At 41.6% G+C, this 72,089-nt stretch overlaps 1 protein-coding gene across 1 annotated transcript; it reads left to right on the plus strand.

Moving 5' to 3' along the window:
* Positions 1 to 14,043: 14,043 nt before the first annotated feature.
* LOC115504149 (acyl-coenzyme A synthetase ACSM1, mitochondrial) lies at positions 14,044 to 54,686 on the plus strand. The gene is made up of 13 exons (XM_032591605.1): positions 14,044 to 14,255; positions 28,995 to 29,205; positions 30,483 to 30,690; positions 32,680 to 32,820; positions 34,843 to 35,002; positions 38,747 to 38,826; positions 41,359 to 41,482; positions 43,700 to 43,780; positions 44,331 to 44,432; positions 50,138 to 50,265; positions 51,791 to 51,890; positions 52,766 to 52,885; positions 54,365 to 54,686. Exons 1-13 carry the CDS (start codon positions 14,064 to 14,066, stop codon positions 54,449 to 54,451), a joined length of 1,734 nt encoding a protein of 577 aa, XP_032447496.1. The 5' UTR covers positions 14,044 to 14,063; the 3' UTR covers positions 54,452 to 54,686.
* The last annotated feature ends 17,403 nt before the right edge of the window (positions 54,687 to 72,089 follow it).

Consider the following 72,089-nt stretch of genomic DNA (forward strand, 5'->3'; position numbering starts at 1 on the left):
CTTGAGGGTTTTTATTAAGAAACGGTGCTGAATTTTGTCAAAAGCCTTTTCTGCATCAATTGGCAGGATCATATGATTCTTATCTTTTCTTTTATTAATGTGATGTATCACGTTGATTGATTTGCGAATGTTGAACCAGCCCTGCATCCCAGGAATGAATCCCATTTGATCGTGGTGAATAATTCTTTTTATATGCTGTTGAATTCGATTTGCTAGTATCTTATTGAGAATTTTTGCATCCATATTCATCAGGGATATTGGCCTGTCCTCTTTTTTTACTGGGTCTCTGTCTGGTTTAGGAATCAAAGTAATACTGGCTTCATAGAATGAGTCTGGAAGTTTTCCTTCCCTTTCTATTTCTTGGAATAGCTTGAGAAGGATAGGTATTATCTCTGCTTTAAATGTCTGGTAGAACTCCCCTGGGAAGCCATCTGGTCCTGGACTCTTATTTGTTGGGAGATTTTTGATAACCGATTCAATTTCTTCGCTGGTTATGGGTCTGTTCAAGCTTTCTATTTCCTCCTGATTGAGTTTTGGAAGAGTGTGGGTGTTTAAGAATTTGTCCATTTCTTCCAGGTTGTCCAATTTGTTGGCATATAATTTTTCCTAGTATTCCCTGATAATTGTTTGTATCTCTGAGGGATTGGTTGTAATAATTCCATTTTCATTCATGATTTTATCTATTTGGGTCATCTCCCTTTTCTTTTTGAGAAGCCTGGCTAGAGGTTTGTCAATTTTGTTAATTTTTTCAAAAAACCAACTCTTGGTTTCGTTGATCTGCTCTACAGTTTTTTTAGATTCTATATTGTTTATTTCTGCTCTGATCTTTATTATTTCTCTTCTTCTGCTGGGTTTAGGCTGCCTTTGCTGTTCTGCTTCTATTTCCTTTAGGTGTGCTGTTAGATTTTGTATTTGGGATTTTTCTTGTTTCTTGAGATAGGTCTGGATTGCAATGTATTTTCCTCTCAGGACTGCCTTCGCTGCATCCCAAAGCATTTGGATTGTTGTATTTTCATTTTCGTTTGTTTCCATATATTTTTTAATGTCTTCTCTAATTGCCTGGTTGACCCACTCATTCTTTAGTAGGGTGTTCTTTAACCTCCATGCTTTTGGAGGTTTTCCAGACTTTTCCTGTGGTTGATTTCAAGCTTCATAGCATTGTGGTCTGAAAGTATGCATGGTATAATTTCAATTCTTGTAAACTTATGAAGGGCTGTTTTGTGACCCAGTATATGATCTATCTTGGAGAATGTTCCATGTGCACTCGAGAAGAAAGTATATTCTATTGCTTTGGGATGCAGAGTTCTAAATATATCTGTCAAGTCCATCTGATCCAATGTCTCATTCAGGGCCCTTGTTTCTTTATTGACCGTGTGCCTAGATGATCTATCCATTTCTGCAAGTGGAGTGTTAAAGTCCCCTGCAATTACCATATTCTTATCAATAAGGTTGCTTCTGTTTATGAGTAATTGTTTTATATATTTGGGGGCTCCCGTATTCGGTGCATAGACATTTATAACTGTTAGCTCTTCCTGATGGATAGACCCTGTAATTATTATATAATGCCCTTCTTCATCTCTTGTTACAGCCTTAAATTAAAGTCTAGTTTGTCTGATATAAGTATGGCTACTCCAGCTTTTTTTTTTTTTTTTTTTTGGCTTCCAGGAACATGATAAATAGTTCTCCATCCCCTCACTCTCAATCTAAAGGTGTCCTCAGGTCTAAAATGAGTCTCTTGTAGACAGCAAATAGATGGGTCTTGCTTTTTTATCCATTCTGATACCCTATGTCTTTTGGTTGGTGCATTTAGTCAATTTACATTCAGTGATATTATAGAAAGATATGGGTTTAGAGTCATTGTGATGTCTGTATGTTTTATGCTTGTAGCGATGTCTCTGGTACTTTGTCTCACAGGATTCCCCTTAGGATCTCTTGTAGGGCTGGTTTAGTGGTGACAAATTCCTTCAGTTTTTGTTTGTTTGGGAAGACCTTTATCTCTCCTTCTATTCTGAATGACAGACTTGCTGGATAAAGGATTCTCAGCTGCATATTTTTTCTGTTCATCACATTGAAGGTCTCCTGCCATTCCTTTCTGGCCTGCCAAGTTTCAGTAGAGAGATCGGTCACGAATCTTATAGGTCTCCCTTTATATGTTAGAGCACATCTGTCTCTAGCTGCTTTCCGAATTTTCTCTTTATCCTTGTATTTTGCCGGTTTCACTATGATATGTCATGCAGAAGATCGATTCAAGTTACGTCTAAAGGGAGTTCTGTGTGCCTCTTGGATTTCAATGCCTTTTTCCTTCCCCAGATCCGGGAAGTTCTCAGCTATGATTTCTTCAAGTACACCTTCAGCACCTTTCCCTCTCTCTTCCTCCTCTGGGATACCAATTATGCATATATTATTTCTTTTTAGTGTATCACTTAGTTCTCTAATTTTCCCCTCATACTCCTGGATTTTTTTATCTTTCTTTTTCTCAGCTTCCTCTTTTTCCATAATTTTATCTTCTAGTTCACCTATTCTCTCCTCTGCCTCTTCAATCTGAGCCATGGACGTTTCCATTTTATTTTGCATCTCGTTTAAAGCGGTTTTCACCTCCTCCTGACTGTTCCTTAGTCCCTTGATCTCTGTAGCAAGAGATTCTCTGCTGTCCTGTATACTGTTTTCCAGCCCAGCGATTAATTTTATGACTATTATTCTAAATTCACTTTCTGTTATATCATTTAAATCCTTTTTGATCAGTTCATTAGCTCTTGTTATTTCCTGGACTTTTTTTGAGGGTATTCTTCCGTTTGGTCATTTTGGATAGTCCCTGGAGTGGTGCGGACTGCAGGGCACTTCCCCTGTGCTGTGGTGTATAACTGGAGTTGGTGGGCGGGGCCGCAGTCAGACCTGATGTCTGCCCCCAGCCCACCGCTGGGGCCACAGTCAGACTGGTGTGTGCCTTCTCTTCCCCTCTCCTAGGGGCGGGATTCACTGTGGGGTGGCGTGGCCCGTCTGGGCTGCTTGCACACTGCCAGGCTTGTGGTGCTGGGGATGTGGCGTATTAGCTGGGGTGGGTAGGCAAGGTGCACGGGGGCAGGAGGGGCAGGCTTAGCTTGCTTCTCCTTAGGTGATCCACTTCAGGAGGGGCCCTGTAGCAGCGGGAGGGAGTCAGACCCGCTGCCAGAGGGGTGGCTCCGCAGAAGCACAGCATTGGGTGTTTGCTTGGAGCGAGCAAGTTCCCTGGCAGGAACTGGTTCCCTTTGGGATTTTGGCTGGGGGATGGGCGAGGGAGATGGCGCTGGCTAGCGCCTTTGTTCCCCGCCAAACTGAGCTCTGTCATCCTGGGGCTCAGCAACTCTCCCTCCCTTTGTCCTCCAGCCTTCCCTCTTTCTTTTTTTTTTTTTTTTTTTTTTAATTTTTTTTTTTCAACGTTTATTTATTTTTGGGACAGAGAGAGACAGAGCATGAACGGGGGAGGGGCAGAGAGAGAGGGAGACACAGAATCGGAAACAGGCTCCAGGCTCTGAGCCATCAGCCCAGAGCCCGACGCGGGGCTCGAACTCACAGACCGCGAGATCGTGACCTGGCTGAAGTCGGACGCTTAACCGACTGCGCCACCCAGGCGCCCCAGCCTTCCCTCTTTCTGAGCAGAGCTGTTAACTTATGACCTCCCAGATGCTAAGTTCAGCTTGCTGTCGGAACACACTCCATCCAGCCCCTCCGCTTTTGCAAGCCAGACTCGGGGCTCTGCTTGGCCGGAGGGCCGCCCCTCCGCCCTGGCTCCCTCCCGCCAGTCCGTGGAGCGCGCACCGCCTCGCCGCCCTTCCTACCCTCTTTCGTGGGCCTCTCGTCTGCGCTTGGCTCTGGAGACTCCGTTCTGCTAATCCTCTGGCAGTTTTCTGGGTTATTTAGGCAGGTGTAGGTGGAATCTGAGTGATCAGCAGGACGTGTGGTGAGCCCAGCGTCCTCCTATGCCGCCATCTTCCTAGTAACCAAAAGGTCATGATTTTAAATGTGGTTTAGGAAATTACCCAGACAGAGGAAGAATGAGATGGAAAGTTCATAGGGAATGAGAGGAGCTATTTGCTGAGGATGGGTCCTTGGAGAACAAGAATATCTAAAGAGAAGAAATAGAAAGGGGGCCCTGTGGACAATATTGACAAAGGAGACTCAGAAAAGACAGGATGTGATAACATAAACAAGAGAGCAATTGAAGAGTTTCTTGACATCACCCAGAATGGCCATGAGTCAGAACTGAAAAGGACCTATTGCATTTGGTAGCAAGCACATTAGAAAACATGTTTCCAGAAAACAAACAATAAACAAACAAAACCCAAACAGTTTTGGTGAATGATTAAGTGAGAAAAAATTAGCTTTGGATTATCAGTGGCAGATAAAAAAGATGGAAACAGCTAATGTAGTCTACTATATCCAATAAACATTAATTGGAAGGGGAAGGAACAGAAGAAAAGATACAGAATCAAAGAAGCAACTTTTGGAGGAGGGAGGGACTTCAACAAGTGTGGCCAACATTGCTTTTCTCCTGCTGTTATGGGCTGAATTGTGTCCCCCAAATTTTGTATGCTGAAGCCCTAGCCCCCATTACCTCAGAAGGTGACTGTATTTGGAGATAAGACATTGAAAGAGGCAGTTAAGGGGTGCTTGGAGTGCTCAGTCAGTTGAGTGTCTGACTCCTGATTTCAGCTCAGGTCACAATTCCAGGGCCTTGTGATTGAGCCCTGCATCAGGCTCTGTGCTGAGCATGGAGCCTGCATAAGATTCTCTCTCTCCATCTGCTTCTCTCCCTGGCTCATGTTCTCTTTCTCTCTCAAATTAAAAAAAAATTAAAGATGCAATTAAGTTAAAAGGAGGGCATTAGAGAGTGCCCTCATGCAACTTGATTGGTGTCTTCAAAAGAAGAGCAGGTTAGGGGACATGGAAAGGTACCAGAAGTGCATGCATAGACAGATGACCATGTGAAGAGGTAGCAAGAGTCTGGCCATCTGCAAGCCAAGAGGAATCCAACCCTGCCAGCACCATGATCTTGGACATCCAGCCTCCAGAATTGTGAGAAAATAAATGTCTGTTGTTTAACCCACCCAGTGTGTAGGGTTTTGTTACAGCAGCCCTAGTATGCTAATCGACCCACTCAGTGGCCTTCCGCACAGTCACCTCTACACCACCTTGTTCCTTGCTAAAGGAACCCTGATTTTGTCCAGAACCAGAGTGAGCTCACCCTGTCCATTTCTTTTCAACTAAGTCAACTAGAAGGTCTCAGTTACATGAAAAGATGTTCAACATTGCTCATCATCAGGAAAATGCAAATCAAAACCACAATGAGATACCAGCTCACACTGGTCAGCATTGCTAAAATTAACAACTCAGGAAACAACAGATGCTGGCGAGGATGCGGAGAAAGAGGATGTCTTTTGCACTGTTGGAGAGAATGCAAACTGGTGCAGCCATTCTGGGAAACTGGAGGTTCCTCAAAAAAAAAAAAAAATAGAACTACCCAAGGACCCAGCAATTCTGCTAACAAGAATTTATCCAAAGGATACAAAAATGCTGTTTCGAAGGGGCACATACACCCCAATGTTTATAGCAGCACTATCAACAATAGCCAAATTATGGAAAGAGCTCAAATTTTCATCAACTGATGAATAGATAAAGAAGCTGTGGTATACATATACAATGGAATACTACTTGGTGGTGAAAAAGAATGAAATCTTGCTATTTGCAATAATGTGGATGGAACTGGAAGGTATTATGCTAAGCAAAACAAGTCAGTCAGAGAAAGACATTATATGACTTCACTCATATGTGTAATTTGAGAAATTTAACAGATGATCATAGGGGAAGGAAAGGAAAAATAAGATAAAAACAGAGAGGGAGGCAAACCACAGAGACTCTTAAATACAGAGAACAAACTGAGGGTTGATGGGGTGGGGGAAATGGGTGATGGGCATTAAGGAGGGAACTTATTGAGATGAGCACTGGGTGTTATATGTAAGTGATGAATCACTGGGTTCTACTCCTAAAGCCAAGAATACACTGTATGTCAACTAAACTGAGAATAAAAAAAATAAATAAATAACAAAAAATAAAAGACATAGAAAGATTTTTAAAATTAATTAATTAATTAAAAAAAAGAGAAAGTCTCAGTTTGCTACTTCTCTGTCCTCTACTCTATGGTGGTAGAATAGATTTATTATTCACCGAATATTCACTCTCTGCTCACTCCCTACTCCCACACAACGTATTCAGGAAGGAATATGGTTCTCTGCTTGATGAGGTTGAGCTTGGTCCTGTGGCTTGCTTTGGTCAATGGAACATTAACAGAAATGACGCAAACAGAAGTTTTAAACGCGCTTACAGGGTTTGCTTGATTTTGGGGTGCTTCTGCTATCCACTATAAAAAGAGCCACTGGTCTGAGACTAGAGAGAAAGCAGTAAATGTGTGTTAAATAAATGTGTGCCACTGTTTATTATGTAATATTATCGTAGCAATAAATAACTGATCAAACCTTAATTTCTCCCTTTTCTAACAAAAGAGAACAAGACTGGTCTCAAATATTTGGCAGGGAACTGTACTGGAATTGGGGCTTAATAACAGCAACAATTTTTGCTTTCATTGTATTCATTTTTAGTTTCCTGCCTGTGACAAGTAAAATAATTGCTTAATTATAGTAGTGGTACAGAGTTTTGTTTGGATTACTCTGGGCTTTTTCTTGTTCACTTAATTTTTAAAGGGAATTGATGTAAAGAAAAATACTGAATAAATAAGAATAGAGGTAATAGTGCATGGTTGTAGTAAACAAGAAGGAAGGAAGAAAGGAGGGAAGGAAGGAAAGAAACAAAGAAGTAAAGAAAGAGAGAAGAAAGGAAGGCAAGGTATGGCTAAGTCTGAGATACAGTAAGAATGGGGCAGGATTGCAGAGAAGAAGAAAAGGACGAGACCAAAACGAAAACCTGAGAGAAAAGGCAAGTAGTGTCACCTACCTACAAGGAAGTAGCTAGCCAAGGATTGGTGGGGAAAAGAGCCAAGTTTTCTTTTTTTTTTTCTATTTAAAGAATATATATTTTTAAGTTTTTAAAATTTAAATTCCAGTTACTTAACATACATTGTAATATTAGTTGCAGGTGTACAATTTAGCGATTCATTATTTAAATATAACATCAGGTTCTCCTCACGAGGGCCCTCCTTAATCCCCATTTATCTATTTCACCCTTCACCCCCTCTCACCAAGAAATGGACTTAACTATAGAGAACTAACTGATGGTTACCAGAAAGGAGCCAACCTTTAGAGTTGAAGGCACCACGAGTACAATAGAGATCCGCGGAGATGAGGCCTGTGGAGGCACCTGGTGGGGTTCAGGCAAACCACTAGGAGAGGTGCAGTGTGAGGGGCAGAGTGGGTGCCAAGAGAATAAATGCTGTCTTAGCAATCAGAGGCGCAGTCAGTCTGGGCATGGCAAACCGGCTCCGAGAGTTCGGATCAGAAGTAACCTCTTACTTAATTTTAGTTACCTTCAATTAAACCTGCAGGTGGCCAACAGAGCCAGTCAGCCACAGGAGGGATAGAGGAGAAGGACTGAGCCTGAGCAGGAAGGGGGTGTTTGCTTAGAAAAGCAGGGGTTTAATTTACAGAAACTAAGATCCAGCTTTTTGATGCCCTCATGATTTTTGTTTTTTCTTTTTCAGTCGTTCTTCTCTACACACGTGTGGGTAACATTCCATCTCTCGCATGCCTCCAGGGTCTGGTTACTCTGAAAAGAAGAGGATCCTGGGGTAAGAGATACAGAGACCCCTGGGGGTGTGAGCTGGATGCGGAGCCTATCTCACAATTGGTTTGGGAGGTCCAGAAATCCCAGCAAACTGTACAGAGAGGTAAGAGAATGTGGTATCTAAAAGCTGTAATGCAGAATGGGCCCGACAGAGAATGAGGCTGATAGTGTCTCTTGACATATTTTGATGTTATTATCTCTACACGGGGTTTCCGGGACTACTGAGTCAGGGGAAGAGAATATAGAGAACTTCCTAGACCAGACGTGACTAGTGTCTGCCTAGTGTTCATTGTCCAAGACCTGAAATTCAATGGCCTTATTCTGACTGTGAGAGAGGCTTCAAAATGAAAAGAGAAGTGTGCATGGAATCTTTAGAGAATTCCCCTATCTGTACCATCGACCCGTTGTTGCAGATTTGCAAACTAAGGCACATGGGGATAGGAAAGCTGGTTAGTGTCACAGAACTGGTAACTGGTAAAGCAGTACCAAAACCCAGGCTGCCGGGCTCCAGAGTTGGTCTTCTTGACCACAACACCAGTGTTACATTTCCATACAGGAGATCCACTGAGATCCAGAGTGTGTATTGTGGACTTTTCCTCCTGTCCCCACCATCTTCCCAAAAGTGACTGCATCTTCTGCTTGAATATCAAGGTCTTTTATGCTCTGATACTTTGGCTGTTTAATTTTTAATCTATGCCCAGTCAACTATCACTGCCTTCTCATCCACTCTTCTCTGTAGAAAAGCCTATCTTGAGCTGAGAATTCATCATGAGTGAATCAGCCAGGAGGAGGACAACTCACCTTTTAGAAACCAGGCTTGCCTGTCAGCCCTGGCAGGGATATTCTGTGTGTCTCCAGCAATCTTTGTTGTGACTTCAAGCAGAGGTATTTTTGTCCTTGGTTCATTGGAGGGTGGGAGGGTAAAAAAGGGTCTGGGAAATTTGGGTCAAGGTTCTGGAGATCCCCATCCCCCCACAACACCCCAAAAATGTCTCTAGTAGAAAACTAATAGTGCAAGCCACTTCATGCAGCAATTTGGGCTTATTCAATGCAGCATCAATATCAATCCAGCATCTACATGCCTCAGCCAAGTGCTGTACAAACTTTACCAGGTGCAGTCCTTTCAAAGATCTCAAGGGACAAATCTGATTAGCAACCCACTCCTCTGTTTTTCAGATGAGAACGTCAAGGGTTAGAAGAAGCAAATGACTTGTCCATCAGCCATTTTGTAAGAGGTTGATCCAGAATTTCAGCTCAGGCCTTGGGATTCCAAAGACCCTGCATTTTGCTAGTACACCAAAGTATTTCTCTCCAAATCCCAAGTTAATAAAAACAGCCACCATTGATTATGCCAAGCACTGTGCTACATGCTCATCATAAATTATTCTCTAATCCTAACAAAGGCAACAAAGACAAGACGACCCTAAGAGACAGGTATCCTTATTATCATTCCCATTTTGTACATAAGGAAACAAGGGTAGATAAAGGAGGTCAGTGAAAGTCAAAGAGATGGTAGGTGGCAGACTGGAGACTTAAACTCAGACCTTTCTGCTTCTAGAGCACAGGCTTTGTGCCACTTGGCTGTCACTTAAATGTGAGCATTGGAGGTACAGGGTTGGGACAGAGAGCAGGTTAGCCACAGAGAGCTAGTGAGAGTTCTCCATTTGACTTTATTTATTTATTCACACCGCAGGTCATCATCCCATAAGAACTGGGATGACTTCAAATACTTTCTTTACCCAACTGATTATCTCCCATGGAGGACTGTGATTGTTTTCTGCCCTTTTCTATCTGAGCATCTCCTCCTATTTCTAAATCATCCAATTCTTGCCAAGTTCTCCGCCCCAGAGGTGGAAAGTTCTTTTGTGTGTACAGTGTTGGGGACTTTTCTGATCAGAGAGAACTGAATATGCCAAGTTCCCATTTCTACACTAGTCCAGGACCAAGCCCACCTCTTGCCTAGAGAGTACCAGGTAAGACAGGTGAACGATAGCATCTTTGTGAGGGGTGTGTGTGTGTGTGTGTGTGTGTGTGTGTGTGTCTATGTACGTAGGACAGGAAAGTATTTGCATAGTTTAAAATATGAAGACCAAATTTCAAGTTCTGACTGTGTCATTTATAGGTTGGCTGACTTTGGGCAAGGCTCTTAACTCTTTTCACATTTAATTTCCTTAATTGCAAAAAGAGAATGGGGGTATCGTGAGAAGGATAAAGGAGATTATACATGTGATAGGCCAAGTGCAGTGGCTGGCATAGAGTGTGATCTGTTTCATGTTAGGCAGATCTGAATGCGATGGGCTGTGAAGGAGGGTACATAGAGAAGTAAGAATGACCCAGAAAGTGAACAAGTGAAAGAAAATTCCACTATGCAGAAGTTAGTTCATATTATATAAAGTGAATGTCTTTCATTTAAAAAATATTTTTAATATCTAATGGGGAGTTGGCTTCAGAATTTGCTGGGAATTAGCACTTCAATATTTATTTAGCCCTTATTGTATATTAGGCACAATGCTGTATATTGTATATGTATACATATTATATCACTAATCCTTGTAATAGGTAGCCCCAAGGTAGATATTACTAGTGTGCCCTTAATTCCAGAGACATAAAAACAGTGGCCAAGTTTACTGAGCTGGTAGCCAGTGGAACTAAACTTGGCTCTGTAACTCCAGGATTTCCTTTGCCATGCTAAGTGTGTTGCCTCATAAAATAAATAGCTTTTTCAGTCCAAAATCTTGTGAAATCAAAGCTCAGTTCCAGGAACTCTTCAAGCACTGTGTACCTAGGCAAATAATGGTGGGCTTAGCCACCTTTCAAAACCACAATTCCATAGTGACTTCAAAATATACTTTAAAGCACTGCTTTTTTTTATGGATAGATTTGACCTTTATTCAATTTTTATTTTTTTTAATATGAAATTTATTGTCAAATTGGTTTCCATACAACATCCAGTGCTCATCCTAACAGGTGCCCTCCTCCATGCCCATCACCAACCCTCCTCCCCCTCCCACCCCCCATCAACCCTCAGTTTGTTCTCAGTTTTTAAGAGTCTCTTATGGTTTGGCTCCCTCCCTCTCTAACTTTTTTTTCCTTCCCCTCCCCCATGGTCTTTTGTTAAGTTTCTCAGGATCCACATAAGAGTGAAAACATATGGTATCTGTCTTTCTCTATATGACTTATTCCACTTAGCATAACACTCTCCAGTTCCATCCACGTTGCTACAAAAGGCCATATTTCATTCTGTATCATTGCCACGTAGTATTCCATTGTGTATATAAACCACAATTTCTTTATCCATTCATCAGTTGATGGACATTTAGGCTCTTTCCATAATTTGGCTATTGTTGAGAGTGCTGCTATAAACATTGGGGTACAAGTGCCCCTATGTGTCAGCACTCCTGTATCCCTTGGGTAAATTCCTAGCAGTGCTATTGCTGGGTCATAGGGTAGATCTATTTTAATTTTTTGAGGAACCTCCACACTGTTTTCCAGAGTGGCTGCACCAGTTTGCATTCCCACCAACAGTGCAAGAGGGTTCCCGTTTCTCCACATCCTCTCCAGCATCTATAGTCTCCTGATTTGTTCATTTACTTTAAAGCACTTCAAAAGATTGTTCATTAATTTATTCCTGTTCCTTCTCTTTAGACTCTAATTCCAAAGATTAAGCACGTGAGAGTTTCCCCAGAGAGAGTGACAACTAATAATAGCTCCTGATTCCGGAGCACTCATCTGCACTGAGTCCATGCCTAAATGCTTTAGGTGGGATGTCAGCCATTCACCACCACAAGTGTAGGAAACAGGTGCTGCCAGTATTTCCATATTTTAGACAGAGGTTAAGAAAATTGCCCATTTACCTAGGTGGTGAGTGAAGTGGCTGGAATTTGAAGCTATGATGTTTGACTCCTAAGGGCACACTCTTGGCTACCACAGTCCTCACTGGGCACTGTGTTTGGTCTTCTCGTGGAGATTAAATTAGAGTTGCAAACACATTTATAAGATGATGCCAACGTAATTTCTTTTTATTTGATTAAGAGAGGTGTGTTCATTTGCTGGGACTGCCATAACAAAGTACCATAGACTGTGGGGGCTCCAGACACAAATGTCTTTTCTCGTAGTTCTGGAGGTGAGAAGCCTGAGATCAAGCTGTCTGAGGGTTGGTTTTTCTGAGGCCTCACTCCTTGGGTTTTGGATACCTATTTTCATGTTTGCATGTCATTTTCCTTGCTGTGTGTGTCTGTGTCCTAATCTCCTCTTCTTTTAATGCCACCAGTCATACTGGATTTGAGTCCATCTACTGGCCTCATTTTAGCTTAATCAGCTCTGAAAAGATTCTGTCTCCAAATACAGTCACATTCTGAGGTACTGGGAGCTCAGGACTTCAACATATGAATTTTAAGGAGATGCAACTTAACCCCTAATAAAGGATGAATTAATTTCCTCCTTATTTCTCTTGCTTTTGTTGTTGTCTTTAGCCACTAACTCAGGGGTCATTTGCACTGACCCTGAGCATTTTAAGGAAGATTCCTGAGGCCATTTATATAACCATGCATAAAAATCGCAGATGAGTCTTGTATTCCTGCTCTGAATCAGTTCACATTTGTGGAGGCAGGTATGTGTTGGACAAAAGAACATGAAAGGCATGTTTCTAGAACCAGCTCTGCTACCGCACTTGCCTTGCAACCTTGGGGAAATCCCTGTCCCTTTGGAGATGTTGGCCCAAATGAATGATTTTAAGCTCAAATATGCACAGAGGCTTGACAGGTACAGTAAGTGGAGAAGCGAGCTGGTGTGGGAAAAAAAAGTCATGGTGAAAACCATGTCAAATTGGAGAACATTCCATGTAAATTAAGCATACAATTCTCAGCTTCAGTCAGTTAGTGCCAGTTTGAAATAAAGGCCCAGTATGGCCAGACCTCCTACATTTTCAAGAGAAACCTTCTGGGCTTTTAAATGAAACCTCCCAAGGTTTAAATGTTGACCATTTAAAATTTCCCTCCAGGGATGCTTAGTCAGTTAAGCATCTAGATCTTGGTTTCAGCTCAGGTCATGCTCTCACAGCTCATGAGTCCAAGCCCCATGTTGGATTCTGTGCTGGCAGTGTAGAGCCTGCTTGGAATTCTCTCTCTCTCTCTCTCTCTCTCCCTCTCTCTCTGCCCCTTCGCCACTCAAACTCATTCATTCTCTCCTCTTTCTCTCTCCCCCCCCCCAAATTAATAAATAAGTAAACTTTAAAAAAACTTCTAAATTTCCCTACAAAGACCAAGAGCCAACAGGAGTATGTCTAAGGGCCAGGTCTGGCTCAGCTGATATCTTAGGGTCTTTCTAGCCCAAAAGTGCTCTGATAAAACAAAAGATGGTACTGTTGATTGACAGGAGGTAAAAAGAAAGGGGCATACTTTATTTAGTTCATGTGGCCCAAGGATCCATGCTGACAAGCAAACTCTAAGTGATGAACTTTTCAAGTATCTTATTTTATGCAGACATTCACTCTATCGCATATATAGCAGTGCCTCCCCAACTAGGAATTCAAATTGGGGCTCTGGGGGCAGCCTCAAAATTGGGGTTAGATTATTATCGGTCTAAAGCACCTTAAAGTAAATTGAGCCAGGTTTTATCCATCTATTCTGTGGTCTGTCATCATGATTGCTGAATCCAAGGGGGAGGAGACTTTATTGTTTGCAGACATAAAGTGCTTGGATGGCAAAACTGCTTGCGAAATGGTTTCCTTCAGCCAGCATTCTCATGGAAAGATAGTTCTAGCTTAAGGCAGTTTTTCACAGTCATCAATAATAATAAATGAAGTTTCTGCTTCCATGTGAAGGGTCTTTGTTGGGATCTGGAGTGGCAAAAAGTTTCATTTCATGGGTCAACTCTGATGGGTTGGTGATAGCTGCCTGGAATGATGTCCTGGGAAAGTTCCCTGCCCCCCCGTCTGGCCAGATATCAGTCCACTAGCACAGGTGTTGTGATATTAGCCTCATCATTCCTGAGTATGGTGCTGTATATTTGTCAGTATTCTTATAGTCTCAAGTGACAGAAATGCAATCTCAGGCAGGAAAAATTGTTGGCTCACAGAATCCGGGAGAAAATATTAACAAGAGAGGGGTAGCGATGCAGATGGGTCTTGTGTCGTCCACATTCTGGTGATCTGAAACAAAGCTATTTCTCTCACAAAGCTATTGCCTTCATTTTGTGGAGGAAATTACTATTCCATGGTCAATCTAGTACTATCTCTTCCCAAGGCAGGTGTTGACCTGAGAATTCTGTGTTGGCTTCCTGAGGCCTCTTCCACCATGCAGAGGCTGATGAGGCTCCAAGTCCTCTGGGGCATCCGCAAATCCTACCATGGCTTTCACCCTGCCCCTTGGTACCTTTGCTGCCGGTCTTTATCAGGAGCTGGAACCCTGAGATGGAAGGACTACGATAGACCTAAGGAATTTAACTTTGCAAGTGATGTCCTGGACTATTGGACTCAAATGGAGCAGGTAAGGAGGCACTCATGATGGGAGGTGAGAACAAGAATGGCCTCATTGACCTTATCATGATCCTAGTAGACTGAGGGGCACAGAACCAGAAATGGCTTCTGCCTCAGCTTAGAAGTGTTGTGGGAAAAGCTTACACTTGGGGGTTCAATTCTCAGCCTAGTCACGTTCTCAATCCTCTGAGCCTCAGTGGTTTTATCTATGAAATGGTGATAATCTCATTTTGGAAACAAGATAGCAGGTGAAAATATCTGGTACACAGTCACATAATTGTGACCAAAGTTTCTAAGGTCGGTAAGTTGACCTTAGTCTGAATTCTTACCTTCAACTAATGAGACTATGAGCCTAATAGGAATTTGTCTCATTACACTTGGTCTTCACTTCAGGCTACACTCAGAGGGAAGGGACAGATCACCTGACTGTACACATGAGCATCTGACACATGTAGCTAGGTCATGTCATCTGTCATTCTTTGAGGATGGCATGTGTAACTGGATTCCTCCCTATCAACTACCTACTTGAGTGTGTCTTTAGGGTATGTATAGGGAAAATAGTCCATATGGCCTCTAGAGATTACACATGTCCACAGAAAAACCCAACTGTTCAGTTTATCTCTCTCCAAGAGACAGACCAAGAGAGGTGAAGTAGGGACATTAGGAGTTGAGATAGACAGTTCATGGTGCTCCAGCTACTAAGTCCCAGCTGGTGATGTCCACAGTGAGAAAACTCACCCAACACTGTCTTTGGACAGAATTTACCTGAGATGGAGTCAGAGAGTTAATATAATTTTTAAATTTCCCATGCACCTGCATTATATGTTAGTATTCAACTAACATGTGGGCTTCTTCCCCACCTCCTTCTTTTTCCTTTTTCTGAACTTCCATAATAATGCCAAGGGAGGGCATAGGCACTTTTTAAAGTGCACTTGGCATTTAATACTATGAGTAGGTGAGCATTTTCATCACCCCCATTTTCTAGATGAGGGAACTGAGGTGTCAAGGGTTTAAATAACACACAGAAACCAGCACATGCCTAATAAGGGAAAGAACAGGATTTGGGTCCAGGCTATCTAATTCTGTAATACATTATTTAACCTGGTATCACAATTTGATGATGCCAAACATCTCTTCCCTCAGATTCTAAGCTGACTTTCATCACTGCCCTGACCAGTAATCTAGTTAAGAACTTTTGACCCATGAGATGGGCTGGAGAGGGAGGAGGTGGAGAGAGCAAAAAGTGATGCCTTCACTTTCCCCTTGATTTATAGTCCTTATAGGTAGTTAACACATCAACCCATGGAGAGAACCACCAAGTAAATATGACCTCAGGATGCCTCATCTTTGTTGCGTTTTATATCATCCTTGTTGAACCTTGCCCATTTATCCATGTCTCCAAGTTCTCCCCACCCCCAGCGTCCTCATCCCAATAATATTTATTCTGCCAACACTTCTCATCTGTCTGTTGCCACTTTGCTAATTGCCTTGATCTTGGTCATTGTGTCTCTAGTGATGCATGGGGCCTCTCCCCTAGCTTTCCCTCAACTGAGCCACCCAGTGCCCTGGCAAAGAATTGGTTATAAAACAAAAGAAAGTACCTGGTAAGCCAGACAACCTATGTCCAGAGGTGGGATACAGGCCACCAACTTATAACCCCTGACTCATCTTAGAAATTAAATGTTTTGGGGCGCCTGGATGGCGCAGTCGGTTAAGCGTCCGACTTCAGCCAGGTCACGATCTCGCGGTCCGTGAGTTCGAGCCCCGCGTCGGGCTCTGGGCCGATGGCTCAGAGCCTGGAGCCTGTTTCTGATTCTGTGTCTCCCTCTCTCTCTGCCCCTCCCCCATTCATGCTCTGTCTCTCTCTGTCCCAAAAATAAATAAACGTTGAAAAAAAAATTAAAAAAGAAAAAAAAGAAATTAAACGTTTTGTTACTCTAGACTCCTAACATATTACACACAACTTGATTTGATTCCTAGAGAAGCCTCCCAAATCTGTTCATGAGAGGTTGCATTCTGTCCAAATTCATTCATTCTCTCCCTTTGATACTACATCCATCCATCCATCCATCCATCCATCCATTCTGCTAAAACTTAGTGAGCCCCTAACATGTGCCAATTACTATTCTAGGTAATGGAGATAGGAAAGTAGATAAAATGTGCAGCTCTTCATTTTTCCTCTATAGACAGTGTGATTCCCCACTTCATGTCCTAGGAGAGGTGAATACAGTGTCAGCAACCTTACGTTTTGTTTGTTTTGGTGAAACTCATGACAAACAATTTCTTCCTACCAACCCCTGATGCAATTTTATATTAAACATTGCTTAATATATATAGTCAAATATATATTAATTGTAAACTCTGGATCTGGTGTTCTTTCTTATCCATCAAGAAAGCGGGACACAGGATTGAAAATGCGAGAGTGGCTAATGTCCGGGGGAGGACAAGAGTCCCGAGTAAGGATCCTCGTTCTGTTTTTATTAGGATCAGAAGGCTTACAAACATGGTGATGGGTGTGCACAAAAAGACAATGAAATCATGAACATTAATTCATGGATGTGAGGGAAATGGGATTTTGAAGATATGCGGTGTTAGGGGTTTGGGTTAACACAAAACAGAATCCTGGTGCTGGGCTGAAGGTTGTTTATAGCAGACCTGAGGCACCACCTCTGTTTACCTAAACTGGTCTAGGGGACAAGAAAGACAGAGCATTCTACCTCAGGGTCAACAAGGCACCTTTCTTTTGCTAATTAGCTACACTTTGGGCAACTTCGCCCTGCAGTGGTCTGTAGCCTTATTTACCTATTTATCTAATTTGGTCCTTCCTTCCTGTGGAAGCAGCTTTCTGCTATAGTACTAAGTTGGGGGACATTTCCACCCTGAATACCTAATCTTGTTTACCTCATCTGGGATGTTTTCATCCTGAGATTCCCTATTCCTATACCTTTGTTCTATACTGGAACTTTTGCCCCACTTTACCTAATCTTATTTATCTACTCAAGTTTACCTAAACTTGGGTGTGTACATGCTATAGCTTTCTAATTCTTCATGCCATCAGTGCAGACTCAGAGAATTCCTAAGCTGATTCCTCACAGTTAATCACAAAGCATAAAAAACAACAACAGCTGAATGCCCTTGCCCCACATTGCCTGGCTCTTTGTCCCATAATATTTGCCCAAATAAATTATGTGCTGCCAAACATTCCAAGTTCCTTAACATTTAACAGTCAGATCTGCTGAGATTTCTCTGAGTCAGCGAGTCTGTGTTTAGTGGCTCCTGAATTTAATTCTGTACTTTTACTTAAGAAATTAATAACAATCCGAGGACTGGTACAGTTTAAAAGGGTCTTTGTGTTCTTTTTAAACTATTAGACTTTTGTCCCAGCATCCCATAAAGGAATCCTTCATGATATTCACAAAAAGTGTTTATCTTTTATAATTCTAATACACATATAGTGTCTTTGGCACTGGAATGTCAGTTCCATGAGCTAGGGGAATTTTTACTGTTATGTTAACTGTTGTATCCCCAGCATGTAGAACATGCTGGTACATTCAACTAGTTGTTGAGTGAATTTGAATGCATGCACCCTGAGCAGCAGCACAACCAGCACAAGGTCAGCAATGTTGGTGGCCATAACTTGGTTGTATTTTAGCAATGAACCATTAACTTTCTCGTGGATGTGTTGTAAATATGTACATGGGAAGAAGGGAGGCTTTGGCACAGGGTGGCTTCATGTGGAGAAATCCAGAGTACAGAAACCAGAATCAGTCTTTGGCGTTTCTTTTGTAAAGTCATTTCTCATAATACTAAACAAGCCTTCCTCTACTGCACCAGTCGGAAGAGTTGAATGGTTGCTCTCTGTTGAGAGACTCATGGCTCTCCAGTTTACCCCAGAGGAACATGGCAGGCTTCTCTCATTTATTTTACTTGCGTGTCCCCTGTAACCTCTGAGTTTACAACCGCTGGTATAAAAACAAGATTATCCCAACTTATCTAAAAGCATCCGTTTTTCAAGTCAAATTCTTAACACACTAGAATGCATGCCAAAACTTTTAGGCATAAAATATGGGGTTTTCATTGTAGGGAAGCTCTTAGTAATGGATTTAATTTCTTTAATAGATACAAGGTTATTAAGATTTTGATTCTAGGGGCACATGGGTGACTCAGTCAGTTAAGTGTCCGACTTAAGCTCAGGTCATGGTCTTGCAGTTCATGAGTTTGGACCCTACATCATGCTCTCTGCTGTCAGCACAGAACCTGCTTTAGATCCTCTGTCCTTCTCTCTCTCTCTCTCTGCTCCACTCCCACTCACATACTCTCTCTCAGAAAATAAACTTTAAAAATAACATTTTGATCAAAGAGGTTTTTGCCTGCTTTCTGCTCGAGGATTTTGATGGCTTCCTGTCTTACATTTAGATCTTTCATTCATTTTGAGTTTATTTTTTGTGTATGGTGTAAGAAAGTGGTCCAGGTTCATTCTTCTGCATGTCTCTGTCCAGTTTTCCCAGCACCACTTGCTGAAGAGACTGTCTTTATTCCATTGGATACTCTTTCCTGCTGTGTCAAAGATTAGTTGGCCATACGTTTGTGGGTCCTTTTCTGGGTTCTCTATTCTGTTCCATTGATCTGAGTGTCTGTTTTTGTGCCAGTACCATACTGTCTTGATGGTTACAGCTTTTAGTATAGCTTGAAGTCTGGGATTGTGATGCCTCTTGCTTTGGTTTTCTTTTTCAAGATTACTTTGGCTATTTGGGGTCTTTTCTGGTTCCATACAAATTTGAGGATTATTTGTTCTAGCTCTGTGAAGAATACTGGTGTTATTTTGATAGGGATTGCATTGAATATGTAGATTGCTTTGGGTAGTATTGACATCTTAACAATATTTGTTCTTCCTATCCAGGAGCATGGAATCTTTTTCCATTTTTTTGTGTCTTCTTCACTTTCTTTCATAAGCTTTCTATAGTTTTCAGCATATAGACTTTTTACCTCTTTGGTTAGATTTATTCTGGGGTGCCTGGGTGGCTCTGTCCGTTAAGCTCCAACTTCGGCTCAGGTCATGATCTCATAGTTGGTGAGTTCGAGCCCCACATTGGGCTCTGTGCTGACAGCTTGGAGCCTGGAGCCTGCTTTGGATTCTGTGTCTCCTTCTCTCTCTGCCCCTCCCCAACTTGTGCTCTCTCTATGTCTCTCAAAAATTAAATAAGTGTAAAAAAATTTTTTTAAAAGATTTATTCCTAGGTATTATATGGTTTTTTGATCCTGGCCACAGCAACTTCTTACTCAGCACATCTCAAGAGGCAAGGGAGACAAAAGCAAAAATGAACTACTGGGACTTCATCAAAATATAAAGCTTCTGGGGTGTCTGGGTGGCTCAGTTGGTTAAGCGTCCAACTTCAGCTCAAGTCATGATCTCACAGTCCATGAGTTCGAGCCCCGTGTCGGGCTGTGTGCTGGCAGCTCAGAGCCTAGAGCCTGCTTCAGATTCTGTCTCTCCCTCTCTCTCTGCCCCTCCCCTGATCATGCTCTGTCTCTCTCTGTCTCAAAAATAAATAAAAACATTTAAAATAAATAAATAAATAAAAATAAAAACCTTCTGCACAGCAAAGGAACAATCAGCAATACTCAAAGGCAACCAACAGAATGGGAGAAGATATTTGCAAATGACATATCAGATAAAGGGTTAGTATCCAAAATCTATAAAGAACTTATCAAACTCAACACCCAAAAAACAAATAATCCAGTGAAGAAATGGGCAGAAGACATGAACAGACACTTTTCCAAAGAAGACATCCAGATGGCCAGCAGACACATGAAAAAATGCTCAACATCACTCATCATCAGGGTAATACAAATCAAAACCACAATGAAATACCACCTTACACCTGTTAGAATGGCTAACATTAACAATTCAGGCAACAACAGATGTTGGTGAGGTTGTGGAGAAAGAGGATCTCTTTTGCATTGTTGGTGGGAATGCAAACTGGTGCAGCCACTCTGGAGAACAGTATGGAGGTTCCTCAAAAAACTGAAAATAGAACTACCCTATGACCCAGCTGTTGCACTACTAGGCATTTATCCTCAGGATACAGGTGTGCTGTTTTGAAGGGACACATGCAACCCCATGTTTATAGCAGCACTATCAACAATAACCAAAGTATGGAAAGAGCCCAAATGTCCATCGATGAATGAATGGATAAAGAAAATGTGGTATATATATACAATGGAGTATTCCTCGGCAATCAAAAAGAATGAAATCTTGCCATTTGCAACTACGTGGATGGAACTGGAGGGTATTATGCTAAGTGAAATTAGTCAGAGAAAGACAAAAATCATATGGCTTCACTCATATGAAGACTTTAAGAGACAAAACAGATGAACATAAGGGAAGGGAAACAAAAGTAATATAAAAACCGGGAGGGGGACAAAACAGAAGAGACTCATAAATATGGAGAACAAACAGAGGGTTACTGGAGGGGTTGTGGGAGGGGGGCTGGGCTAAATGGGTAAGGGGCACTAAGGAATCTACTCCTGAAATCATTGTTGTACTATATGCTAATTTGGATGTAAATTAAAAAAAATAGAACATAAAATTTAAAAAAAAGATTTTGATTCTATCAGTTTTAGCAAGTTGCTTTTTTAGTAATTTGTTAATTTCATCCAAATTGTCATATTTATTGGCATAAAATTATTCATAATTTTCTCTTGTTGCTATTTTAATGTCTGTAAGAATTGCATTTGTGTGCACTTTTTCATTCCTAATATCGTTACTATGTTATTTTTCTTTTTTTCCCTGGGTAAGTCTTTCTAAGAGTTTATCAACCTGATACATCTTCTCAAAACCAGCTTTGGCTTTACTGATATTCTCAATTGCATATTTATTTTTCATTCCACAGATGCATGCTCTTATCTTTATTATTACCTTCTTCCTACTTTGATTTGATTTGCTTTTCCTTTTTCAGCTTCTTGATGGAAGCTTATGTTCTTACTTTTTGGCCTGCCTTCTTTTCTAATGTATGTATTTAAAAGTATATATTCTCCAGTAAGCATTCCTTTTAGGAATGCACCACACAAATTTTGACATGTTGTATTTTATTATCATTCAGTTGAAAATAGTTTCTATTTGCCTTTTTGATCTTTCTCTGACCTCTAGATTATATAGAAGTGTACTAGTTAGTTTCCAGATAGTTGGGGATGGTTTTCTCATTATCTTATTGTTAATGATTCCTAGCTTAATTCCACTGTGGTTAGAAAACATACTCTGTTTTAAACTTTTGAGATTTCTCGAGATTGATAAATGTTCCAAATGCAATGGAAAAGAATTAGAATTATATCATCATTGGGTAAAGTGTTCTATCTATGTCAGTTAGGATATAAATTCTATTAGTCTATCATATTCTATCATTAATTTACAGAACTCTTTGAATTTCAACTTAAAATTCATTGGAAATAAGATTGAGGCAAATTTTTTCTATAGACCATAAACTCTTATATATTTATGTATGTATGTATGTGTAGATATATATAATTTATTTTGAGAGAGAAAGAAAGTGCATGATAAGGGGAGGAACAGGGAAGAGAGAGAGAGAGAGAGAGAGAGAGAGAGAGAGAGAGGAAGAGAGAATCCTAAGCAGGCTCCAAGCTGTCAATGTAGAGCCCAACATGGGGTTTGATCTCACAAACTTTTCCAATTTTCCTTCTTCAAAATATATTTTAGTTAGCTATTAGCAAAGAGTAACTATGTTGATAAGTAATTGACATAGAATAAAATGCACACGTTTTTAGTGTAAAGTTTGAGTTTTAGAACATTTCCATCATCTAAGAAGTTTCCTTTTGTTTTCTCTTGGTCCCTACCCCCACTCTGAGCCCCAGGCAACCACTGATCTGCTGCCTTGCAGATTATATTTCTTTTTCCTAGAGTTTCATAGAAATGGAATAATGCAGGATGTGCCCTTTTGTATCTGATTTCTTTTTTTAAAGTTTATTTATTTATTTTGAGAAAGAGAGAGTACAAGCAGGGAAGGGGCAGAGAGAAAGAGGGAGGCAGATTCCCAAGCTCCAGGCTGTCTACACAGAGCCAGATTTGGGGCTTAAACTCAAACCATGAAATCATGGCCTGAGCCGAAGTCAGTCACTTAACCAACTAAGCCACCCAGGAGCCCCATAAACATTTTATGTTTTGAAACTGTTTCTCAATTTCCTTTGGCTTCAAACTTTATCTCATAAAAATTTAAATTTAAAATCTAAGTTTAGGAGCTGTTTTTCTCTTCTTGAAAAGAGTTTTATCTCAATATCACATTATCAGGTTAATCTTTAACACAAAAATCTATAACTATTTAAGCAGTATCTTCTTCAAGTTGCAAAGGTAAGGTCTAAAACACTGAGTTCCGAGCAGCAAATGTTTTCCACCTCGATACACAAGCTTTTCCATCATTTTTCAAACTCCTACAAGAATATTACATACTATGCTCCCTTTATATAAGCAGTGCATAACTAGTGATTACACTTGCTAATATTCTTCCATCTGTTGGGCAAGAAGGTTTTCATAGCACTGCTTTTTTCATAGATCTGAATACTTACATATGCATATACATATATATTAATCTTATCTTTTCTCAAGTGAGATACACTCTTTTGTTCCGATCATATGGGACAAAGGTGGTAGGATCATGTTTGCCCATATGTGGAAAAAGATTGCTGGAAGAATATACGCCAGATAATTATCAGTGCTGACCTTCAGAGAGTGAAAATGTGAAGAGATATTTGAAGACATTTTTCTATTTATAAGAAATGTTTCTGTTCATAAGATTCTGCATTGCCTGAACTTTTACTCTGGACAGTTTTTGGAAATTAATTTTTAAAAAATGAAATCTTTTGGGGTGCCTGGGTGGCTCAGTCAGTTAAGTGTCCAACTTTGGCTCAGATCATGATCTCACAGTTTGTGAGTTTGAACCCTACCTCGGGCTCCCCAATGACAGTGCAGAGCCTGTTTGGGATTCTCTCTCTCTCTCCCTCTCTCTCTGCCCCTCCCCCATTTGTGCTCTCTCTGTCTCTGTCTCTCTTTCTCTGTCTCTGTCTCTCTCTGTCTCTGTCTCTCTCTCTCAAAATAAATAAATTAGCTTAAAAAATGAAATCTTTTTAAAAAACATGCTCATTATAGAAAGTTTGGGGGAAAATAAGAAAGTGTATTTAAATAAGAAAATGAAAATTGGCAAAAAATATTAAAACCATGTATGTACATGTATGTCTTGTTCCCCATTGTATCCTTTGGTCTAAGAATAGTCCCTAACAAATAATGAGAATTTAGTAAATATATATTAATTGAACAAATGAACTGAGAACAAACTGAGGGTTGATGGGGGGTGGGAGGGAGGGGAGGGTGGGTGATGGGTATTGAGGAGGGCACCTTTTGGGATGAGCACTGGGTGTTGTATGGAAACCAATTTGACAATAAATTTCATATATTGAAAAATATATATATATATTAATTGAACAAATGAATGGTTACTACTATATACATTTGGATTAAAATGTAAATATGGTTTGCTCTTTTTAATTAATATTGTATTGTGAAATTATTATTCCAAAACAATTTCTGCAAGTTGTTTGATGGTTTTATCATAATCTATCATGTGGAAATAGCAATTTTGTAGACAGAATATAGTTGGATTCTTTTTTCATTTTTAATACATTCTGGCAGTTTATGTCTTTAGACTGGGGAGTTTAGTGCACATCCATTTAAAGTTATTGCTGATAAGGAAGAACTTCCTATTGCTATATTGTTAATTGTTTTCTTGATGTCATAGCTTTTGGTTCCTCATTTCCTCCCTTACTGCCTTTCTTTGTCTTTAGTTAATTTTTTTGTAATATGCCTTCAGTCCCTTCTCATTTCCTTTTGTATATATACTGTAGATAATTTCTGTGCTTATTATGAGGAGTACATATAACATCCTAAAGTTATAACAATCTATTTTAAACTAGTAACAACTTTATTTGCATACAGAAATCCTAATTTTTTCCAGCTCCCTCTTACCTCCCCATGTTGTTTTATTGATATCACAAATTAGATATTTATATATTGTGTACTCATTAACATAGACTTATAATTATTTTTTATGCTTTTGTCTTTTAAATACTGTGAAAGAATAAAAAATGGAGTTTCAAATCAAAATTATAATAATACTTGTTTTTATATTTGTCCATGTATTTTATCAAAGAACTTTATGTTTTTGTATTCAGGCTACTCTGTAACATCCTTTTATTTCAAATTGGACTCCTTTTAGGCTTTTTTTTTTTTAATTAAAAAATGTTTTAATGTTTTATTTTTGAGAGAGAGAGAGAGACAGAGTACGAGCAGGGGAGGGGAAAAGTGAGAGGGAGACACAGAATCTGAAGTAGGCTCCAGGCTCTGAGCTGTCAGCACAGAGCCTGACTCAGGGCTCAAACTCATGGACCGTGACATCGTGACCTGAGCCAAAATTGTTTGCTTAACCAATTGAGCCACCCAGGTGTCCCCTTTTAGTATTTCTTATAGACAAAGTTTAACCATAATTTTGTTTATCTGAGAATGACCTAATTTCTCCCTCATTTTTGAAGGACAGTTTTGCCAAATAGAGAATTTCTTCTTTTTTTAAATTAATTAATTATTTTTAAATTTACATTCAAGTTAGTTAGCAAATAGCACATCGATTTCAGGAGTAGATTCCTTAATGCCCCTTACACATTTAGCTCTTCCCCCCTCCCACAGCCCCTCCAGCAATTTTTTGTTTGTCTCTATATTTAAGAATCTCTTATGTTTTGCCCCCTCCCTGTTTTTATATTGTTTTTGCTTCCCTTCCTTTTGTTCATCTGTTTTGAATCTTAAATCATCATATGAGTGAAGTCATATGATTTGTCTTTCTATGACTGGCTAATTTCACTTAGCATAATACTCTCTAGTTCTATCCATGTAATTGCAAATGGCAAGATTTCATTCTTTTTGATTGCCAAGTAATACTCCATTGTGTGTGTGTGTGTGTGTGTGTGTGTGTGTGTGTATATATACCACATCTTCTTTATCAATTCATCCATCAATGGACATTTGGGCTCTTTCCATACTTTGGCTATTGTTCATAGCACTACTGTAAACATTGGGGTGCATGTGCCCTTTCAAAACACCTATATCCCTTGGATAAATACCTAGTAGTGCAATGACTGGGTTGTAGGGTAGTTCTATTTTTAATTTTTTGAGGAACCTCCAGACTGTTTTCCAGAGTGGCTGCACCAGTTTGGATTCCCACCAGCAGTGCGAAAGAGAACTTTATGTTTTTGTATTCAGGCTACTCTGTAACATCCTTTTATTTCAAATTGGACTCCTTTTAGGCTTTTTTTTTTTTAATTAAAAAATGTTTTAATGTTTTATTTTTGAGAGAGAGAGAGAGACAGAGTACGAGCAGGGGAGGGGAAAAGTGAGAGGGAGACACTTTCTCCTCTTTCTCCACATCCTCACCAACATCTGTTGTTGCCTGAGTTGTTAATGTTAGCCCTTCTGACAGGTGTGAGGTGGTATCTCATTGTGGTTTTGATTTGTATTTCCCTGATGATGAGTGATGTTGAGCATTTTTTCATGTGTCTGCTGGCCATCTGGATGTCTTCTTTGGAAAAGTGTCTATTCATGTCTTTTGCCCATTTCTTCACTGGATTATTTGTTTTTTGGGTGTTGAGTTTGATAAGTTCTTTATAGATTTTGGATACTAACCCTTTATCTGATATGTCATTTGCAAATATCTTCTCCCATTCTGTCAGCTGCCTTTTAGTTTTGCTGGTTGTTTCGTTCACTGTGCAGAAGCTTTTTATTTTGATGAGTTCCCAATAGTTCATTTTTGTTTTTGTTTCCCTTGCCTCCGGAGACATGTTGAGTAAGAAGTTGCTGCGACTGAGGTCAAAAAGGTTTTTGCCTGCTTTCTCCTTGAGGATTTTGATGGCTTCCTGTCTTATGTTTGGGTCTTTTATCCATTTTGAGTTTAGTTTTGTGTATGGTGTACAAAAGTGGTCCAGGTTCATTTTTCTGCATGTCACTGTCCAGTTTTCCCAGCAACATTTGCTGAAGAGATTGTCTTTTTTCCCTTGGATATACTTTCCTGCTTTGTCAAAGATTAGTTGGCCATATGTTTGTGGGTCCATTTTTAGGTTTTCTATTGCATTCAATTGATCTGAGTGTCTGTTTTAGTGCCAGTACCATACTGTCTTGATGATTACAGATTTGTAATACATTTTGAAGTCTGGGATTGTGATACCTCCAGTTTTGGTTTTCTTTTTCAGAATTGCTTTGGCTATTTGGGGTCTTTCCTGGTTCCATACAAATTTTAGGATTTTTGTCCTAGCTCTCTGAAGAATGCTGGTGTTATTTTCATGGGGATTGCCAAATATAGAAGTTGTTGATTGACACCTTTTTACCCATCACGTCAAATATGTAATCCCACTTATTTGGTGGGTCTTCTGGCCTGCCACTAATAATCTTATTGAGGATTCCTTATGCATGATGAGTCACTTTTTTTTTTTTTTTTTGCTGCTCTCAGGATTCTGTCTTTGGCTTTTTTGTTTGATTATGTGTCTCTGTATGGATCTCTCTGGGTTTTCTTGGAATTGTTTGAGCCTCTTGTATTTGTACATCCATATAATGAATGAATGAATGAACGAATGAATGAACACTACTATATAAATTTGTATTTAATACAAATAAAGTTTTGCTTTTTTTCAGCCATTGTTTCTTCAAATAAGCTGATGGCTCCTTTTGTCTCTTCTTCTAGGACTCCCATAATGTGTATGTTGGTCTGCTTGTTTGTATACTATGTGCTTTGGGCTCTGTTTACTTTTCTTTATTGTTTTTTTTTCTCTTTGCTTCTCTGACTCCATAATTTAAAATGACTTGTGTTCAAGTTTACTGACTCTTTCTTCTTCCTGCTTGGATCTGCTGTTGAATCCTTCTCGTAAAGTTTTCAATTCAGTTATTGTATTTTTCAGATCCGCAGTTTCTGTTTGGTTCTCTTTTATAATTTCTATCTCTGTTGGTATTCTCATTGTGTTCATATATTGCTTTTCTGATTTGCTTTGGTTCTTTGTCTGTTTTCCTTCAGCACTTTCAGGATAGTTAAGACAATCATTTTAAAGTGTCTGTCTAATAACTGAAACCTGTGTCCCTTTAGGGTAAGTGTCTGGAAATTTGTTTTGTTCCTTTGAATGGGCAACATGGCCTTGTGATCTGTTGTTGAAAACTGGACATTTGAAAAAAGTAGCCACCTCTGTCTGTCTTTGCAGCCTAACTTCATGCAGAGAAAGCCCTCCAGTAATCTGACCAGTATGAAAACTTAAGGTCTTCTTAGACCTTCAGGTCTTGGGCATGTGTCTTTCCTAGGCCTGTGCATGTGTGTTTTTTTCTCAAATTTCCCAGACATGATACTGCTTTTATATGTTTTAATTGCATTAAAAGTCTCATATCTGCTTCTTCTTGGGGCTCAAAGTTTTATTGTCCTCCTCTGCCTGTAGTCTCCCTCCGAGGTGGCCACAGTTCTACAGTTTCCACTCAGTGTGGCATCTGCCACTGCTTTCACCCACCTCCAGTCTGATATTCAAACTATGTCACAATTCCTATCTGAGCTCTGATTCAGATGAGGCAGAAACCAGTCTCTCAGGCAGCCTCCACACAGGGCAGAATACTGAAACAAATTCCAAGGCAGGGTCTGCAAATTGGGTGGCTTCCTCCTGACCATACTGTACAACACAAGAGAGGGGATGGGACAAGGGTAAGCAGCAGAAAACAACCTAGAATTTCTTACCATTTAGAGTAGGGATTTTTTATTGTTTGGGCATTAATTTGCTGTAGATCCTTGACTATTTCTAGAGTTTCTACACAGCTATTGTAGTCTGTTGTTTACTTGACGTTTCTGTGAGGAAACAAGGGCTACCTTGGAGCTCCCAGGTCTGCCTTCTTGCTTATTTCACCTCCAGAGGTATGTTAATTTTAAAAATAAATTCCCCCAAATATTCAGGAATTAAATTAGTCTCTTCTTTTGTTGTAATAATGGTAATAATGATAGTAATTTATTTTAATGTTTGTTTTTGAGAGAGAGAGAGACAGAGAGAGAGAGAGAGAGAGAGAGAGGAGAGAGTACATGTTGGGGAAGAGCAGAGAGAGAGGGAGACAGAGCATCTGAAGCAGCCAGTTGTGCGCTGATAGCAGTGAGCCTAATACGGGGTTCCAACTCATGAACCATGAGATCATGACCTGAGCCGAAGTCGGGCGCTCAACTGACTGAGCCACCCAAGTGCCCCAATAATGATAATAATTTCACTGAGTACCTACTATGTTCCCAGGCACTATCATATACATTTCACCTCTTTAAATAACTAATTTAAACTTTACTACTTTCTAGGTAGTATTGTACCCATTTCATAGATGATAAAACTGAAGCACAGAGGAAACATACCATCTATGTGGAACTAAGACAGACACATGGGGAATGCAATTTTAAGGTTTTAATAGGTAACATGGAACTATTCCTGGTTTTATGTGACTTGAGAGGAGGTAGTTACAGTAGACCAGAAGAAGTTGGCTGGATCATACCCTACCCACTTCCCTTCATTCTATAAATGCTTTAAAATTGGATCTCAGTTCTTGAGCTACATTTTCATATAGCTAAGGTAGTGGGCTGGCCAAATAAGTGCCCTTGTCCTTTAACATAGGAAATAACACATGATGTATGATCTTGACCAGGAGGGCAAGAGAGGTCCAAACCCAGCCCTGTGGTGGGTGAATAATCAAGGTGATGAAGTGAAGTGGAGTTTCAGAGAGATGACAGACTTATCCCGCCGTGCAGCCAATGTCCTCACCCAGACCTGCGGCCTGCAGCAGGGAGACCGTCTAGCCTTGATCCTGCCTCGAGTGCCCGAGTGGTGGCTGGTGGTCATAGGCTGCATCCGAGCAGGTCAGTGACCCAAAGAGACCCCAACAGACTTTAGGTCTAGCCTGGAGCCAATGGGTCCTGAAATATTAACATTTCCCTGCCCTTCTTTCTTATTCTTCATAGTCTTTTTCTTTCTCAGACTCCTTCAAATATTCGTTTGCTACTTCTCACTGTCTTCCTCAACTTATACACCCTCAAACACAATGTCATCACTCTCTAATTCATACACAGAAACAGACACATAAACACACACACACACACACACACACACACACTTTCTCTTGCACAGTTTCATTTTTTTTTTTAAAACATCAATTGTTAACATTTTGCTCCCCTCCCACACTGAGACATTTAAGTATCAGTTGCAGACATTGTGGCATCCATAAACACCAGATAAACACCCATAAACACTGGAGCATGCATCTGCTATGATCCATGACATTCTCCTCACATAACCACAACAGAGTTATCACACAAGAGGTATAACTTTGATATAATATATATCCGTGGCCAGAATTCTTCAATTGTCCAAACAGTGTATTTTATACCCATTTTTTGTTTGTTTAAATCCAAAATCTGATAGAAGGTCATGCAATGCATTACATTGTAAGGTCTCCTCAATCTCCGTTAATCTAAACTTTTCTGCATGACAACATCTTGGAAATGTCTAAGCCAGTTGTTTTTCAGAAGGTCCCACAAAATTTGTATTTCTGACTCTTTTTTCAAGATTATATTCAGATAAACATTTTTAGTAGGAGTACTAAAAAGACAACATGCTTATCTCAATGCTTTACATCAGGAGATACATGAAGTCGGTTTGTCCTATCATCGATGATATTATTTACAAACACTTTTGTAAGGCACAATTTCCCTTTGTAATTGTTAAGTAATCTGTACTGTAATACTTTTGAGACTGTGTGAATATCCTGTTCCCCAACTGTCTTTCACCCTATTACATGAGAATCCATTGATTATTCTTGATTGAATTGAATATTATTATGGTGGTTTTATATGAGAATTTTCTAATTGTGTTATTCCCTCCACATTTATTCTGTGGAGATTTCCCTTCCCCCTTTTAATTGCATATTTATGTATCTATATAATGTAGAATTGGTGTGGGACTCCAGAATTTTTTTTAATTGCTTTAAAATGCATGGTCATATATTTCCTCACAAATAAAATCCTACATTAATCCATCAAGGTGGTCCATGGACCATACTTTGCACAGCAAGAAGCTAGCAGATTTCTATGCAGATAAGCCAGGCCTGAAACCCAAAAGTTCCTTTTTTTATCCCCAGGAATAATCTTCATGCCAGGAACCACCCAGATGAAAGCGAAGGACATTCTCTACCGATTACAAGTGTCTAAAGCCCAGGGCATCATGACCACAGATACCCTTGCCCCAGAGGTGGATTCCCTAGTTTCTGAGTGTCCTGCTCTGAAAACAAAGCTCCTGGTGTCTGACCATAGCCGTCATGGGTGGCTGGACTTCAGATCGCTGATTAAGTAAGTTTCAGATCTGATGAATGTGTTTTCTAAGGAAGGGCAAGAGAAGACCATTCACTCCCAAGTGCTGGTAGACAAACATTCAGTGGGAGAAGGTCACCTGAACTGATGCCAGAAGACTTCTCTTCCCAGCTGTGCCCCCGATTTGTTTTGTGACCCTGGGCTGGTTCCTTCCCCTCTCTTGGATGCAATTGCTTTATTTGTAAAATAAGAGTATTGAATTCTATGCCTCTGTCACTACAGTCTAAAGCAAATGAGATGAGTCAGAGGGTTATTGTGTTGAATCTTCCTTGTAGGTAGGGAATCTGAAATATTATTTTTATATAACAAACAAATATATGAAGAGGTTGAATGAACGTATAAGATGAATTTTTAAGGGAAACTTGAGACTGCAAGAAAAATTGAGGCTGTGGCTGGTAGTCAGCTGGAGGAACAAACAATTTCCATCTCTCAGGTGCTGCATAGCTTTAAGGACACCTCCCAGGGAAAGTTAGGGAAGTGTTGGAAGTAAGAAAGACCCCTTCCACCAACAACTCTGATTCTGTAAACCTTTAGACATTTTTTCTATCACCTGAAAACCATGCTGTGTTTGTTTTCTTAAAGTAACCCCTCAGTTTTTAAAGTTCTTTACTTCAGCCTCAAAAAGCAAATATTAGGCTGAAGTCACATCTTACACTGGATTTTAAAGTCAGAGAACTAAAAGAAAATGGCTTAAATAAAGAATATTCTTGGGGTGCCTGGGTGACCCAGACAGTTGAGCATCTAACCTGATATCAGCTCAGGTCATGATCCCAGGATTGTGGTACTGAGCCCCGCATTGGGCTCTGTGCTGAATGTGAAGCCTACTTAAGATTCTCTGTTTCTCTCTCTCTCTCTCTTTTTTTTTTTTTTTTAATTTTTTTTTTTCAACGTTTATTTATTTTTGGGACAGAGAGAGACAGAGCATGAACGGGGGAGGGGCAGAGAGAGAGGGAGACACAGAATGGGAAACAGGCTCCAGGCTCTGAGCCATCAGCCCAGAGCCCGACGCGGGGCTCGAACTCACGCACCGCGAGATCGTGAACTGGCTGAAGTCGGACGCTTAACCGACTGCGCCACCCAGGCGCCCCATCTCTCTCTCTCTCTTTAAAATAAAAAGATTTAAAAAAGGATATTCTTTAGATTCCCTTAAATTGCCAAAAGTCAATATGGTACCATTTCTCAGCAAGAGTTGGTGTTACTGGCAGCCTCGGGATCATTTGCAGTTACTATGATTGAACACCATAGGGAATTGGCATTTATAAGCATAGACCCAAAGGAGAAACTGTCAATTCTGAAGCCCCCAAGAATCAAGGCACACCGGGGGGACTCCAGGCTTACCTACCATCTCAAGTTTACACCAGGACAGGTGTGCATTTATGTTTCTTTTACTCTCCCTCATTTTCTTTTCCCTGCCCCTCATAGCCAAGATTATGGGGTTAAATTCCTATAAAGCTACTTCATCTAAAAAAAAAACAACAACAAAACAAGCTTAGCAGTGTGGTTAAGAGCACAGTCTGTGGATCAGACTGAATTTGAATCCTGGCTGTGCCACATGCTGGCCAAATGTCTTCAGGCAAGTAATGTAACCTTTCTGAGCCTCAGTTTCCTCCTCCACAAAATGGGCACAATAAAAGCAGTACTTCTCTTTTAGGGTTGCTCTGAAGATTGAATGAGTTCTTATTTGTAAGTCACTTAGAGCAGTGCCTGAAAGATAGTAAGTGCTATTTCAACGTTTGTTACGTTAAAAATATTCCACTATATTTCCCCCCTTTTGTAAATGAATAAATGTCAGTCTACTTATCCAAGTCACTCACAAATTCCGTTTGATTCTTAATACAAGGAGAACTGGTTTTTCCTCCAGTGTTGTAAACCTCCATTTTTCTGACTCCAAGCCCCTCATATTGGATCCCCAGGGATCCCAAAGCAGGAAACGTGACTTCTCCCCTTTTGTACTGAATCCCTTTGCAGATCAGCATCCCCAGATCACACCTGTATTAAGTCAAAGACGCTAGACCCAATGGCCATCTTCTTCACCAGTGGGACAACAGGCCTTCCCAAGATGACGAAACACAGTCACGGACTTGCCTTGCGATCCTCTCTGCCTTCATGGTAGGAAAGAAGGCATTGACTTAGATGCTGGGCCACAGATCTGGGGTGGTGTGTGTATGTGTGCATGTGTGTGTGTGAGCACACGTGTGTTGGGAAAAGAGGTCTAAGTAGAATTGACTCCATCCTGTTTCTTCCCTCTGGGCTCTTTGGTTCAGACTCCTGAGAGTCTTGAGATGTAGACACTTGGAATGCTAACGGTTTGCTGACAGAGGCCTCTGATGACAAAGGAGGCACATTTAGGTCCTGCCTGAGCACCTTAACAAGAGGTGTGTAGGAAATGTGTGCCCGCATTCAGCAAACCACACAAATGACAAGCCATTGTGTCCCTCTCAATTGACTCAGGGTTTGGTGGTAAAAGACACAATGTTTGAACAATGCCACCTGAAGTGGCAGGTCCTTTCCTCTTCCCAGTTATGAACACATGAAACTTGGAGTTACCCAGTCGTGAGCTCTCAGGAAAAAGAATACCTGGAACCAAGCCACAACATGCCACTCCCCCTAACCTAGAACAAACAGTCATAGAGGCTGAAGCTGTAGCCTTGGGTTAATCACTTAATCAACGTTTAACTGAGCCTCTTCTCCCATCTGTCCCTACCTCAGATAGTAATATTCACACCAGATCAAGTTCTATATATTTTCTAACTTATTAACCAGACCAGAGGGCAGACAAGGCTTTTTGTGGACAGTGACTATCTGTGCAGATGCAGCAGTTTGCAATGGTAGCAATTGAGTAGCGAAACCCTGGAGGAATAGGGGTGGAAAGAAGGCAGAGGCTTTCTGTGCAGTCTGAATAACAAGAGCACAGGCACAAAGATATTAAAAGTAGCATTATAGAACTACAGACACTTGAGGATAGCTGGTGTGGGGTAAGAGACATATAGGAGGAGTTGGGAACCAGTGAGCAGGGCTCAGGATCTTGTGGGCCTTGGTGTAGAGTTTAGAGTTTTTTAGGCAGATGATAGAGAGGTATTGGAGTAATGGGATGTATTTTAGCAAGGGAAAGACCTGATCAGATTTGTGTTTTGAAAAGATCACTGTGGCTGCAAGATGAAGGGAAGCAGAAGGGGTTAGGATCTGCTGGGTTTGAGGTGCCTGAGGGACACTGCAGAAGAGATGTTCAGTGGGTAGTTGGGTCTGAAACTGAGAAGACAGGTCTTCCCAGCTAGTAGTATTCTGTGGGTGAGCCACAATCCTAAGAGGGCTGGGATGAGGGAGGGTGGATTGTTTATTAAAATTAATAGTAAATAGTTAGTAAAGCTCCTGTTAATAATAAAGCTCCTCAAAGCCACAGTTTAGTAAATAGTAAACTGTTACTAATAGTAAATAGTTAGTAAAGCTCCCATAGCTATGGGAGGATTGTGTTTTCTCAAGGAATTATGCACACAGACATCCCTCAGAATCACTAAGATAGGATAGAGAAATGAGAAACCTTTCCCACCCTGCTTTCTAATTATTGCCTATTGGATAATTGTTTCCAGTCCTTGCCAAGATGGGGTATTAATTAGGGGTCTTTCTCTCTCTTTCTTTATTTCTATCTCTCTCTCCCTCTCTCTCTTTCTCCATCATAAATGACAGAAAGCCCAATCTCAACCTCTTTAAGCCTAAAAGTGAATAAAGGAATTTATTGGATCATGAGGCAGGGCACTCCAGGGTTTGGTTTCAGACATAGCTAGAGTCTCTGGATCAGGTTTTTATCTCTCCATCTGATGTGTTTTGTTGCTCTTCTAAGAAAGACTTATCCCTTGTTATGCCTAAATGGCTGCCAGCATTACCTAGGACTATATAAGTAACAGGGTCAATTCCCAGCCTTAAGGATCATTATAACTAAACCCATTGAAATCACACATGACCAGAAAATAGGATTTGGCATGCTTTAGGGACCTGGGGTGGGAGTGTGTCTGGAGCCCACTCAAACCACATGCACTGAGAATGAGAGGTGGGTCACCCCTGAAAATCAGAGTCCCCAGCCCTTGATCACATTCTCATGATCACCTAGCTGAAGTCACTGTATTTTGGAGTTAGCAGGAAATTTCTACAACTGAAGACATCTGATGTCTTGTGGTGCATTTCGGACCCAGGCTGGATTCTGGCTGTCTTGGGGTGCCTATTTGAACCATGGACATCAGGGTCTACACTCTTCATCCATCATCTGCCCCAGTTTGACCCCAAGGTCATTCAACAGGTAAGAAGACAAACCTTCCACTATCAACAAACTCCTAGAAGAAACTCATGTTTCAAACTCAAAAGCTGGCCTGCTGAGAAATATCTTATGTAGCAAAAAGTCTCATTAGCATAATATAACCCTGGGTTTCTCGAAGTGCAGAACACTGAATTAGTTATTGTATAAGAATAACACTACATGAAACCTTGAAGAAAATACATATTCCAAGCCCTTCCCCAGGCCTATGGATCAGATTTTGTGGGCTTGGAACCCTGAATAAACATTTTAAGAGATTAAACCAACCAGAGAAAGCTCATGTCTCCTGGATCCTGGACCCTGTATCTGCCAGACCAGATAGCTGGTGTGTGTGTGTGTGTGTGTGTGTGTGTGTGTGTGCGCGTGTGTGTGTGTACGTGTTTTGTTGTTGTTATTGCTGTTGCTCAATTTAATGAAGTGTTTAAAAACAGAGCCCCTAGAAAATGACAAATCTGGCTTCTCATGCCACATTTGACATTTATTTGTGGTTTACTTGCTACTGTGAGCCTCAGTTTCCTCATCTGTAAAATGGGAGTTTTAATAATTCCTATGTCACAAAATTGTTGAAATATAAATGAGATGGTACAGGAGAAGTGGGTGAAGTGCTTAGCCCTGAGTTGGCACTCAGAGGCACCCGGCATGCAGTGATGGCTGCTGTTCCTGTTAGGTGTATCTCACAGTAATAACTCAAGTCACCCATGTGAACCCTCTCGTTGTACTTCCAGTCACCTGAAAATGTGTTTTCCATCTCAGAGGTAGACCTGCCTCTCCACCTCTCAAAGTTCAGTCCCCTCCCCACAGCCCCTGCAGATCTTGTTCTTTTCTCTGTCCTTCTGTTAGGAGCCCTTCTCATTAATCTTGCATCCATTAAACCTTTTCTCCTGTATTTTCAACCCCTCACTTCCCCGTCTCCATTAATCTATCATCCATTAACTCTTTTCTCCCGTGTTTTCAACCTCTTCGTCTTCATGAACTGTACTCCCCCTTAGTCCATAAACATGTTCAAAGTTCCTCATCCTGAAAAATACCTTCCCTTTACCTGGCTACACACTGGACCAACCCAGTCTTTCCTCCCTTGGTATCAAATTTCTCCATAGAACATTCTCCGCTTGCTCCAGCCACATCTTCTTCACCCACCTTACTCCTAAGCACTGCAGCCCTACAAGCGTCTGTCCTCACCCTTCTTCTTCCTTCTAAAAAATCTCCTCTACTTCCATTTCACCAGCATGGGCATCCATTCAAGGGGCTTTCAAAACTGTACCTTGGGTCTAGTCTTCACCCTCCATGCAAATTCCCCCTTGTTTTTCTACCCCAGGTCCATCTGATGATCCCTCCAGCACGTCAGACTACATTTCCCATTTCTCATTCCTCACCTCATGTCAATATCTGCCTCTCCATCATTGTTCACTGCTCACATCCTGCCAGTCTCTGAGGCTTAAAGCTGCACAAAGAACACCAAATCCACCTTTCCCCTCCCCTCCTCCACTAGTACATGGGTGTCTCCAAGGTCTCAGTGTGTTTTAAGCTTGAATTAGTTCAAATTATTAATTACACAAATTTACATACACACACACACACGAAGACACAAACAGCAGCATTTGAAAGTTTAATTATTTTGATTTATTTTTCACTTTTGGGGTGCCTCGGTGGCCTAGTCAGTTAAGTGTCCTACTCTTGATTTCAGCTCAGGTCTTGATGTCAGGGTTGTGAGTTCAAGCCCCACATTGGGCTCCATGCTGGGAGTGAAACCTACTTAAAAAAATGAGCAGGACATGAGCAGACATTTCTCTAAAGAAGACATCCAGATGGCCAACAGACACATGAAAAGATGCTCACCATCACTCCTTGTCAGGGAAATATAAATCAAAACCACAAGGAGATATAACCCCACACCTGTCAGAATGGCTAAAATCAAAAAGACAACAAACAACAGGTGTTGGTGAGGATGTGGAAAAAAAGCAACCATCATGCACTGTTTGGTAGGAGTGCAAGCTGGTGTAGCCACTGTGGAAAACAGTATGGAGTTCCTCAAAAAATTAAAAATAGAATAACCACATTACTCATTAATTGTACTAGTGAGTGTCTACTCAAATAATATGCAAACACTATTTCCAAAGGATATATGCACCCCCATATTTATTGCAGCATTATTTACAATAGCCACATTATGGAAGCAGATCAAGTGTTCATCCATAGATAAATGGATAAAGAAGATGTGGTATATGTATGTGTGTCTATATATATGATGGAATATTACTCAGCCATAAAAAATAATGAAATCTTGCCATTTTCAACACCTTGGATGGATCTAGAGGGTATAATGCTAAATCAGTAAGAGAAAGACAAATACCATATGATTTTACTCACACGGAATTTAAGAAACAAAAGGAACAAAGACAAAAAAGAGACCAAAAAACAGACTCTTAACTATATAGAATAAACTGATGGTTACCAGAGGGGAAGTGGGGGGGACGGGTGAAATAGGTGAAGGGGATTAAGAATATATTTCTTGTGATGAGCAATGAGTCATACATAGAATTGTTGAATCAGTATATTGTACATCTGAAACTAATATAACACTGTATGTTAATTATACTGGAAAGAAAGACAGGGAGACAAGAAAGGAAGGAATGAATGAACAAAGGGAGGGAGGGAGGAAGGACAGACGGATGGAAGGAAGGAAGGAAGGAAGGAAGGAAGGAAAGAAGGAAGGAAGTTGATTGGACTCAGAAAGAGAGGGACTGGCGCCCCTAGGTGGCTCAGTTGGCTGAGTGACTGACTCTTGATGTTGGCTCAGGTCATGATCCCAGGGTTCTGGGATCGAGCTCTGTGTCAGGCGCCACATTGAGCAGAGAAGCTGCTTGAGATTCTCTCTCTCTGTGCCCATTCCTCTTCCCTATGGTTCTGCATGGAAGGTATATATATTCCCATTTTACAAATAAGGGAACAGAATTGCAGAGGAATTAAGTAACAGGATCGAAGTCAGGCAGGCAGACCCCAAACCCACATTCTCTCCTCTTCAGTGTTCTTGCCCTCCCAGGGTATCTCCACCCTGATCCGAAACTGAAAGACTCCCACTTCTAGCAAAACAATGGTGAATACCAGACATTTTAGACTCTATCTGATCTCCAACTAAGGTCAATCATCCTCAATTTGCTTCCTGCCCTTCACCTGTCTAAATCTAACCTCAGTCTTCCTAAAGTTACTTCTTGTGCCTCTCCTGTCTAAATAAGCCATCTTTTGACTATACCTAAGTGTTTCTTCAACCCTGGAGACTTTGCTCCTGTTACTCGTTCTACCTGCAAGAACCTCCTCCATTCCTCTGCCTATAGAGACCATATCCATTTGTTAAATACCACAACTAAATGCCACCTGTTCCGTGAGGTCCCTGGATCACCCAATCAGAAGGAGTATTTCCCTCTGCTAAGTTCTCCTTCCAGTATCTCTTATGACATCTACCAATTTCTGCCTTACCATTTGAGTCCTGTTTTATCTCCTCTATTATTAGTACAAACTCCCAGTTGGAATATTATCTAACTCTTTTTTCATTCCCCCCAACAGTGCCTGATACATACTATGCACAAAATTCATGCTCAATATAGGGATATTGAAAAAAGTAACAAATGACTACTGGGCTGTCTTACAGAGGAGATCCGAATTAAAATGTTAATAGCCGATATTTTAAATCCTTACTATAAGAATAAAATTCCTTCTCTCCTCACTTTCTAGACATTGTTCAAATACCCCATCACCCTGTGCCTTGCTGTGCCAGCTGTGTATCGAATGATTCTACAGCAGATTTCTACCAGGTATGGTAGAAGTGGTGGTGGCTGGCTGGTCATAACAATCTTTGGGTAGGAATTTAAGGAATCCAACCTACTGTGATCTGACTTTTTAACTGTGGTTCTTTGAGGGGTGTGCAGGTGTGTGTGTGGTAAGTTAAGTGTTGACTAATTATCATTAGTCAGTCTAATTGATTCCTTAAAGCAGGACTAAGAGATCCAAATGAAATGCTAAGTGAGTCTTGCATTATTGTAGGTTTATTGTTTTTTGAACATTTTTCTTATGAAAGGACAAACATACAGAAAAATACATAACACATAAATTTATAGATTAATGAATTGTTGAAAACAAAACACCTATGTCACCACTCACATGAGTCACAAAAATAGAATATTGCCCACACCCCAGAGATATCTTCATGACTCCCTATCTCCACTAAAGAAACTCATATCTTGACTTTCGTGGTGTTAATTTCCTTATTTTCCCTTACAGATAACCTCCTAAGGAAATAACCCTAAACAAATTATTATATTTTACTTTCCTTTGAACTTTATGCATGTAATCATACATTATTCTGGAATATCTGGCTTCTTTTTTCAACATTATGTTTTTAAGATGTGTGTATGTTGCTACATGTTGCTGTAGTTAATTTTCATTGCTGTATAATATCCCATTGTATTAAAACATTGCATATTTTTTTCAGTTCTACCATTAATGGACACTCGGGTAGTTTTTATTTTGGGGTTATTGATGATTAGTGCTGCATTGAATTATTGCACATGTACCCTGGTGCATATAAGCGTGCATTTCTGTCACATTTTTCTGGAATAGGAATTGCTAGTTCACACTGACACTACATTCTACAACCCAATTTTTCAAGATATTGAACCCATCTATGCTCCAACTAGCAAGGTAGGAGAATTCCCATTGTTCCATCACATTGGCATCATCTGTTATTGTCAGAGTTTTTCATTTTTGTCAATCTGATGGATGCATAGTTTTCTCTTCCTATAGTTTTCTTTTTGCATTTTCCCATGTTTGTGAGTTAATTTTAGCTAAACTGGAATCTGCTCTTTGAAACATATGGGCGTTTATGAATCTTTTAAAGACTCTGAAATTAAAATGGTTGCTCCAAAAATCAGAGTAACATGTTTTAAATATAGAATTAAAATATTAAGGTGTTTTGTTTTTTTTTTAATTTTTTTAATGTTTTTATTTATTTTTGAGACAGAGAGAGACAGAGCATGAACGGGGGAGGGGCAGAGAGAGAGGGAGACACAGAATCGGAAGTAGGCTCCAGGCTCTGAGCCATCAAGCCCAGAGCCGGACGCGGGGCTTGAACTCACGGATCGCGAGATCGTGACCTGAGCTGAAGTCGGACGCTTAACCGACTGAGCCAACCAGGCGCCCTATAAATATTAAGGTGTTTAATGACTACTCTTACAAAGCTAATTCTGAAACACAACTTGATTTTATTCATGAAGCCTCATGCTGGTTGGACTCAGTTTGTGTTTCAAAACTCATAATTAGCAACTTTTTGAAGTGTTCGTCAGATGATTATCTTTGTCCAAATCCAGTAAAATCCAACCATGTCATAACTAGTGACTGCATCACACTCTGCCCATTTTATCTATTTTGAATAAAGCTGAATAATGAAGAAAACACCTCAGTAAAACCAGCCCTCCTGTCCATCACCCCTGACTCTAAAGGCACTAGGACAGTGTGATGAGGATGGAAAGGTGGACAAGATGTCTGCTGCCTCTCTCATCCCCAAGAGCTGACCTGGTCCAGCCCCAGGCCAGCTGGTAATCAGATCTCAATCGCTTCTCCCCATGTCTTTCAAGGAATGCATTATTATTTTATGTCTGTTTTTGTCTCATTTATGGAAAATTTGATGAGGAAAATGAAGAGGATTTATGTCACACAGTGTACCTACTACAAATGTTGACAGGCAACTTTTCTGCTCTTCCTGAAATTCCTTCTCTCAGGGCTGTTACCTACAACCCTTCTCTCTCTTCCTACACTCATCCTGGTCTTCCTTGATGTCCTGAGCAATTCATTTCCACCCCTTAACTTGCATTTTCTGCTCAGAAATACAAAAGCCCTTCAGTTCACATGACTCCACTCTTCATAGAAAGCAGTGCAGTTCTGTTATCATCCTAACAAGCTTTTGGGGAGTCTTATCTTCCACCCATTATGGTTTATAAAATATCCTTCTTAGCCACAGAGGATGTTAAGACAAGGCCTGAAAAACACGTCTTTGCCATCTTTCTACATCAACTTCCAAATTTGGTCCAAACTTTTGACCAAACCCATTAGCCTCACCACCACCACCCACCCCTTGCCAGAAGAGTTAATATGAACCACCAGGAAATGAGTGACTTTCCCTTGGCTTTGACCTCCAGTAAATTGCCCCAAAGACAAGTAAGAACATGAGGAAGCAGGAGGATAAATAATCCAGATGGCAAGGCTATGAGTGAGCTCTTAACACTCTGGGCCTGGGACAGAGCATCCAAGACCTGACCACAAGTTCTGTTGATACCTTGCCTTTCCCTTAGTCTCAGGTTCCCTGCCCTGGAGCACTGCATTACTGGTGGGGAGGCTCTGCTGCCAGAGGAGCAAGAGGAGTGGAGAAGACGGACAGGCGTTCTGCTCTCCGAGATCTATGGACAGTCAGAAACAGTAGGTAGACAGTCCTTTCTGGGCCAGTCAGGATGTGCTTAGCCATGGAGCCCAGCAGAGGAACTGAATCATGTGTGTGCAGAGGCCCCACTCTGCTCACAGCATTGCCTGAAGATGATGGGGCTTCAGAGTTTTAGGCTAGTTTGCCCCAAATCAGTTTGCACAAAGATAATTCACAGCTAATCAATGTGTCAAGAGGCCAGTGTGCTGAAAACTATTGGGTGAGGACTTTGAAAGTGGTCTAAGGACATGACGCCACTGTCCCTGTGATCATTAAGCTCTATGGAGCTCATCAAGGGTGGAGGGATGGGAGGTTCTATCCAGTAACAAGGAGGCCATCATCCACAAGTTCTGCCCACTTCACCATCCCTTCCTAAGGTAACAACCACAACAGCTAGGAGTTGGCCCCAGAAGTTCATTTCTGGGGGTTTAGGTGAACAGCACACAGGTTTGATTGTGGGACACTAGCTGGAGTGGAGGAGGGAGCAGAGACTTTCTGTATATACCAAACACACATGCACACACACACGCACACACACACACACACACACACACACACAGTGTGATTCTCAAAGGCGTCACTGAGCAGCCATGTGGTGGGGCATTCAGAGTATCATGCATGTTGTAAACCACAACAACTTTATCAATGATAGTGGGGGTAGGTATCCCTCGTCCTACACATTCTCAAGCCACTTCTATTGCTGGACAGAGCCACTTCCCCAACCTCCTTATTATCCCCGAGGCTGACAGAGGGATGGCTGCCATCTCAGGAGCTGCAGCAAAATGGCTATTTTAGCCTCAATTAATATACTTCACTGACTTTTTTTTTGGAAAAAAAATTCTTTTAAATAATCAGTTAATTGGTCTGCTTCAGGGTGAGATATACTAAGATTTCAAGTTTGTCCTTGTATGGTTCATAGTTTATATTTGGACAAGGTGGAGGGTGGTGGAATGGGAACTACCTACACCCATGACATCCCTTTACATCAATTATTTGCAATAATAGACAGAATACTCCCTTATACTTGACTGGTGCTGTATTTCTCAATGTACTTTCATACCTACTGCCTCGTCTATGGAACATTTTCCATATGCCTGTACTGTGAGCAACAGCATAGCAAAGGGGAAAGAGCTTCCCCTCCCAGGAACTCAGACACCAGTTCAGCCTTGCCAATCACAGGCTTCGAGACCATAGGCATAGCATTGAACCTTCCAGAGTCTCTGCTTCTCCATCTCGAAAATGGAAATATTATCCAGTCTTTCTGGGTTGTAATAAGGGAGATGAAAGGATGTATATAAAGCTCTGGCTACAGTGTCCAACCGCTTGTACATACTCACCTTGCAGTTACTCTTGTATTTAAGCAGGGGTTGCACTAGAATGCTGGGGGTTGGGATATAGAAATGAATGGGGGCAGTCTCTATTCTCAGGATGCTTGTTATCCACTGAGAGAAACAGACAAGCAAAAATAAGTATGATGCTCTGTTGGCTACAATGGAAGTATGAGGGGAAAATACTACAGAAGAATCTCCCAACTGACTTTTCTTGGGGGCTGAATAATAGCAGGTAGTAGTTGTTTATTGAACATAACCTGGTGTGCCTGGCACTGGGTGAAGGGTTTTCCGTACACCCAGGTACTCTGGGAGGTAAGTGTTATAATTACCCACCTTTACAGAAGAGAAATCAAAAAGGATTAATTGGCACACAACTGGAGTGAAGATTCATATCCATGAAACAAATCCTAGTCTGACTTAACTTTAGAAAAAATGATATTTTAGAGTACCATAAAGGAGGAATATGGTGCATCAGGAAGATAAAGGGGGTGGGGCAGTTCTCTAGCAGAAGGGACAACACAAACAATATGAATACTCTCAACACAGCTCTGAATAATTGAGACTAGGTTCCTGTCACTGATCAACAGCCCCAAGTAAACATTAATGGTTTCATGGCCTTCCTCCAGCAAATGGACACATGTCTGACATATAGTGGGCCCACTACACCTGATATTACATGCCCACAGGTGCTGTGAACATCTGCAGACCAGAGTTGGGTCAATGCCTTGCACCTTACCTTGAATCTGGGCCTTCTAGCTTTCTCATAAGAGCTCTTTGCACAGCATCAAATGACATTGGTGAGCCAGGATGCTGTGTATAGTTCTTGATGCTTTGTAATCAGCCAGGACTCTTTGACCAACCCCATTTTCTTTCTTTTGTAAACAGGGAATAAGTTGTGGCACTTTACGGGGAATGAAGATCAAGCCAGGTTCCATGGGGACAAGTATCCCCCCCTTTGACATCCAGGTTTGGTCCTAAAGACATTGGCCAGGAATAGTTAGGGCTTAGCTGGGATTGGACAATTGTGTGACACCAGGTGACAGAACCAGCTGTTCCCACCCCACTCCCCTGCCCCAGTTGCCGTCCTTCCTTCTCTCCTCCTGTTTTCCCTCTGATTTCCTTGGGAGGCTTCGTTTGAGAGCTGCAGTATCCTGGGCAGGAATGCAGCTGAGCCTGGCAGCTGGAGGCCTCACACACAACAGATGGGACCAGAGCACCTGGAGCACCCTGGCATCTCTCTCCATCAGCTGGTGCTTCTAGTTTTTGCTCACCTGTGTCTTCCAGCTTGACGATGCATTTGCAGTGCTTGTATATCCATGAAACAAATAGACCCATGACTGGGATTTCACCATTTGCTGAATTCAAACACTTTTGGCAGTTTTAACTTATTTTCTGACAGGGCTTCTCCCCGCCATTTATTCTCACTGGTGTCACAGGAATAGTCAGCTAACGTTTGGGAGTGGCAGGTGTGTTGGGGTGGCCCTGCAGGGCGGGATTCACAGGCCTCTTGCTCCAGATCATTGATGAGAAGGGCAACATCCTGCCGCTCAACACTGAAGGCAACATTGGCATCAGGATCAAGCCAACCAAGCCCATGGGCCTCTTCATGTGCTATGAGGTAAGTGGTGACCCTCACCTGACCCCTTCCAGGCCCTGAAAATCCCTGCAGGGAGCTGTGTGGGTGCTGAGTGAGTGGGGGTGATTCAGCTCTGCACCCTGAGCCTTCTTCATACCTCCTGTCATTCACTCCAACTCAGTGAAGCCTCTTCTTTAAAAAACTTTTTTCAGTGTTCATTTGAAAGAGAGAGAGAGAGAGAGAGAGAGAGAGTGTGAGTGGTGGAGGGGCAGAGAGAGAGGGAGACACAGAATCCGAAGCAGGCTCCAGGCTCTGAGCTGTCCATACAGAGCCCCACGAAGGGGCTCGAACTCACAAATCGTGAGCTTATGACCTGAGCCAAAGTCAGAAGCTGATCCAATTGAGCCACCCAGGTGCCCCCAATGAAGCCTCTTCTAATTAATCTCCCATGTTCCCACATCCCTTCCTGTCCTAAGCCATCTGGCATTTAAGTGCTGATGGGGTAGAAAGAAGTCTGGTTTCAGAAGCAGCATACTTGGGTAACAATGATCTTTTGTGGTTGAGAGTGCAAGCTTTAACTGGGTTCACATCCTACAGTTCCATTTACCAACCACAAATCTGTTAACAATGCTGAGCCTCCAGGGGGCACTTTTGTCTGCACTTCACAGAGAAAGAAACTGCAGATTGGAAGAGTTGTATGTCTTCTGCATGTCAAATAAATGGCCGCTCTAGGATTCAATCCCACATCTTTTTGGTCCCCAGCACCTATATAAGAAATTGAGGGATTACATAAAACTGTGACAGATTCTAAGGATACTTGAAACTCTTAACCAGACAAACCCTAGCCTGGTTAGTAGTGGCCACTAAGAAGAAATTCTCAGCTTCCAAGATTGGCCAGGGGAGGGTGGACAGACCTTGAAATTGACCTCAGACCCATCTCCTTTCTCCACAGTAACAGCCATTCGTATCACTGTTGTCACTCCATGGCCTATGGCAGGGGAAGCGGGGCACTGCTTCTTTTGAGATATTATTGCCCAAAAGCAAATATACAGACCCTAGCCTTTATTCACTGTAGCACAATTTTAAATGTGTATAAAAGAGAAAATTGTAAACACAGAGTAACACGTATATACTTCAGTGGTTCTCAACCCTGCATTTGAGGAGATTTAAAAATATTAATTTTTGGATCCAACCACAGAGATTCTGGTTAAATTAAACTGGGAAAGTCCAGAGCAATGACAGTTTTTTCTTAATTGGAAATTATATATTTCGTTTTACAAAGATCTCCTCAGTCTATGCCCAAACCTGTATCTGTATGTCATTTCACATGCTCTCATGACTATATGTTGTCACCCCTCCACTGAGATTTGTTTGCTTTTTTCCTTTCATTTTTTTTATTGAGATAAGATATATATAATATGAAATTTATCCTTTTCACCATTTTTAAGCACACAATTCAGTGGCATTGAGTAAATTCACAATATTGTGCAATAATTACCACCATGCATCTGTAGAAAATTTCTTTCATCCCAAACAGAAACTCTGTTCTCATTGAACAACTCCCTCTTCCTCATATTCCTAGCGTTGGTAACCTTTAATATACTTTTTGTCTTTAAGAATATGCCTCTTTTAGGGGCACCTGGGAGGATCAGTCAGATAAGCGTCCAATTTCCACTCAGGTCATGATCTCACGGTTTGTGAGTTTGAGCCCCTTGTTGGACTCTGTGCTGACAGCTCAGAGCCTGGAGCCTGCTTCAGATTCTGTGTCTCCGTCTCTCTCTAGCCCTCCTCTGCTCCTGCTCTGTCTCTCTTGCTCTCAAAAATAAACAAACATTTAAAAAATGTAAAAAAAAAATATGCCTATTTTAGGCACCTCAATTAAGTGGAATTGTGCAACATTCGCCCTTTTGTGTCTGGTTTCATTTCACCTAACACATGTTTTCAAGGCTCCCTCATGTTGTAGCATGTACCAAATGTTATTTTTTAAGGCTAAATGATATTCCATTATATGTATGTACTATGTTTTGTATATCCATCAATTTCTTTTTTTTTTTTTTTTAATTTTTTTTTTCAACGGTTTTTATTTATTTTTTTGGGACAGAGAGACAGAGCATGAACGGGGGAGGGGCAGAGAGAGAGGGAGACACAGAATCGGAAACAGGCTCCAGGCTCCGAGCCATCAGCCCAGAGCCCGACGCGGGGCTCGAACTCACGGACCGCGAGATCGTGACCTGGCTGAAGTCGGTCGCTTAACCGACTGCGCCACCCAGGCGCCCCATATATCCATCAATTTCTTAATAGACATTTGGGTTATTTCCACCTTTTGGCTACTGTGAATAATGCTGCAATGAACATTGGTGTGCAAGTATCTGTTTGAGTTCCTGCTTTCACTTCTTTTGGGTGTATACTCCAAAGTGGAATTCCTGGATCATATGGTAATTCTATATTTACTTTTTGAGGAATTGTCAAAATGTTTTCCACAAGTGGCTATACCATTTTCTATTTCCATCAGCAATGCACAAGTGTTCCAGTTTCTCCATATCCTTGCCGATATTTGTTAAATTTTCAGGTTTGTTGTTGTGTATACAATGGTCATTCTAGGGGCGCCTGGGTGGCTCAGTTGGTTAAGCATCCAACTTCGGCTCAGGTCATGATCTCACAGTTCGTGGGTTCGAGCCCCGCGTCGGGCTCTGTGCTGACAGCTCAGAGCCTGGAGCCTGCTTCAGATTCTGTGTCTCCCTCTCTCTCTGCTCTTGCCCCACTCAGGTTCTGTTTCTCTGTCTCTCAAAACTAAATAAACATTAAAAAAAATTAAAAAAAAAATACAATGGTCATTCTAATGGGTGTGAAGTGGTATAGTATGTCATTGTGGTTTTGATTTGCATTTCCCTAATGACTAATGATGTTGAGCATCTTTCCATATTCATATTCTTTTTTAAACTGTTTTTTAAGTTTATCTGTTTATTTTTGAGAGAGAGAGAGAGAGAGTGCAAGCAGGGGAGGGCAGAGAGAGAGAGAATCCCAAGCAGGCCCTGCACTGTCAGCGTGGAGCCTGATGCTGGGCTTGAACTCACAAGCTGTGAGATCATGATCTAAGCTGAAACCAAGAGTCAGACACTTAATCGACTGAGCCACTCAGGCACCCCTTCATATTCTCATTGATCATTTGTGTATCTTCTCTGGCCAATTGTCTGTTGAAGTCCTTTGCCTATTTTTACAATTGGGGTTTCTGTTGTTGTTGATTTGTAAGAGCTCTTTATTCATTTTGGATATGAATCTCTTATCAGATATATGCTTCCAATATATCACATATATTACTTCCATTCAGTGCATTGTCCTTTTACACTCTTGATAGTATCCTTTGATGTAAAATTTTAAAAATTTGATAAGGAACATTTTATCTATTTTTTTTTGTTTCATGTGCTTTTGGTGTCATAGTCAATAAATAATTGCCAAAAACAAAGTCATGAAGACTTTCCCCTATGTTTTCTTCTAAGAGTTCCAGAATTTCAGTTCTTCTGTTTAGGTTTTTGACCCATTTTGAGTTAATTTCTGTGTATGGCATATGGTAATTTCATTCATTTGCATGTGGACATCCTAGTTTCTCAGTGCCATTTGTTGAAAAGATTAACTTTCCCACTGAATGGTCTTGGCATTCTTGCCTAAAATCCAGTTGGAAGGGAACCTAAAAAGAGATGTCATTCAATGTTTTTAAAATGGTTTTTTTTAGGGGGCACCTGGGTGGCTCAGTCCAACTCTTGATTTTGCCTCATCATGATCTTATGGTTGTAAGATTGAGCCCTACTTCAGGCTCCACTCTGGGCGAGGAGCCTACTTAGGTTTCTCTCTCTCTCTCTGTCTCTCTCTCTCTCTCCCTCTGTCCCTGCTCTCTTGTTCACTCTCTCTCCTTCTGCCTCTCTCTCTCTCTCTCTGAAAAAAAAAATAAGCTCAAAGTAAAAAAATAAAACTTTTTTTTTTTCTGGAACCTCTTAAAATCATTTTATGTTCCACGTGAGGGATGATGCTAACACACTGCTTAGTGGTTGAGTGCAGAGGCTGAAGAGTAAGAATTTTAAATTCAAATACCAGCCCTTCCACTGACCAGCTGAGTGACTTTGAGCAAGTTGTTGTGCTTTTCTGAACACTCATTTCTTCTACTAAATGGGCTGTAAAAATCTAGCCCCACATGAAACCTGTACATGCATGTTCAGAACAGTTCTATTCACAACAGCTTCAAACCAGAAACAAGCCAAATGCCCTTCAATAGGTGGACATCCAAACTGGAGTTCGTCCATAACATGAAATACCATTTAGCAATAAATAGGATCAAAGTACTGATGAATGCAAGAAACTGGATGAATTTGCAGAAAATTATACGGAATGAAAAAATTAAAAAAAAAAAAGAGCTAGACCCAAAAGGTTGCATACTATTACGGGATTCCATTTATGTAACATTCTTAAAATGACAAAATTATAAAACTGTGGAATAGATTAGCCACTGTCAAGGGGTTTGGGATTTGGAGGGAGGAGGGAGGGAAAGCAGGAGGGAGGTCAGTATGATACAAAAGAGCAATGATCCGGGGCGCCTGGGTGGCGCAGTCGGTTAAGCGTCCGACTTCAGCCAGGTCACGATCTCGCGGTCCGTGAGTTCGAGCCCCGCGTCAGGCTCTGGGCTGATGGCTCAGAGCCTGGAGCCTGTTTCCGATTCTGTGTCTCCCTCTCTCTCTGCCCCTCCCCCATTCATACTCTGTCTCTCTCTGTCCCAAAAATAAATAAAAAAACGTTGAAAAAAAATTCAAAAGAGCAATGATCCTTGGGACTGTGGGAGCCTTCTGTGTCTTGACCATGGTGGTGGATGCAGGAACCTGCACATGTGATAAAGTTGCAAAGTGCTGAATACACCAGACACACACATAAGTACAAATAAACCACTGGGAAATCTGAGATTGGTGGATTGTAGCAATGTCAATATCCTGGTTGTGATATTGAAGTACGGTTTTGCAAGATGCTACCATGAGGGAAACTGGGTAAATGGTACACAGGATCTCTGTGTTATTTCTTATAACTGCATGCAAGTATACAATTATCTTAAAGTAAACAGTTTAATTTGAAAAATACCAGCCTTATAGGCTTTCTGGGAGGATCGGGTGAGATAGTATTGGGGGAAGGAAATTCTTTTAACAAAAGTTTTTGACACCTCTCATTTTTTCAGACACACTGAATGCTAAGTTGAGAACAATAAATAAAAGGGTCCATGCTCTAGTGGAAATTTTATTCTACTAGAGCTCCACACAAAAATTTGTCCTTAAAATTGGCTCATTATTGTCCACTAATTGGCAAGTAGTGTGCATTGAGTACTTGGAGGTAGTGAAAATAGACTCAGAAAGATTACAAAACTTGTCTCAGTGCCAGGTAGAACAAGGAGCAGAATTTGAACCCAGATCTGAGTACCAGGTTGTGGGTCATCATCGCTAAAGTAATTGCCTTCAGGGATGCCTGGGTGGCTCAGTCGGTTGGGCATCTGACTTCAGCTCAAGTCAGGATCTCACACTTTGTGAGTTCGAGCCTTGCATCAGGCTCTGTGCTGACAGCTCACAGCCTGGAGCATGCGTCAGATTCTGTGTGTGTGTGTGTGTGTGTGTGTGTGTCTGCCCCTTCCTCTCTCTCTCTCAAAAATAAACAGTAAAAAAATTTTTTTTTAATTTAAACTAATTGTCTTCAACAAACGGGTGCTGTTATCTTTTCAGGACAACCCAGTAAAGACTGCAGAAGTGGAGTGTGGGGACTTTTACAACACTGGGGATAGAGCAACTATGGATGAAGAGGGCTACATATGGTTCCTTGGGAGGAATGATGACATCATCAGTTCCTCTGGGTAGGTATGGCTGATCTGAGCCAGGAAGCATCACTCTCACATGCCTGATGGGATCTAGCTTGTCCATACATTTGTCCATGTGTTGGTGATTTGACCCTCAGGCTAATTCTGAACAAAACTTTGTCTATGAGGTCCTTTTCTGGGGCTATCTGTGTATCTTCCCCAAGCCCTGCATCCAGAAGAATCAATCAAAATGAAGTCCAACAAGGTCTTCAAGAGGAACATAAGACATTATACAATTTAGGGGCACCTGGGTGGCTCAACTGGTTAAGCATCCAACTTCTGCTTGTGTCATGATCTCGCAGTCTTTGAGTTCAAGCCCTATGTCGGACACTGTACTGACAGCTCAGAGTCTGGATCCTGCTTCAGATTCCCTGTCTTCCTCTCTCTCTGTCTCTCCCCCTCTTGCACTTTGTCTGTCTGTCTGTCTCTCTCTCTCTCCCCAAAATAAATAAACATAAAAAAAAGACATTATACAATTTAAAGGATTTAGAAGGAAGACTTTACTTTGACCCCTACTGGTTGAGGAAGCTTATTCTATGCTTGGCTTCTCTGATCGGACACAGCATTTCACAGAAAAACTTAATAATAAGTAATAGCAATTAACCTCTATGGAGCACTTCCTATGTGGAGGCACACTCCGCAGTGCTTTATATAATCCAGCTCTCAATGCTAGAAGGTACATGCAATTATGCCCATTTTGCAGATGAGGAAACTGAGTTACCAGTGAAGAAAGTTTCCTAAAGTTTCAAAGGGAACGGGCTGCAACCCAGATTTGAACTAGTTATCTGGCTCTAAGTCTGTTGTCCCTAACACGTATGTGATTTAAAAGATTTTTGGCATATTACACTAGAGTAACAAATCCTCTTGGAGATTTCAGGGAGTGAGTTTGTTTCCTTTTTTAATTTCTTTTTTTTTTTTTAATTTTTTTTTCAACGTTTATTTATTTTTTTGGGACAGAGAGAGACAGAGCATGAACGGGGGAGGGGCAGAGAGAGAGGGAGACACAGAATCGGAAACAGGCTCCAGGCTCCGAGCCATCAGCCCAGAGCCCGACGCGGGGCTCGAACTCACGGACCGCGAGATCGTGACCTGGCTGAAGTCGGACGCTTAACCGACTGCGCCACCCAGGCGCCCCTCCTTTTTTAATTTCTAAAACATGCTAATATAGTGGGGAATAGGATACAGAGTTTACATGAATGTTTAAGGTAAAAGTTGAGGCTGCCAATAGGTTTCATGCCAGGGGAAGCTGCTTGAGCCAAGCCCTGGAACCCAGGGAGGACTAAACCTGGGCCCTCTTCCCAGACCAGAGGCAGTGAGGTGAGAAACCCTGGGGAGCATGTGAGTGTTGTATTGTGTACATGAAGTGCAAGACAGAGGAAGGTCACAGGTATCTGGGCTCCCTGAGACAGTTACGCTACATGGCAAAGGAAGATGTGACTCTGCAAAATATGACACTTGAAGGCCTGGGTCACCCAGCCCTGCCAGCTGCTCAGAAACCAAGAAGGAGTCATTGATCCTCCAGGTACCGAATCGGGCCAACAGAGGTGGAGAATGCCCTGGCCGAACATCCAGCAGTGGCGGAATCAGCTGTGGTGGGCAGCCCAGACCCGATTCGAAAGGAGGTAAGGAGGAGGACACAGAGGTCATCTTGTCTGTGTGTGGGCACCTGGAAGGCCGGTGCAAGAAAGACATCCCCCAGGCCTTATTTTCCCAGCCTCCCACCTAAGGTGAAGGGAGGGCAGAGAGCATGTGCATGTGCATTTACACTGTGTGGTCACCAGAGGGCACTGGGCCAAAACTGTGACAAAATGGTGCTTGTGAATCCTGCACACTGAGGCCTCCAATCTGCTATTGAATGAGCCCTTGCTCTGTGCCAACTCATTTCCCCCTCACAACAGCCTAATTCTTTAAGGATTCTGATATCCTTTTTTACAGTAAAGAAACAAGCATAAAGAGATTAAGTAACTTGCCTGATCACAAAGCTCTTAAGTGGTGGAGGTGGAATGGGAATTTGAGTAATCCTTCTCTGGATCATGCATTCATTGATTCAACAGGTGTGTGCTGACTACCTACTATGTACAAGGCCCTGTGCCCTGTAATAGGGACATAAGTAATATAAAACTATCTAATTCCCAACATTTATTTCATGCCCACAGAACTCTATCTACAATAATAGTAAAAATGGTGATGATAATGATAGGAATACAAATAATTTAAACTGGCTTCATGTTTTGCATGTAATATCTCAATGAATCTTGACATAAATGCAACGAGGGGTGAAGCTGTGCTATCCCCACATCACTGAGAAGGAAATGGAGGCTGAGAGGTTATTTTCTAAGACAAAGAGTAGAAATTGGAAGTATGGAAACTGGTAGTTATCTTCTGCAAAGGCTCAACTCTCCCCTTGTTTTTCCATTTACTTAATAAACATTTACTTTTTAAACTATACAATTGGTTGCCACTCAGCCTGAGCCTTCACTCTGGTTCTGCGCTACAGGTGGTGAAGGCATTTATTGTCCTGACCCCGGAATTCCTCTCCCGTGACCAGGACCAGCTCACCCAGGAGCTGCAGCAACATGTGAAGTCAGTGACAGCCCCATATAAGTACCCGAGGAAGGTGAGTGAGGGCAGATGGATGGGATGTGGTCCCTGCCAGTGGTTCCTGGGGCTCTGCTGCTCCAAATCCGCTAGGGTGGCCAAGGAGAAGCTTATGTAGCCAACAGAATGAACATTTTCCTATGCAGAAGAAGCAGTTCAACTCAGGGATATGGGGGAACCAACTTAATCAGAGGGAAACTTTGTCCTGTGTCAAAAACATGGCTGGCAGGTCAACGTAAAGAAAAAAATTGAGACAAGTGCCCAGAGACATCAAGATTATTTGTAATCTTTGAACATTTGGAAAAGAAATTCCAATCAATAACTGCTACACATTTTAAAAACATTATTCGTAGTAAGAAATACATTCTAAATTGCAACCCAGTACATGTATAGGTACATAACAAATAAAGGCTAACAAAGTAATATTAATTCTAACATACAATACATTCTGAGAGTTTTTATTCTACTTCATTTGTTTTCAAGGCCATGTGCAACCTATGGAAGTGTTCAGGAATAGAGAAATGATTACATTATTTATGGTATTTAATGTAGTCCTGTAATTTAAAAAGACAATGCAGATCTTTTATTTGTAACTTGAAAACATCACAGTATCTTATTAAGAGAAAAATGCAGGCTGTAAATGAATATACCTAATATCATATTTGTTGGAAAACAACAGTTTGAAAGGGTACATATGCCACAAATTAACATTTCCTTCTTTTGTAATAATACATTGCTGCATTTTCTGAATGTTTACAATCAGGACATAAAGCTATACAGCTAACATTTATTGGCATTCACTATGTGTACCAGGTCCTGGACTCAAAGATTTACATTTTTACTATTTGATTTAATCCTCTTCAAACCTGAGATGCTGTAACCACCCATTTTACGGAGCAGAAACGGAGGCTCAGAGACTCCCAGTAAATTGCCTGAGGTTGGAGTTAATAAAAGGATGGAGCTGAAACTCAGACCCACGTGTATCTGACAAGAGATCATGCTTTGAATGTTGGGCTGTCCTGCCTCTTAGGAGGAAAACAGAGGATGCATGAAAGTTAGGATGGACTAGAGGTTATTGTGGGTAACAAATAGCCCCAAAATCTTAGAACCTTATAATAAGGGAAGTTTCTTCCTTGCTCATACCACATGTCCACCATGGTCCCCCTGGGACCAGGATAAAAGAGCACCCACCAGAGGTAACTACCAGGTGACATAAGAGATGGACAGAGAGGTGACCAGACTCACTTGTTCCCAAGTGTTGTGTTCAAGGTGGCACACTTCACTCCCACTCACATTTCACTGGTCAGAGCATGTCACAGGGCTACGTCCAGCTTAGTGGGTCAAAGGACAATGTGACATACTTGGTGGAGCCTAGTGAGGCCACTACATGGTGCCAGCCTGTCTGGGGGACTGTGCAAAGGCAAAGAAGGGAGGTGGGGCATTGGTAGTAAATGATAGCAGGACTAAGTCAGGATGGGTTTGCTTCATCCTCAACCAGGTGGAATTTGTCTCAGAGCTGCCCAAAACCATCACTGGCAAGATTAAGAGAAGTGAACTGCGGAAAAAGGAGTTTGGTCAGATGTAATCAGCACACTCAGAAACCACTCTATAATCTTGACCAAATCCCTGGCTGCCTCAGTTTCCCCGCTATGGAGAGGGTGAGGAGGGGAATGTAGAGCACTGTTTTGCAAGAGCATCAGGAGTGCCCATGTTCTAGCATTTTTGTTCTCTTAAATGAATATGTTATTTTCTTCCCTCCACATCCCTGGGTAAGTGCTCCAAATGTAGTCTGGTAATAAAACATTGACATGAGCATCCGAGGCGACCTTGTGTTGTGCTTTTATTCTGTGAATAAACTGGCACTAAATGCTATCCCTCCATAATTCTCCCCAAGTTCCATCAGAGAAAACTCTGGTGCCAGATTCTCCCTCCTGGTTCCAGGGGCCCTGGGTGACTCCTTATGCCCATTCAACAACTAGGACACAGAGGTCAGGGGGACACTCCTGTGGCCCCAGGTGTCCATCTCTGTCTGGCTTGCCCATGCCCTGCTGAGGATGAGGCCAGGGCCAGAGCTAGTGAGGTGGCTGGGGAAGGGGGAAAGGGCCGAGGGCAGCCCAGCGTGGTGATTCCACTTGTTCGCAAGACCATGGCTCCCTGCTCCATCCACCATTCCATGGATCTGCTGCCACTGCCTCTGAATGCTGCTGCTGCTGCTGCTGCTGCTGCTTCCGCTTCCTGGCCTCAGCCTGCGCCAGCACAGGTGAGTGAAGGATCTGCCCTTTGGGGACTCAGGAGTCCTGCAGGACTCCTCCAGCTCTTTTCCGGGGTGCCCAATCCTGCATTCCTTCCATGGGGCCCAGAAGCTCTGTTTCCCCAGCCCTGCCTTGGGGCCCCCACTCACTCACCCTTCCCAGGGCCTAGGTATCCCTCAGCCTCACCAGGGTCTAGGAGCCCTCCCCACACTTTATAACCTCCTCCTGCCATCCGCAGCCCTCCCAGCTGCTGGCCTGTGGTCCTGTGAGCTGCCCTTCACTCCATCCATCCTTGGAGACCGAGATGGCACCCAAAGTGGGGGGCACTGGAGGATGGGAGAAAAATGGGCAGAGGGAGCTGAGCCTGAGGGTGGGGGAAGCACATATTGTCTTTTGCTCACCCACCCCAGGATCACCCTTGAAGGGTTCCCTCTGCAGCTACTTACTTCTGAGGTGCACAGACACACACATGCACAGAGAAAGAAACAGACACCGCAAGCACAGATATGGAACACAGGCATGGAACCACCCACAGCGTCATCTGGGACTCAGGTATAGGGCTCATGGACAGGCTCACAGACAGACCCAGACTGCAGACATAGCCAATGACACCCTGAGAGGAATACACACACACACACACACACACACACACACACAGACACAAACACAGATACACACAGAGGGCTACACACACACAAAGGGGTACACACACTCCTTCAGGGTCACATGAAATAGCCCCATGAAACAACCTCAACACACACTGGACACACACACACACACACACGGAAAACACACACACATACACATACAGGTATGATCAGGAACACCAAAAGGAGCCACAGATTCACACACATGCAACCAATACACACACAGACAGGAAACACAGATACATACAGATACTCCCTCAGGGATACATGTGACCCAACAATATAATATAGCCACAGACAGAGAATTACACAGCAAACATACCCTCATTCAGAGACACAGACACAGATACACATGCATACACAGAAGACTCTTGGGTAGTCGAAAGGCAGAAAACTCATGTCCACAGTCACTATACCCACAGACACAGAACTCACAGGGGCACAATGCAGATTACACACACACACACACACACACACACACACACACCGTCCAGGACAGCTCTGGCACTCCAGTGGAGGCCACGACAAGAAGAAGGGGTGCACAGACTCTGACATGACCTGCCCATCTCAGTTGTCATTGAAGGGGTGTTTTCATGGATCCAACCCACCGCTGGGCACCTGCCCCATGTCAGTGCCTTATTGAGGGTTGTGCCTAGGCCTAGACTCCAGAGAGTGGCCAGAGTATGGTGGCCACAGGGATAGGGGCACAGGGTAGGGACAGGGCACACTTAGGTGAGAGTGCTTCATGGGGCCAGATCAAGTGAGGTGAGTCTCCCCAGGACCCTTGGGGTGTGTCAGAGTGGGCTGTGCCCTCTCCCACAACAATAGCACTAATGGCATCATCAGGACTAGTATATGACAGCATTATGGTCACCACACAGATGAATGGCCATCATCCTGAGGTGGAGGAGCCGGGCTGTGACCTTGCTGCCTGGTTTGGCTCATCTTCTGTACAGGGTGACCTGGAGCAAAGCTGGGTTGTGGTGCCAAGCATCTCCGTGGCCTCTCCTCCCTCTGGAGTCTCCAGGCCCCAGCTTCCCCTCTCCCAACGTCCCCTCCCAGACCCAAGTCAGCAGTGAGCCTTTTCTCAGCCTGGGTACAGCCTTCCCTGTGAGGGCTCTGAGCCCGGTTCCCCATCTGTGCAAGGGGTTGGAGATGGTACCGACCACTGGGTCCTGAGAGATGATGTCTGCAAAGGAAAAGGCTTAGCACAGGCCTGAAACTGGAGGGAATTGTGGTTTCCACCTGTGTTACCTTTAACAGCTGTGCAAATATAAGGCACTAGACTGGGAAGGCACATGCCTCATGGAGGTGATGACACTGATATCCACTAGTGCTCAGCACGTGGCTTTCACTTGTCCTCAGCACAGCTCTGGACACCAGCATGGCCACTCCCATTTTACTGAAGGACACCAGCCCAGGGTCACACAGCTTGTAAGCAGCAGAGTTGGATCTCACTAGGCTCCTGGCCCTACCCCCAGGGACCACGAAGGACTCCCCAGATGGGAGGCTGACTTTGGCGTTGGGGACACTTCCTCACCTCCATGAATGATCTCACTTGTTCAAGGCCCCCAAACTCTGTTAACTGCTTCTTCTTTCCCTGATCCCTGCTGCAGTTATACTTGGTATGACCCTGGCCATGCTTCATGGAATTCCCTAGGCCCCCTTATAGTCAGGGCCCTCTCTCCCATTCACTTTTAGGCCAGTCGGACTCTACCTCTTCTGTAGCTGGTCTCTCCTTGAGACCAGGAGACCAGGACAGCCCAACACTGGGGCTCATTAGGCAGGCAGCAGCATCTAAACAAAATTGAACACTATTGGGTTTTTACACCTGTTCTGGTTTGGTTTTGCTTGTTTTGTATGGTTTCTTTGTATTTAGGTATTTAGCAGTGCCAGAATGGGTCCTGTTACAATACATTTACATAAAAATAAAAGTGAGGGGGTTCAGAGCAATGATTTTCAGCTGCCTTGGGCCTGAATGAGTTGGGGAAACATTGTGTCAATCATGTAGGGAACTATTTAGGAAGCTCAGCTCAGGACAGGGCCCAGGAGAGATGATCACAGTGGGTTTGTCTAGTCACCTGGGTCCCTGGCCCCTGCCCACCTGCTTGGCCCTCCCTGCCCAGCACAGCTGGTGCTGCCAACAATCTGGGTGTTGTCCCAGATCCCTCAGGAGGGAAGCTGATGAACTATTTTTCTTAGAATGCTCTCATTCCTGGAGACCTCAGGAGATCCCATGTGAGTCAGTTGAATTCTCCCCCTGTAAGGTTCATAATGTACAGCCCATGCTAATCGGTCAGAGGGTCACACAGATAAGTGACAGATCCACCACTGTTTGTGGTGTTAAAATGTCTAGGTCAATTAGAGCTGACGCGGGGACCAGACAGTCTTCTCACACCAATATTCCAGGATATTCCAGGCCAGGAGACATTTTTGATTACATTTTTATCATGCTCCTATCATTCAGTTCAAATATAGCTCTTTTTCTTTGGGATTTCTTGATTCATATTCTACTTCTAGAGGAACTTCTCAATTTCTAAGCATATGGGAATTTCGAGTTACCTCTTTATTAGTGATTTCTAGCACATTGTATTACCAAAACATGCTTTGTGTGATTTCCTTCCTCTGAAATCATTTCATTCCTTTGAAATTTCCCTTATGGCCATAACAAATAGGGTGAATTTTTGTAACTGTATCCTCTGTGCCTAAAGTGAATGTGTCCTCTACAGTGTTATGTACATGTGGACACATATATGGATATAGCTGTGGGATTCAGATGGTTTGCTATCAAGATCTCTATCTTATGGATGTTCTATCTGCTTTGACTTGCTGAGAAAGGGTTAAACCTTCCTGTCTGCTTGCGTATTTGATTGTTCTTGCAGTTCTGTCCTCCTTTGCTTTCTCTGTTGTTCAGCTATTGCCCATGGGAGATGGGAGTTCAGAAAGGAAGGAGAGAACACTCAGAAGGTGACAGGGAGCTGGGCTGGGAGGGCCCAGAAACCAGAAGGCTGGCCAAGTTTCCAGAGAGGAACTGTTGTTGGGATGGCACGTGGTGGTGCACCAGACGGGAAGCGGCTTTTTAAAAATGAGGTCACATGGGGTGTCCATATTGCTCTACCAGGGGTGAGGGCAGCTGATTGGCTGAGAGAGAGTATAAAGGTTCTGGGTTGCTAAGGCAACACCCAGACAGTCTGGTGAGGCCTTGGAAGAAGAAGGATCTTCCTCTGCTCCACCTGCTCCTGAGAGTCCACTTAACCTGCTGTTTGTGTCCTGCTCACCTAGTGGTTTACTGACCTGCTGACCTACTAACCTGTGTGAACCCTCCCCCCTCCCCTTTTATACTTGATCTGATCCTGGTCCTGTCCCTGACCCCCTTCTTCTCCTGACACACCCCTTCCTTAACCCCACCCCCTTTTTATACACCTCCCCCCTTTCCCACCCCTCCCACTCCTCCCTTGCCCACCTACACCCCATCCCCCATCTCCACCTCCTGCCTGGAACCCTAGAGTCCCCTTAAAGGACCAGGACAGGAAGGTGCAGAGGCTGTTTTTCTGGCTCCTTGTGTTTGGGTGTCCCAGTTACCCAAACACAAATGTGAGTAAACATGGGACATTGGTGGATTCTTCCTTCCTATTGGGTTCTTTCACACTGCGGTTAAACAACAGCTTTTCCATGGGGCTTTTGATAGGACCTTCAGAAGAACTTCATTTCTTCCTGAAGACTGAGGACCACAGGACAGGTTTCTCCACCAGCCTGAAGTGGTTATGGCTACAGCTGTCCACATCAAGTTCTGGGTCCTGTCTGTGCCGCTTGGTTCAGAAAGAGCAATGTTGACAGGATGTAAACCCCAACATAGTAGGTTTATAGTGTCAAGAAGGAAAGATTTGTGAAGATACTAAAAAAGCTATTGAGCTGATTGACTTAAATAGGTGTTTCTATGATGTGTGAATTATTTCATTAAAGTTGTTTTTTTTTTTTTTAATTTTTTTTTTCAACGTTTTTTTTTTATTTATTTTTGGGACAGAGAGAGACAGAGCATGAACGGGGGAGGGGCAGAGAGAGAGGGAGACACAGAATCGGAAACAGGCTCCAGGCTCTGAGCCATCAGCCCAGAGCCCGACGCGGGGCTCAAACTCACGGACCGCGAGATCGTGACCTGGCTGAAGTCGGACGCTTAACCGACTGCGCCACCCAGGCGCCCCTAAAGTTGTTTTTAAAAATGTCAATAACTCTTATTTAATAGGAACTATGGGTATTAGACTGTCTCCTGGAAGCCCTGTTAAGACCCTGCTTCAAGCTTTGTAAGCTTAGGGTCCATCTTATATGTAGTTCATTTTCCTATCAGCACATTGTTCATATTTGTGAAGTTTGGTAGCCCTGGGAACAGTGGTAACTGGAGCATTGGTGTTGGTACTAGAGTGTTAAAAAGTGAAATGTCTTTGAGCTCTGTGCTTCCTGGTTTGTTGACTTTTAGTAACTTCTGAATCATCCCTTTGCCTCTGGTCTTGGAGGCTGCCCCCAGGGACTCTGTGTCCAACTGTGTTGATAGGAGTCTCATAAGCCCAGCAGAAACTAAGTGGCTGCATCTTGCTTGGACATTTACAATAGGAAAATCACTAGGAGCGACATGATCAGGAAGTGAATGAATTGTTGTCCTTTCTTTAGCTAAGTATGTGCAGAGTGTTGATTTACTCAAAGCAAGAGGGTTCTGAATGTCCTTAGGATTGTCCCAAATATAATGAAATACCTGGTTCCCAGTGTGACTATTTCACTCTTTCATTGAAAAGCAAAACTTGTACCCCTAGGAGAGTGAGAGAGGCAGACAGACAGACAGGGAACACCAAGAGATAAGGAGATTTCTTTAGATTGGCGTGTACCAGATCCTTAGAGTAGGATCTGGAAAGTCCCATTAGTCAGGAATAACCCTTGCATTGAGGCAGGATCATTCCACATGAATGCCCCCAATCTAAATAGAATCTATTCTCTTTCCTTTGAGACTATGAAGAAGGAAAATTCTTGATCGTCTTTATTAGGATTTTTCCCCTGTACCTAGTCTGCCTCTCAGAGATCAGCTCGTTCCCTACATCATCTCTGAATTCTTCCATAAACTAACTTATCTTGCATTTCCCACCTCCACCTACTCATGGCCATTGACTGTGAGAACCTAGCGTTACTGGCCCCATTGGATCTAATCTAGTTAAGAAGCAGCAACTGATATCAGCAGCCAGACAGCGGCCAGATGCACCAAGAGTGCCCACGGCTGAAGATGTTTTACCTTCATGACAAGATGGCCTCTGTCCTTGGTGCATTTAGCCCCATGACCAACTATTGTGCTGACAGCTACTGCTTTCTTTCAGACAGTGGCTACTCAAAGACAGTGTATATTTCCCACCATTACACATTTTCATGACCTCATCTCTGAGAGCTGAATACAAAAATGTTACAGATTTCAGAGGCTACTTTCTAGACAGGTTTATGTGCCAAAATTAAGCTTGGTATGTGAATTAGTATGAATTGCATCACAAGTGTTTTGCTCCTAAAAGACTTCTAAGTCCAATTTTTGTAGAATGATATGTGTTCTGCTCTTTTGGTGACCATATCCAGGAATTTTGTAATCTTTGAGAAATGAATTTTCAGAGTTGCTGTCGATTAATTTTGGCACAATACCATGAAATAGAAACATGAATTCCTTTCATTGGCTATTTGGAGATGTGTGTTCAAGTAACTTAAAATCCCACAGATATTATCAAAATATACAAGATCACCTGATTATGCAAATCTTTATGTACCTCAGAAATCTGACATTTTGAGCTATGATTCAGAATCAAGTGAACATTGAAAGAAAACATCAAGAAGTGAACAATAATGTGTAATTTATTTATTTTTTGGAATAATAATCCCATATTATTATGATAACAGCTGCCCATCTCTCTCAGATATATCTGTATCTGTAAACCTCTTTCTATAGAACAATCTCATTTGTATCTCTAGTACATTTTTTGTTTTTCTTTCTCCCATTCTTCCATGAATTTGGGGCATATTTTGGAGATGTTCCAAAGGATTTTATCCACATAATTCATGAATGTACAATAGAAGTCATTGACTTCTTATCTACTATAAATTTGAATTTTCTTACTTTTTCTGTTTTACATTGGCTTATAAATTCTTACTATTACAACACAGTTGCAATGCGTTTGTCAGCAAAGTAAAATTTCTAAGTGTTGTCTATTTTTCCTACAGCTTCAGTGTCGTATAATTTGTATATAATAACAACACCTTTTTAAAGAACATAGTTTGTTGATATTTGACATATGTAAGCAACAATGAGACCATCACCACAGTAAGATAGCAAACACAGTAATCACCCCCAAAAGTTTGTTCCTGCTCCTTTGTAAGCCATCTGTCCTCTTGATCCTCTATGAGGAGACATTTGAGAGGTGTGTTTATAACTTCCTGGAGGCTGGTAGAGGGTTCATAAAGATGATTCTTTGTGACAGATATATTGTAAATATCTTTAAGAATCCTCATTGTCTCCAATATTATCTCAGCCTGTCCATATTTTGCCTGACCATTTCCCCCTTGGCTCTGATGTGTTTGAAATTCTGTGGAAACATAACATTAATACTGCCTCCATGGGAACTTGTGCTTGTCTAATTTACCTCTGGAGAACTGTTTTCACTGTGAGTATACTCAAGTACCTTATAGATAGAATTGTAGTCATAAGTAAGCAGAAAATATTATAGCCACGGGACCTTTTATATGCACTCAGTATTATAAATTTCCCTCTACTACATTCAATTTTCATTATCATTTAGATTGAAATACTTTACAATTTCTGTAGAAATGTCTTCTTTGACCTATATGGGCTTTTAAAAAAATTCAACTGTAATTAACATACAGTGTAATATTAGTTTCATGTGTTCAATATGATTCAGTGATTTCATGCACTTGTCAGTTGCTCATCATAGTGTACTCTTGATCTACTTCTCTTTCACCCATTCCCCCACCCGACTCCTCTCTAATCCATGTGTTTTTGAGAAGCTTGTTGTTTAATCTCATTTTTTTGGTCATTCTCCAACTAATAACTTTGTTCTTGATGTCTAGTTTGAGCCATCTGTGGTCTGAGAACATTGTATGATTTTGTTTACTTTGTTCAGATCTCTCTGTGACATCTCAAGTACCTGCTATAATTTTATAATGTCTTCAGGGAATGACTCTGGTCAAAGAAGCACTTTTTGCACTTTCTGGAAATGTTTGTGGTCATTTATGTTGCTGCTTGTGTGTTTTCTCTAGCCATCTCCCACTTCCTTTCTGATTTGAAAACCTTTGTTGGTGGTGATGTGGGAAAAATCATAGGACCTGATTTGATGGCATTGTCAGTTCAGGAAATAGCTGAATGCATAAGACATTTCTACAGTGTTTCTGGTGAGTCAGAAGCATATTTTAGTGCCAAGATTTTGCCTTTACTTTTGTTTTGTCTGAAACTCTGAAACAGAGTGATCCTGGACTTTATTATGGCTATTGGACTTTACAAAAAATAATTGCAAGTAAATGGAGCATTAGTTATTAATTTAAAATAAGTCTGTCATTTCCATTATTGAAGATTGGTAGTTTTGTATCTGTTTAATAGAATGGAAACATAACTTTTGGTCAAAAATAAGATATCTACCTTAATTCTCTTCCTTAGAAATGGTTGTTGAAATATCACCAAGTAGAAAAGAAATTCTTTCTATAGTTTGTTATAGTTCTAAGTTTTTATTATACTAGGCCATGGCTACATTTTTCTAGAATGTCTCCTGAGGCAGAGGAAATAAAAACAAAATTAAATTATTGGGACTATATAAAAATAAATAGCTCCTGCTCAGCAATGGAAACAAATAACAAAACTGAAGGACAACTTACTAAATGGGAGAAGATATTTGCAAATGACATAACTGATAAAGGGTTAGTACCCAAAATATATGAAGAAATTATACAACTCAACAGCCAGAAAACAAATAATACAATTTACAAATGGGCCGAAGTCCTGAATAGGCATTTCCACAAAGAAGATGGCCAACAGACAGATGAACAGATGCTCAACATCATTCGTGGTCAGGGAAATGCAAATCAAAACTACAATGTGATATCACCTTACACCTGTCAGAATGGCTAAAATCAAAAGACAAGAAAAAACTACTGTTGGCAAGGATGTGGAGAAAAAGGAACCCTCATGCACTTTTGGTGGGAATGCAAATTGCTGCAGCCATTTTGAAAAACAGTATGGAATTTCCTCAGATAATTGAAAATAGAACTAACCTATGAGGCAGTAATTGCACTACCGGGTATTTACCCAAAGGATACAGAACAAAAAAAAAAAACTACTACTAAAGGATATATGCACCCCTGTGTTTACTGCAGCATTATTTATAATAGCCAAATTATGGAAGCAGCCCAAGTGTCCATCCATAGATGAATGGATAAAGAAGAGGTGACATCTATATCTATATCTGTATATCTATATCTATATATCTACACACACACACAAACACACACACACACACACACACACACACAAATATTATTCAGCCATAAAAAGGAATGGTATCTTGCCATTTGCAACAACATGGATTGATAGAGAGGATATAATGCTAAGTGAAAGGTAAATACCATATGATTTCACTCATATGTGGAATTTAAGAAACAAAACAAATGAACAAAGGGGAAAAAAGAGAGATGTAACAAAAAACAGATTCCTAATTTTAGAGAATAAAGTGATGGTTACCAGAGGGGAGGTGGGTGGGGTGATGGGAGAAGTGGGTGATGGGGATTAAAGAGTACACTTTCCATGATGAACCCTGAGTAATGTACAGCATTGTTGAATCACTATATGTGCACCTGAATCGAATGTAACACTGTATATTAACTATACTAGAATTGCAAAACTTAAAAAATAATTTATTTTGCTGAACCACACCTTTATTATAATACCACATTGGATTATGATTTTGACTTTTTGTCACAAGCTATACTTTTATAAAAAATATTGTTTCTACATCAAATTTAATTTTGTTTATCACTCATCTAGGTAAAGACTCGAGCATATGAAGGTAACATTTCAGGCTTCTATCTTCCTTGTAATCTTTTCTTTTTAAATCTTTTTAAAAAAAGATTCAAAAGCCTGATGCGGGGCTTGATCTCACAAACTATGAGATCATGACCTGAACCAAAATCAAGAGTCAGATGCTCAACCAACTGAACCACCCAGGTGCCCTGTAGTCTTTTCTTAATACAGCTGTTCAATGTGGTTTCTAATTCAGCTAGAGGTAAAGACATTGATTTATCTGGTCTAGTTAGCCCGTTAACTCTTTACAGTTAGGATGTTTGCATCCTAAGCGACAGCACAGATTGAGTTGCCCCCAGCTGAGACAGGTGACCAGGTAGAAAAAAAATCAGATAATTAGGGAGAAGTGGATGAGTTTAATTCTGGACAGAAATGTTTAAGAAGCCAGTGACAGGAGTATTTTGGCATGACCTACCTATTGGGGGAAATGTACAGATTAAGGCACTATCTGAGCCTGTCAAGAAGCTCAAGGCTTAGAGAAGAAGTCAGATATTGTCAGGCTGAGTGTGTGTCACTAGAGAGGTTTAAAACATGTGTTATGAGTCCTGGGTGGAGGGAGCCTCTAATGCTAGTGGAGAGTGAGTGAAAGTGAGCAATATGCAAAATGGGGCTAATGGATTGTGTATGGGCTTCATGGACTTTGCTGATTAAGTGACTTGGCACATAGTGGGTCCTCAAATGCTGGTGTTACTATGGGGAACACAACACTGCTGGTATAGAGAAGGGTGACCTCAGGGCAGCAGAGCTCTCACATTATACAGATAGAAGGTAAGTTTGTAGTTTGGGACCGAATAGAATTAAACACCTATCAGAAGACTCTGGAGTCCTGGGCTCTGTTCTAGGTGCTTTCCATGTGCTATCTACGTGTGAGGTGAGTGTTTCCTGCATGGTGTTTACCAGTAATGCAGGTGGTAATGTTTGCATCTTTGGCTTTCACCACCTTGTGATCTGGGGAGATGAGGAGTTATCCAGGGTTCTAGCCACTACGTAGTAAAGCTGAGATTTTACCCCAGTGTGTTTGATTCCAAGACCATACCCACCTGAGCATCCTGCCCTGGTTCTCATGAAGGGACCCTGTGGAGCAGCAGAAAGACATTGGAGGCCTCTAAGTGCCAAGCGACATTTAGAATAATTTCCCTCTCAGTATTTCTTTAAATGTTTATTTACATATTTTGAGAGAAAGTGTGTGCGTGAGTGGGGGAGGGGCAGAGAGAGAGGGAATGAGAGAGAATCCCAAGCAGGATCCATGCTGTCAACATAGAGCCTTACATGGGGCTCAATCTCACCAACCATAAGATCATGACCTGAGCCAAAATCAACCAGCTAGGCGCCCAGGCGCCCACCTCTCTTGTTATTGCTAATTAATTAATTAATTAATCTATTTATTTAAAAGACTTACTTCTTTTTGAGAAACAGAGTGTAAGTGGGGAGGGGGCAGAGGGGGAGAGGGACAGAAGATTCAAAATGGGCTCTGTTGACAGCAGTGAGCCTGATGTGGGACTCGAACTCATCAGCAGTAAGATAATGACCTGAGCTGAAGTTGGATCTCAACTGACTGAGCCACCCAGGTGCCTCTTTCGTTATTCTTAAAGGGTGGGTGAAGGTGGGGGAAAACCTGGAAGAAATTAGGTGGGTTATTTTTTCTTTTTGACTTTTGTTTTTAAAATAATTGCACTGATTTGTTTATTTGATCACGAAGGATGGAATATATGTAGGTAGGATACTTGACTTTTCTTTGTTTCTCCTCTGGTGATGTCAGCACAATTTGAACTGTTCATATATTCTAAGAAGAATGTTGCTTAATGATGGGATATTAGGGGGCTCCTGGGTGACTCAGTCGGTTGTGCATCTGACTTCTGATTTTGGCTCAGGTAATGATTGCAGGGTCATGGGATCAAGCCCTGTGTTGGACTCCACACTGAGCATGGAGTCTGCTTAGGATTCTCTCTCTCTCCCTCTACCCATCACCCACTCATATGGTCTCTCTCTCTCTAAAAGACAAAGAAAGAGAGAGAGAGAGAGAGAGAGAGAGAGGGAAAAAGAGAAAGGAGAGAAAAAGAGAAAGAAAAATAAAATGCCACTAATTAAAACTTGCTTTCTTCAGGGACCACAGTAATGCCAAATGTTTTATGTGACCACAGTGCCAGATCATGTGCCTTTGGTGTTGACACAGTGGGTAATTTGATTTTACTGGTTTTGGTACTAATCTTAAGAGATTGGTTTTTTATCTTTTTGGTTAATTTAGATCAAATTTATGAGAAGATTAAGTACTCCATGAAGGAAAATGCAAACCTTGCAGAAAAAATATCCATTTGTGAACAGAAGGTATAATCATCCTTCCCACCCCCCCCCCCCGCCTTTTTTTTTTCATTTTCATGATTTCACCTGGAGTTGTGTTCACTTCTGGTTTACTGATTTTGCTGTCTCCTCTTTCATCCTGATGTCCCGTTTCATTCCATTCTATACCAGGCTAAATTCAAAGCAATCATCACATATGTAAAATACCACATTCTTTATTTCTGTAATGACTTACCCACCAGAGGCAGGTTTTTATGTGACCATAATTAATATTTTTGAATTCTGAATCTTCTGTTACATATTTGTGTAGATCAATGGAGCAAAGAAATGTGCTCAAGAAACCATGTGGCAAAATAAGTTTCCCTCTTACGAGGCACATAGATGAAGATAAAAATCCCTTCTTTGTCCTGGGGCGCCTGGGTGGCTCATTCAGTTAACCATCCAACTCTTGGTTTCAACTCAGATCCTGATCTCCTGGTTCATGAGTTCAAGCCCTGCATCGGGCTCTGTGCTGACTGTGGGGAGTCTGCTTGGGATTCTCTCTGTCTCTCTCTGTCCCTCCCCTGCACATTTGCTCTCTCTCTCAAAAAAAAAAATAAATAAATAAAAACAAGTATTAAAATCCCTTCTTTGTCCTTTAAAAATGAAAGTAAAAGTAATGAATAAGTATTCCTGATGACTATATGTTTTGTTGAAGAATAACAGTGAGACACTTGAGCACACTAATGAATTTTTTAATGATATTCAAAGTGTGCATGATTTGTGGCACTCTGAGGTAAATCAGAATGTCAAAAATTGGGACTTCCTGAGTGTTTCGCTACTGAGAGTTAGCATAATTTGATGTTTGAGCCCTTTTGGTCATTGGATGAATTGAGCCCCTCAACCTTCCATGCTGTTCACTGCTGTTTCAAGCAGTAACATCACAGTGCCTAAATAAATAGGTTTTATTAATTATTTACTATATTAAAAAAATAGCACTTTACTTAAGAGTTAGGCAGAACTGGGGTGCCTGGGTGGCTCAGTCGGTTAAGTGTCCGACTTCAGCTCAGGTCACGATCTCACGGTCTTTGAGTTCGAGCCCCGCGTCGGGCTCTGGGCTGATGGCTCAGAGCCTGGAGCCTGCTTCCAATTCTGTGTCTCCCTCTCTCTCTGTCCCTCCCCCATTCATGCTCTGTCTCTCTCTGTCTCAAAAATAAATAAACGTTAAAAAAAATAAAAAAAAAATAAAAACAGATTTAAAAAAAAAGAGTTAGGCAGAATTTGTTTTCATAACCCTGGCTTAATTTTTATATCATTCAGTGCTGCTGGGAGAGAGCACTAGAGGTTTCTAGCCATGTTGAACAGTTATGTTCCTCTTAATGCAGAGCATAGAGTTTTGAAAGTGAATCTGGTGACAATATTTATCTTCCATAAAGAAAAGTCACTCATTTGACCTGTTTGGCTTGAAAGATTTTACACTTTCTTCCCTTTTTCTTTGTTATCCAGTGACAGTCCCATTGTCTCAAAAGCAAGATAGTTGCTCTGAAAAATTTACACCTTCCACTATTCTCTTCACCCTTCATTTTTTTAATGTGTCTCACTTTTCTCTTTGGCCCAAACTGGATCGACTGTTTTTAATGATACAGGGACTGACTGTGGAGTATGTTCTATTGACAATGCTTCTTTGTGACACATTGTCCAGTGTTTGTTTGGAAAGCCTAGTACACATTTTGTTTCTATCCTACTTGCAAGCTGGGGAAAGAAAAACCTACAAAGAACTTGAAAGGTGCTATTTTAGTAAACACTTCAGAAGTTTCAGAAGTAAATTCCCTCTACTTCCTGCAGGATTTCCATGGTACACTTTAGCTTTGAAGAAAAACAAATCTTTCATGCCTTAGAACATTAGATTTAGATGTTATCTACTGAGTGATCTTCTTGGGACCCAAGTCACTAAAGAGAGGGTTTTGCTCAGGTTCACCTCCCCCTTCATGAAATTCAGACCAGCGAAGTGAAACGGAAGGTTGAAGAACATCCTGTGCAGAAACAAAATGCTCAGCTTAAGATCTGAAAGAATCAGGTAACAAAATTTACTATCAAACGTTATATAAACCAGAGAATTGAACATCATTACTTCCTTTTTAAGTTTCTCTTCTTTAATTGTGGTAAAATACATACATTAGAAAGTTTCCCATCATAAACATTTAAGTGTACATTTTAGTAGTGCTAAGTACATTCACATTCTTCTATAATCATTACATCTTTCTCAAATCTGTCTTAAAGTCAGGAGATACCAGTGCATGCATCAAGGATTTGATGCAGGGAGTCTTGACATCTAATAAATGTAACCTGGAATAGGTGTTGCTTGGAGGGAAGAAAACTGCATTTAGTAGAATGAGTTTGTTCTGGGAAGGTAAAAAGTGGCTTCCTGCCTTTGGAATTCTGTCCTTTCTCCTCTCCCCCCTCACGGCCACACTCATGAGAACAGATGCACACACAGAAGTAAACTGTTTTATGCTTGACAGGCAGCAAAAGGGAACAGGGAGACAACTGTGATACATTGAGATGTGTGGAAGGGACAAAGGAAGCCGAATGGGAAACGCGGAAGAAGAATGTAGATGTTCTTGATGAGAAGTGTGGATGAAGACAGAAGCTCACAGAAGAGTGAGACTTTCAGGAGTTAATTGTTACAAACACTATTGTAAGAACAAATGTGTGAGACAATGGGGATAATTATACTTTCTTTGAGCACATTTAACACCAACTATACTTTTACCATAGTAATCAGTAAAGAATTGTGTTTCTCCCTTCTGCCTTTATTTCTGTGATCTGCATCTTCCTTCACTTTGTGGAAACCTCAAGGTTCATTTTCATTGTCCTTTACATTTCAGTCCCATCATAGCAATGTGAGTGCCATATGTTTATAATTTTTTGTTAAACTCTAGACATTGGATAGGAAATATTTGGAGAAGAATTCAGGTGTACTATGATGGTATCTTGCTGCGGATGAGATGGGAGTTTATGTCTGGTAGGAGATCAGGGGCACCAGCAGTACTGAATCCTGTGAACTCAGTTTTCCTTCCTTTTCCTCTTTCTCTTCCCTTCCCTTCCCTTCCCTTCCCTTCCCTTCCCTTCCCTTCCCTTCCCTTCCCTTCCCTTCCCTGCAATCCTTTTCTGGAAGACAATATTCTGAAGGTGGGCCAATTCACATCATTTTCTTTTCATCAGTGTATTTTGCATTCTTCTCAACTGGTGTCTTTGAGGCAGGTGTCAGGAGTTCCCTTGTGAACTGTAGAAATTTCTAGTAGGTGATTGTACAGTGTGAATGACACCATGTCCAAGAAAGATGTCTCTATGGCAATGTCATGGCCCCAGCCTTGATTGAAAATTCAGGGCTCTTGGAAGAAACCAGGCAAGTCAGGAACCCCTGCTTCATCCTTATGTGCTTAATTGTGATGAGCTGGTCAGGCTTGGTTTTGTACATTGAAAAGAAATATGCTTATGCAGTCCCAATCACAGGAGCTTGAGCCTGGGAGGGCACTTAGTGCATCTCATGTAGGCTTTTTTATATTTATGTGATGTATTGATGAGTAGGAATAGAGAGCTGTGAAGAGAAGCTCAGAGTTTCCAAAGACTTGCCAGCATGCTGGAGTTTGAGTTTGTTTAGTCCCTTAATGGGGGGGGGGGGCATCAGTGCTTCCCCCGGTTGTGTTTGTGGATCTGTACATTTATGGGGAAAGGGAGAGGGGACATTTGAGTCCTGCCTTAAGATTTGGGGGAGAGAAGAAAGGCAGAATTTCACATGGGCTACCAGGTAATCTATGTTTCTTTCCCCTCATAGGAAGCTGGGACTGAAAGAGCAGGAGCAGGTGGAAGGGGAGAAGCAGCTGTCAGCCGCAGAGGAGAAATTGAAATTAGCTGCAGAAGAGCTATGGAACTACAAGTGAGTTCAGCTCCTACCAGCAGCTCACACACGTCCATCGGATTATCTTGAAACTTTATACAGGGTTTAGACCCAGGTAGCACACAAATCTATGCAAATATTCAGGAGACATTTATTTTTATAGAGACTTCAAGAAGAATGTGACATTTTCCAGATGTTAAGTTAAAAATATTATTCTAAACCAGTTAAGCCACTAAAGATTTCCTGATCCCCAATGTTGGCCAGACTGTGTGGAAATGTGGTTCCCGCACACGTTTCTGGAGGTGCTGGAAATTATCACAAACCTCAGGAAGCAGTTTGGTGGAGGACGAATCACATGGACAAGTATGACCATCCCATTTTAGAGACCCACTTGTAGTAGCTGTGAGAAATTGGTAAGGATATAAGAGAAAGAAGACTTGAACTTTATGATGAAAGATACTCATTGCAGGATTAGGGAGCTGTCGCCACTGGTAAGGAGACCATGTCAACGCACAGCCCCACAGGCATTAAATAATAAATCCAAGATGATGTAGCGATGGCTTTGAGTTTTCTGTACTCTTCCTCCTCATGTGAAATGTGTCTTATATGATTGGATCATGTGTATGAGAGTTCAGTTCTTATAATGGGAACCTGGGCCAATTAACGGCACCCTCAACATGGTGCTTCATCTGATGAAAGCAATTGCACTCCCAGGAGAAGAGTAGAAGAAACACAAGAACAGCTGCAGCAGTCAGAGCTCACCTTCGGACACCAGGTAGCCTGCACGCTGCCCAGTAGTTCCTGAGTCCTCCAGCACCTAATGCAGATGATCATAACGGGACACTGAATCCCTCCACATGGGTTTTTATTGATGTGCTGACTCTTTCAGATTGCTCTTTGTGAGAAAGTGTCTCAGGACAACTGGGTAAGAATGTTTTTCTCTCCTCCTCTTGTGTGTACTCTGCCACAGCTGAACGTGGATGTGTTTCTCCCCGCTCAGGGCTTGTGAGCTGGAGAAGGTGATGGCGGAGCAGAGCAGGGAG

The sequence above is a fragment of the Lynx canadensis genome, chromosome E3 (assembly GCF_007474595.2).
Source record: "Lynx canadensis isolate LIC74 chromosome E3, mLynCan4.pri.v2, whole genome shotgun sequence".
Classification (NCBI taxonomy): domain Eukaryota; kingdom Metazoa; phylum Chordata; class Mammalia; order Carnivora; family Felidae; genus Lynx; species Lynx canadensis.

Excerpts from the sequence above, each read along its gene's own strand:
- LOC115504149 (XM_032591605.1), top strand. The coding sequence starts at position 14,064 with ATGCAGAGGCTGATGAGGCTCCAAGTCCTCTGGGGCATCCGCAAATCC. Across the intron at positions 44,433-50,137 it reads GCCTCTTCATGTGCTATGAG|GACAACCCAGTAAAGACTGC; the intron begins GTAAGTGGTGAC and ends TTATCTTTTCAG. Across the intron at positions 50,266-51,790 it reads GACATCATCAGTTCCTCTGG|GTACCGAATCGGGCCAACAG; the intron begins GTAGGTATGGCT and ends TTGATCCTCCAG.